The 72,089-nt window shown below is 35.7% G+C and overlaps 2 long non-coding RNA genes across 3 annotated transcripts in view; both read right to left on the bottom strand.

Annotated features, from left to right (window-relative positions):
* LOC125691940 (uncharacterized) overlaps positions 1-1,222 on the bottom strand; it is a 2,899-nt gene extending 1,677 nt beyond the window's left edge. The window contains exon 1 of one of the 2 annotated variants that reach the window (XR_007376362.1): positions 1,004-1,222. This is a non-coding gene — a long non-coding RNA (uncharacterized LOC125691940). Of the gene's footprint in view, positions 1-737; positions 921-1,003 lie in introns of those variants that run through there. The other variant, XR_007376363.1, reaches the window with a different exon arrangement.
* Positions 1,223-21,143: 19,921 nt separating this feature from the next.
* On the bottom strand, positions 21,144-51,426 carry LOC125691941 (uncharacterized). The gene is made up of 3 exons (XR_007376364.1): positions 51,356-51,426; positions 23,402-23,546; positions 21,144-23,106 (listed from the first exon to the last, which is right to left on the bottom strand). It is a non-coding gene; the product is annotated as an uncharacterized LOC125691941 (long non-coding RNA).
* Between the last annotated feature and the right edge of the window lie 20,663 nt (positions 51,427-72,089).

Below are 72,089 nucleotides of genomic sequence, written 5' to 3' on the forward strand. Positions count from 1 at the left end.
AAAAAGCCAATAGATAGAACAGAAGCTCTTCTCAGATACATATCAGCCAGCAAAGTTAGTTTACTACATCTGGGGAAAAATGTTTCACCCTTTAATGAGCTGTGGCAAATTATTTCCAGAATAGCTGGGGAACTCTACAAAATATTCTGAGAACACACTATCACTTCTCATAACAGATAAAGCCCAAAAGGCACTGTTTAGTCAGAGATATTAACTATTAAACATAATTTAAGAATTCATAGAACCATCTGAAATCATATACATAGGCCTAGAATTTAAGGAAATGAGAGTAGCAGCAGGAGTGAAAATATTGAACTTGTCCTAAGAGATGCTGTGTTATGAGTAATACCACACAATTGCACTGATTCTTTTCCTTTGTGAAAGAAAACAGATGTTTTAAATCTGGTGTCTTCATATGCAGGCAGGCTATTATGCTCTGTAAATAGGTTTAAAATGTCCTAACATTTCTGAGGCTTTCTTATTTCTTGCTCATTTACCTCACTTCAGATTGCTTTCTTACTTTCCCCCCTTCCCATTAAATTATTCAAGAACTCCTGTTTATAAAGGTCACAGTCATAAAAATCAGGGAATGGGAGCACTAGCATGTGATTCTAGGCACCAATGAGGCAGCACGCAAAGTGGATTGTGAAGGACTCATAAAAAGTAAGGCCAGGAGGAACCATTTAGATCATCTAATCTGATCTCTGGTATGTGACAAGTCATTACATCTCACTTACATAGCCTAGTAGTAAGCTCTGAGTCAGGAATTGAGAATGCTTCAGCTTCTGCTAAAAACAGAAACATTATCTCTTTGGTAACCAACAGCAGGCAGGAGCCAGCCAGGCAAACTAGTTGCTAGTACTCCCTATGAAGGGGATCCTATGCTTCATGGAATTAATTCCATTTCTCATTAAACAGGATTCAGGGAGGCCTACAACTTGGAGAAGACAGCCCTTTCCTCAAGCTCCTTCCTGGCTCAGATAAAGAAGCAATCAGACCCTACCACTGTCTTAGAGCTCAGATGAAGGGGTTGCAACAAGCAGAAACACCTGAAGAAAGGCTCACTGGGCTGCATTATATGATTTGTTGCTTCCAGATCCCAGCTGAGTCAAATTAATATAAATACTGCTTAATTAAGCCACATCTTTTTCCTTAAGAAAACAAACAAACAAACAAAAAACTACAACAAAAGTTCCTTTTGTGTGCCAAGGACAACAGATGTGTTCAGCCAGTGCTTACCCTTATGTCCTCATTATTTTCCTTGGTAGTTTTGTTCTGGTCATTAATTATTATTTTCAATGCATCATTGAAAATAAAAGTAAAACAGAAAAAAATGACTTCAACTTCTTTGAATGTATCTTGCTTCAACTTTCTGCCACAGGTTCTTATGATTTATCCCACATGTGAAAAAGTCCTTTAATATCCAGTGGTACTGCAGGATATTCAGGCTACCTTCCATCTTACTTTTTTGCAGTCTTAAATAGTTGCTGCTATTTTGTAAAATATTTGGACAAATGTTTGTGACTCTGTTTTGTACCCTCATCAGGTTTAAAAATGTGCCCTAAATCTGTGTGGATCAGTGTATCACTGATTTCACTAGCATTGAACAGGCAAAATCCGTGCTGCTCTTCCTAACATGCACCCACACACCCAAGGGCAAAGCAAAGCCTTAGGCCAAAGCCTGGTTTATTTGGTTTGGTTGTTCTTTCAGCAGAGACATGTACAAAAACTGCAGTTGTTGTATACAGGACTGCCATATCCCATTCTATAGATTTAATTCTCTTATTTTTTTGTTTGTATGCAAAACTTTTCATTTTTCTGGTTTAATTCACTGGTCTGTATCAGTGTACGATAGACCAGTCCTCACCTTTTAAGCACACGAGCAATTTTGACATCCTCCATTTTTTCTATCAAACAAAAGTAGATATATAATTTACTGAGAAGCCATTGAGAAACTTGGAATGCAATACCAAAAGCCTGCAGAAACTCAGTGAGCAAACCCTTCTTTAATAATAGTTTTCCAGTTATGGGTGTTATTTTTTTGATCAGCACGTTAATGAATTTTTGATTTAGCTACATGTTTCTCACTGATATCTCACAGCATTAATCTTTTTGTCAGCATTTCAGTTACTAAATACATTAAAATTATATATTCATACATTAATGCCTCATTCATACACACTAAATGCCTTAATAATAATTCAGCTATGTGGTTACCTTCTTTTGGGGAAATTTTTAAAAGGTTTGTTTGACAAGACTTATTTACTGTAAAGCCACATTGAATAGCATTAATTATATTCCTGAACATTACTTGCAGTAAACAGCCAGTGAACAATCCATCAAATAAAATATGTTTGCACACTGTATTTGGCCTCTGTGAAGAGAAGTCTATAGGCGTGTTTCCACTGATTCTGTGGACTTTAGACAGGCTTTTATCAAACACTTCAAAATAGCATGCATATTAATTTCAAAAAGCAGTCCATCCACTAACAACTCACAAACAGTTATCAGAATAGATCTGGTAGAAATCTTATTTGCTACTATTGATTCATGCACATTTAGAGGAATATATATCTATAAAGAGTACTAAAATAGCAGAGTTAACGCTATTTCAAGGTCTTTCCTTTTCACTTCAAGATCATAATCACTGTTCATATTTTCTTGTCTTTCTGTAGACAGCACTACTAAAAAGAAGTGGAATGCTTCAAATGCAATTAAGCAGATAAACAGCACACTGCTCATGGGCTGGAAAATGAATACCTTGTTGCTAAGTTACCTTTGTTTCATTTAGTGTTGTAATTATTTGTTGCTTAAAGAAAAAGCACTGACATTTCCCCCTTAGTCCCTGCCATATGGAAGATAGCCTTTTAAGATTCTTTTATGAAACACACATTTATAATACATTTCTTTAGTTTTCCAAATGCAAGAATCAACATGCTGAGGGATAATCAGGATGAATTAGGATCCAAACATTTCTACTGTGCCATTCCAGAAAAAAATATAATATTCCTGACTGTTTTTAGAAGCCAAGCCCTATTTTATTCTATATTTCCCTTTCTTTAATGTCAGGAAATGTGCAGGATGAAATTATCTGCCATCCACTTTAATCACTATGTAGAAATGTTCCCTTCTGGTGGGTTAACAAAACAGATGGTATGAGTGAATGGGCTCATATTTCAGTTTTTAATCACAGTCAGTGCCAGAGGTCTTATTTGGGTCCATATGATTTTTGATATATTTGTCTTTAAAACAATATGGGCACAGCATAAAGGTTGAGGACAAAAAGCAATTGCTAGCCTAAATATGTGCATTTTAAGATTTGTGGAAATATTTATTGAATTGTTGGCAAGCTATTTATACCTGAGGAACTCTAAGGATTTTGCAAATTTTGAATATCACAAACCTGCTATAAGGGACAGAAATGTTAAAATTTATTCTTGAAACAAATGCAGAGGGAGGTTTAGTGACTCTCGTAGAAAGAGATTAAGCAACCCAACCAGTGTCATCAATTGTGCCTATAGTGAAGCTGGGGACAATACCTGCATCCAGTATTGGATAATAATTTTAGACAAGATCAGAAGATAAGACATGAAACCTTTACCATTCAGTCCTTTTCCAGAGTTTCTGGTAATTTATTTGCTTTCACTCATGAAAATGTGTGGACATTTACCGTTAATATTTGATCCAGACAGTACACATACATGTCCTTCAAGAGGTGGTTGAAACATTTGACTGGTAGCCACAGATTGGAGTCACAGCTATGTGGCTACACTGATAACCAAGAGAGCATTTTGCATATGGCAACAGGATGATGGGTGCACTGGGATGAAGCATGCTGAGGTTGTCAGCATAAAGTTATGATGTACTGCTTCCATGCTTATACAAGATACTAAGCCATGCAAGGTTGCCAAAGAGGCTGTTTCAGACCTTCTCTTTTTGTATTTTCATCTTTTAACTCCCTAGTACACGACTTTGCAAGCATAACCTTTTTTTCAGCCATGACTTACTGAAGTAACACGTTCTATCTACCCATAGCATGGAATTTATATATAAGCTTTTTCAGGGTCAAGATTCTTCTTCCTAAAGGGTTATTAATAAGGATACAAGTTTTCAGACACTAGGCAGAATTTATAGCTCCAATACTTGGAAAAACTGTCTATGATCTGTCTCGCATAGTCTCGCATGGATTATGTAGCGTGACAGAAAACCTGGAGTTCACCTGAGTAGAAGTAACTTTTCCTTGCAAACATATGGCCAGTACAATAATTCCAATTTAACAAAAGCATTACAAAAATAAAGGATCGGCAATGACTTGTTGAAGGTTTTTCGCTGGTGTCAAAGAAATAACAGCTTTTCTTTCATTCAAATCTACAAAGGCATAGTTCAGAAGTTAACTGGATGAACAATGAATAAATAAGATGCTGGGATAAATACAGTAATGAAGCTTACATCTGTAGTCCATTCTATCAAATAAGTTGCTGCCCTCTCTTTTAAATCCTCCCTTACACAGTAAGCAGTTATTATTACTTGCTTATGTCTTTCTTTAAACAGCAAGTGTTTCACTATTAAGTGACAATAGATATATAGCTTCAGCATTTGACAGGCAGACATAAGTAGATATATCCCTGAAAAACAGGTGTTTTGTTGGTACATGGAGAACCACAAGGAGATAGAAATAAAGTAAAAGTAATGCATTTCTTCCATCATTTCTCTTACAGAGTTACTGAATCAGAGTGAAAGTCCTAGTTTTATTTCAGTATCATTTCACTTTATCTTCATAGATTCCCATGTCACATTTTTACATTCTCCACCTATTTAAGGATCCAGTGTGGAACACATTCACACATTCTTACTCATTTATCTTTGTCACTTTTAATTACCACAGTGGGCATTTTCTTGCTTGTGCATATTCTCACTCCTTTCCTCTTTCTTTTTTCCTCCTAGGAGGAGTGTGGCACTCCTTATTCCAGGCACCCTTGGCTGTACCATCTACAGGAAGATCAAAGACAGGGTCATATCCATCTAATAACAAGAGAGGAAACAATACAGTAGGTGAACACTCTATTAGCCTCCTTCTTCATTTTATTCAGGTCAGCGCTCAGGGACTTTCAGATGTCTTTGAACAAATGGATGTGAAAATGAAAGACAAGTTACAAAGAAATAAGTTTCTTTTCTTACGCAAGTTAGGCTGATAGGTTGAACCACGCTAGTGTTATAATAGTCTTTTCCCTGGGCAGCTCAGGAAGCATCTTTTCTGAACATTCCTCACCCTTGAAAATAAAGCATAAAAATCTGCTTCCATCTTGAGACTTGCAGCTATTAAAAAATGTCTGGAGGCGATAAAATGAAGACTTGTGTAGGATACTGAGGACATTTATTATTGACAGGAAATCAGTCTTCCATGGTAGCTGAACTGCTAGATCTCTATAGAGAGGACTAATTTTTTCATCACTGTAAATAGGGAAAGCTTTACTAACTTTGGTGGCGCTGTATTAGTTTATGCCAGCAGAGAACTTAAAATGTTCAATTTATTTGGGACATCTGGAACAGTATGTTTGCATCATTGCACTGCAAAAGCAATGAAGATCAGGACTTCAACAGAGAGGAATTCCTGACTTGGCCTCTCAGCCCACCTTCTGTGGCACAACTCCACACATGGCAACACAGAAAGAAAAACAGAAGAAGCAACAGCCACTTTGTTTTAGATAAGGATGCTTTTTCTTTTCTTCCTGCCCAATCTGCTTCTACCGCTTTTCATTTCAGCCAACCACCCTAAAGACCAGAGCAACTGTTATGATTCCCTTTGGGTATATGAGTTCAGTGGGAATGTAACAGGCAGTGTCCTTGTCTTCTGTTAAAAAATGGTTGTTACCTAAAAATAATTTACTGCAAAAAAAAACTGAGGCATGCTACAATATTCAGAGGGAAATTTTCAAGTATTTTTCTTTGGATTTTATTGCAAAACATAGCATTCCTTACATATTTCAGAGAAAGACTGTAAAAGCTTTTGAAAATATTTTCAAAACAAAAGTGAATATACTCCACAATGGCACAGTTATGTCAATATGTATGCATATGAAAAATTTTCTAGTGCTGAAAATGCTGTCTAAAACACTTTGTCTAATGCTTGTAATATTGTGTCAAATTAAAATTCCAGAAAGAATTGCATCTTCAGCATGAGTGAGGTTTCACAAAATGTCATGACTTTTGCATCCTCTAGCAGAGGATCTCTTCCTTTATTGGATTATTTTTTCCCAGATGGGATTATACAAACCATATATTTCATCCAGATAATTTAATAAAAAATACATTCCTACCGCTATATCATAGAAGATGTTTTAATGTTCTTTTTGGTGTGAAATTATTCTCAACTAAATTTGGTAATTTCTTAAGTATGATCTCAAAATCCACAAAAGATTAAAGTCTCAATTCAGTAGGTCATCTGAATAAATGCCTATTTTTGTGAAGCTTGATTGAAGGTGAACGAAAATGAAGTCATTGAGATTACTTTACTACACAGCTATCTATAAATAAATGGTAAAAATTGGTCAAAATTAGATCCCTATATATGTACAACTATATGGCCTTGCTACCAAAGACTTGGGTGAGACAAATAATACTGTACAACCTGTTTTTCAATATTTATTTTAATATTTATATTTTAATTTGTAATGATATTACATTTGTACTATACCTTTCAAAAGAGAAATAGGAATAGAACAAGTCTAATCAGGCTTTAGTATAAAGCTCCTTGCTGTATTTTAGCTTACCAGCTGTCTTGTTTTCATAAATAGAAATGTGGTACAGGTCAAAACATATGAGTAGCAGTTGGGACCCAAGATTTTGTTGCAGTACTTTTAAAAATTATTCTTTGCAATAACTCTCGGAAATCTGGAAAACTACTGCTAAGAAAATTACATCAGTCTATCATGTGGCTGTATTGACTCAATAGCCAATTCCACTTATTTGGACTGAAGCCATAGAAGGGAGCATAATGATCTAGAATATAGTTGTAGCATGAAATAAATAACTAAAAATAGATTGAGTTAGTTTAATATAAAAATAAATCACAAGTTGAGGATAAGCAAATCAACAACAAAACCACATCCTTTGCCATATTAAATGAGGATGAGCTGTCTTTTTCCTTCAAGATGTAAAGGAGGAGAGGCTGGGAATATGAGTCTATGAACTGATGCTGATGCAAAATATTCCTTTCAGAGCTGAGATATTTTGAATCATTTGACAAAAGTCTATTACTTTCAGGCAGCTTATTAAAATGTATGAAGGTGTTGCCAGTATTAGAAAGATACTACTTACAATAAAGTTAGTACATTTCAGAGAAGGTCATACCGGAGATCCTACATCAGTAGAAAAATACCTGTATGGTGCTATAATGGAACTCGAGAATCTGCTGGCAGAAATTCAGGTTTCTTAGGTCACTTGTCATCATAAAAGTGTCTGGTTCTAAGAGAAAGATGAACATGTTTTAAGAGAACTCTCTGTGGATTCAGCAATTTTCTTCAGTTGTACAGAGTCAGAGCCCTTGTCTATTCCAAAATAAGTTTGAATAAGTAGCACAAAGGTACTATGCCAAGTGCTGTTCCTTGTGTAAACCAGTAGACAGAGAAATAATATGGTCAGAGACTAATATTTTGTAGACATGCATGTTCTGACAATCTGGAACTCAAAATTTTATTATTTATGGTCAAAGTTATTGAAGGATTTTGTTCAATTACTTTTGCATTTTGCTGGAAAAGTGCTGTCATTATTAATTGGTCTTCCATTTTGCTGTTTTACAGGTAGTTCTCCAAATTGTCACGAATCACAGGCAAATTTTATGTTCTGTGGGACAGGAGCTGTCATTAGCTTTCTATTTGCAAAGTGCCTAAAAGTAATTTGCCTCTTGGTTATTTTATTTAAAATTGATATTCTAGAAGAGCCATCACCTAAATCAGCTAACCTTTACTTGAGATAAGTATAAATAATACAACATATGCAGACGTACAGTACTTTGTCAATATGAACTCTTGTTACAAAGTTGCAACCTGGCAAAGATGCTAATAAAGCTCAGATTTTTGTGGAAGACAGAGAAGTGCTGAACTTCTTGAAGAAAATAAGTTCTTAGGCCTGAATATACTGTTTTCTTAATAGTTGAAAGAAAGACCATATAACCAGATTTTCCATGCAATATTCTGTAGAATGATCCAGATGATTGTTCAACATCTTCTTTTCCATGAGAATAATAAAAACAACAACATCAATAATAAGTCATAAGTAAGCTATTGCAAGAAACTTAAGCATGTTCCAAATTCACATTGATGTATGAACTATAGTTTCCCTTTGAAAAAAGTGCCCTATAGCTTCAACAAAAGTCAGATGTGAAAGGAAGACCTTTCAAAAATTACAGAATCACAGAGTGGCCCAGGTTGGAAGGGACCTCAAGGATCATGAATCTCCAACCCCCCTGCCACAGGCAGGGCCACCAACCTCCCCATTTTAATACTAGACCAGGTTGTCCAGGGCCCCATCCAACCTGGCCTTGAACATCTCCAGAGACAGAGCATCCACAACCTCTCTGGGCAGCCTGTTCCAGTATCTCACCACCCTCATAGTAAAGAAATTTCACTCTTCATCTAAAATTACTGGCACTAAATCAAATGAGTAAACTAAGATCTTGTTATCTTAATTTAATCAGTCAAAAGACAGATTAATTGCAAGTAATACTATGCCAAGCTCCAAGTCAGATCAAACGGCAAGTCTTATTTTGAGTTGACATTTGATTCTCTGACCAGATATGATTTTCCATCAGTTTCTGAAGCAATGCAATTCTATAAGTCAATACACAAAATACTCAGAAGCACCAAGAAATAAGAGTGCCTAACGTAACTGGCTAGTTCAAACACTGTTATTAACTTAAGAGAAATCAAGAACTTCTGGCCTTCATTTAATTTGAATTGAAACCTTCAGAAAATCCAAAAGCAGCTGAAAAGTAATGTTCTTCATTTTGTCCAGTAACAGAATGGGTACTAGCTAAAGTATTTTTCATTGTCATTTTTTTTATGCCTTTGAATATAACCTCTATTATCAAAACATTGGAGAGAAAAAAAATTTAAAAAAGAGAATGAGTAATACTGAACTTGACTACTTGACTGAAATAAAGTTTGTAGATTCACAAGCTCTGTCCTTTAATTTCTAGAAAGAGTGTATCTGCTTTCATTTTTCATCGCATTGCACATGAACAAAATCAGCTAATTAAAATAACTCATTGAACCATCTGTATGGCTGATTATTACGGAAACCTAGAAAGTGAATTTCAGGTATTGAACATGGAAATATTGTTAACTACTATTAGTAAAAATTACTTTACATTTGATGCTGGTGCTTCACAGTGTCATAGGGTTCAGGCAGTCCAGCTCTTGACCTCTTAAGCAAGCTGAGCAGTCAAACCCAGGTACATAAATTTCAGCTCTCATTATTATACTGTTGTTCTTCTGACCTAAGAAGATCCATACCTCTTCACTGTTTCCTCTGGATCATCCTCATCATCACAGAACCATCACCTTAGGACTCCTCAGGAAGCTTCCCTTTCCTCACAAATGAATCTGGCAGATAAAAATTTAGAGCAGGCTGTTTGCAGCCAGAAATTCTGACTCTCCAATAAAAAGATCTCTTTCAATTCGCTGTACAAATTACTCATCTTGGAACTTCATCCAACGCTATGATGTCTAATTTGGAGAATCTTGCAACAAATAATTAAAAGCCAAGATCCAGATGTAAGTCATTGCCCATTGCAAATAATAATCAGAAGAGTAAATTTCTTTTTTTTTTTTTTTCTTCTTTTTTTTTTTTTTCACTGCCAAAGCAGCTATTTTGGGGCTGCGTTGTATTTTGCCAGAAATGCGGGAGAGATACATCACAAACTAAAAAAAACCCAGAAAATAGTTTTCCTATTCCTCCTCAGAACAAGAGCTAAAGCATTTCTTGTGGTCTGAGCTCAAATTGTGATATAAGAAAAGACGGATCTTGTTATTATGAACAGTGACAATACAGAGTAATCAGTCCTACCTGTATTAAAGGGAATTGAGAAAACAGAGAATTGAACAGCATTTTAACTTCAGTTGCACCCTCTTCACTTCTTAAATGCGATACAGTAAAGTTAAAAAAAAAAAAAAAGCATACATTTTAAAGTAACATGAAGGTTATTCAAAACTTTGTGCTGGCCATTTTGTAAAAATGTAAAATTACTACTATTTGCAGTGAAGCAGACATACAAATGCAGTACACATTGTCTTAACTAATTCTTCATGAAAAAAAAGAGGTTTTGTTCCACTTGAAAAATTCATTACATTCAGCCAATCATCATCATCACCAGTTAATCAAATTCCTTCAGCATAACAATATTTTAAAGTTAATTTTTGCAAATCTCTAGTGTTATCCTGGCTTTCAATAGCATCAGAGGACAGGAGAACCTTTCCCTTCATTCTGTGGATTATTTACATCCAATATCCAAGAAGACCACACTTTAAAAAAGATAAAGGATGAAGTATTTTTAACAGAGATCTTATATAATTAAACCTCCAACTGCATACATTTTTAATATTTCAGACAACACAGTAATTGGCATATGTGATTCTGGATCACACTTCAGATTTCAAATTATTTCACTCAACAGAAATGTGTTTAAGTGCACTAGCCATATGCTTTCAGTAATTCAACTTTTAATCACTACTGCTCACTGCACTGCAACCTTTGATGCTAAAACATTCTAAGAAAAAATGTGCAATTTTCCTACATCCTCACTAGGTTATATTCAAACATTTCTTAAGTATTTTATTTTTTTTATTTAAGAACTCTCCCTGATCCCAATTGCAGTAAAAAAAAAAAACCAACCAAACAAAAAACAACCTGTGAAAAAGATTTTACTTACAATAATTTTATGCCTTGTACTTCACTAAATTCATTCTCATAATAAGAATCTGAAAACCAGCATTGATTGCTGAACCTGAACCTGAAATATTATCAAAGGAATAAATCAAGAGGCTACATCAGACATAAAAATACAAGATGTAGGAATCAGTTCCTAATAACTAATGTTTCTGAACTCTGTATGCAAACAAAGAAATTTAAAAGGTTATATAATCAATACGGTTAAACTAAGTAAATTAGTGCTTTCACAGATAATTTGGAATTATGTCCAGAAAGAAACAAGTTTGTAGAGGCTTTAGACAATTATTGTTCAGGAGAAATCTTTGTAGCTCTCTTGCTTCCTTCCCATATTTGTTATCTTTCCCTTTCAGATCTTCTATCCTCTTTATAATCACTCTAGTTCAAGATACACAAAAACTTCCATTCTCTCATCACATCTACTTTATTTTTCTAAAAAGAATGTATTAAGCTTGGTTTAGATAATCTTTTTTGTTTACATTATATTTTTAATAAAATCAGCCAGAGATCATTCTATTGATTCTTTCCTCAAGATTTTGTTTTGTTGTGGACTGAGATTCATGACCTTTTGCTCCAGGCTACATTTTAATTAATCACTATCAGTAGAAAAGGTCCAGACAGCATAGACTTCATTTGACAAATATTTTTTTCCTTGCATCTCTGTTTGTTTTCTGAACCTTTTTCTAAAGAATCTCACATTATTTACATGGGCAGGCTTAGGTACCCCTCACATCATTGCTGCTATGGCCAAAGAACTCTCATGAACTTCACCTACGGGTAGAATAATAACTCTTTGTTAAAAGTCAGGTTTTGCAATATGTTCTGCAGGTCACATGCTGAACCTGAAGTTGCTCAAGTACAACTGCAGTGTCAGTCAGTGAATGGACAGAAATTTAGCATGAGAAGATGCCATATTTTTATTCTTCAGAATGGAAATCCTATAATATAAACAACCAATCCAGTAGCCATTCAGAAAGATTTATTTGAAAAATAAATAAAAAAACTCTTAGGAAAAATTATCTACTTTCCATATGCTAGCACTGGTAGCATCAGTATGCTCTTTATTACTTTTACCAACTTCATCCCCACACCCGGGATTCTCTGTTACAGGCAATTTATTATTATCAAAAGACAACATCTCATAGATCCTCATCCAGATGACTCTTGAACACTGACTTCACCACCTCCCTGGGCAGGCCAATCCAGTGCCTGACCACTCTGAGAGAAAAAGTTTTTCCTAAATGATTTTCCTAAAAATTTTTTTCCTAAATGACCATGATCCCACTGCAAATACCAAGATCACATTATCCTTTTCACAACTCTTGTAGAAAATGAAAGATTATAATTTTCACAGAAATGGTCAGAAGGAAGAATGGAGGGCAAACATAATATAAGTAAAGAGTGTGCAGAACCTCTTTCCTGGAGGTCTGACAGCTTAAGTGCAGTTTTTCTTCCCCAGGAGCTGTGAATACCTGGCTGCTGATTTCTGCCACTAATGTAAGTGACAGAATCGCTCATCAGTTCCAGATCATTGCATGTATTAAGAGCTCAGGACAGACCCCGATGTCTGTGACTTCAGTTTGCATTTGTCATGGGTGATGGTGGCAAGCAAAAAAAGCAATTTTGGGGAGAAAGACAGAGAATTCAGCAGAGCTTGATCCATGGCATTTACTTGCCTTTATCTCACCAAAATAACGTCTGCTACTCATTTTCAAGGCATTGATATGAGAAGATAATTTTTAAAAACCTAGAGGGTAAGTAGGACACACAACACCTTGTACGTGCTGAATTTCTGTGACTTCACTAGGCAGTGAGCAGGCTATTATAACTTTATTGTTTCAGGATATAAGCCTATTATACTCTACAAATGAATACAGTGACATTTTGCTGTATCGGTTGAAAAGATTAACAGTTCACAAAGCAAACTGCCGAGCGAGGCAAATTAAATACATTAAAATGTGCAAGCTTAAAATTCTATACTCCCTGTGCTATAAAGTTACGTACAATACAGTTTAAAGGGTCTCAGTGGCTCAGTTAATAACGTACTGGCCTGTCAGCTTCCTGGATGCAATTTAAGTCTGTTAGGTTGTGGTAAGCCATGACAGGGTGTGTTTTTCCCAGCCATTAATGAATGCTGTAGGTAAATTGTGCAGTAAGAAGGTGGCCCTGAGGTATATTAGTGTCACAGTAAATGTGCTAGGATTATTTCAGATGTTATTATTAAAAAGAAAAAGGATACTTTGGATGAATCTCAAACAACTTGAAAGTTCATTGTGGAGAAGGGCTTGAGTACAGATACATTCTCAACCTAAAACAGTGATATCTTTAGAGAGGTCTCTCTCATGTGACTTGTCATTTTCAAATATTTTCTATAGCAATGATTATCTGAGAGAAGAATTATGCCTTGGCACCAACTAGAAATTTCAAGAAAATAAGCATTAAAAAGCCCACATGCCTTAGAATTTAAATGTGGGAAGTTCTCCAGTAGCTAGAAGAAGTGGTCTCCAATTTGGAGAAACAAATCCCTCACAGGAAAGGCTTTATCTCCACTCATGTTAACTAGCAGGGACATGGATAGAATTTCCCCACTTCCTGAGACTCCAATTATCTGACCTCTTTAATGGCCACATAAAAACAGGGCCCCTTTAGCTGAAATTCTTCAGTATCACAGCATGGTGCCAAGGCATCTTATTAACCAGCCAACAGAACTGATTCAGAGAGGCATTCAGAAAAATATTAAAGGCTTCATTTTGAAATGACTCTGTTTCCAGTTAGCGATTCTAGACCAATCTGTTCATTATACTGAATCTGAGGAGCGTTGTCATTGACAAGCATAGAAGTGGGTAGAATCTATCAAATGATTTTAAGGGAATCAGTGCTAGAAAAATATGCACACAGACATTTACATAAATCAATTACTACCTACAAGTTTTGATCCCAGTGGCAGGTCTAGACCACAGCTAAAAGATATTCCTGATAAATGAAGCAAGAATATGATTAAAGGCATAAGTTCTTAAAGCAACTCATGCAGAAGAAAACGAAGAATTAAGTTTATAGTACTTACTTCACATTTTCGTAGAAGTTCCAATTGGTTCCATTACAGAACTATATAAATATTATATTTAGTATTTAGTATATATTTATTTAATATAAATGTTCACTAAATATTATCTTAATATGTGTATTATCTTAATATTTAGTGGTGTATTAGGAGATATTAACTTAATATCTCTTTCAGAGATATAGAATCTTTCAGAAAATTCTACTCAGAGAATAGAATCTTTTCTCCATTCTGAGATCTTTTGTTCTGCTCAGTGACACAGAGACCACCAACTGGTGACAAATCATTAGTTATCTTGTCAACATTAAGTAGACTTTAAAAGATTCAGTTTCTTTCATAAATCTCTCATTGCTGTTCCTGATATTGGTGCAAAAAAAATGCATTGAGATCAAGAGTTTATTGAGCACAATTTGAAGTGTGATAAATTCTATATCAGATTAAGTCTTGTTGCTGAAATACAGTCAAAAGCAGACATACAGCATTTCTGAGCTCAATTACCACAGCTGCACAGATGGAAGGCACAGGAACAGGACAGCTGAAATGAGTCACACATTTCATGTTCAAATCCAGGAACACAGAATAACTCTTGGGTTTTCCAGTTTAGGTATCGTTTATAATCTAAGCCACTTTTTAGAGTGGAAGAATAGGCAGAAAACATTTTTTAGCATTTTTGTTTGAATGTAAATTTTATTTTTTGATGTCCTCTCAAAATTGTTTGACACTGAATTGTAAAAATTATCACTGCATGTTTCACAGTACATTCCAAGCTAAGTTCTGGACTGATTAGGATAGTTATTACACTATTTTAGCTGTTTCACCCATAAGAAGAGCACTGAGAGTTACTTTCTAATTCAACTTTAGAACAATCTTATGAAATAATTGTTCTAATGTTGAAAATATTATTATTATTTTGGATCGGTATTAAATCTTATATTAAAGACTAAGAAGACTGGCTATATGTAGAAAAAACTTCTGATGTTTCAAACACAAAAAAAGTAAAGAAACATTTTATGTATATATGAACATTTCCCACTATCTTCTTAGATATATCTTTTTCCTCTGAAACCTTGAAGTTCTCGGAGCCCTACGACACATTGTGCATCCTTCTATAAGAATCTTCCTGACATCTTTTTTTTTCCAGTAGGCAACAATATTGCCTGTAGCTTGCAGCATTAGGGTACACAGTTAACTGAGAAAACATTTCCTTCACTAGTACTGGCTGACTCCTGCAAGGAGAGTTAGACCACATAGTCTCCATCCAAATACCACATAGCAAATGTAATGAAATTTGATACACTGAACTCTCTTGAGAAAAGACAAAACCCAGAGCACAGGAAGTTCCTTGAAAATTTGTTCTATGCCTTTTTATTATACTGGGACCAGCAATTTTATTTTGACATTTGTACAATGGTCTATTGAAATTTCCTTGAAATTTTACAGCATTTAATATATAATTTCATACTCGTAACATTTTTATTTTTAAAGATAATAAAATTAAAAATAAATAGTTGTATTTATTGAGTACCCACTCCAAATTTTTACAGTTCAATTTAATATTTCTGTAGAAAGGCTGTCAATCTGTACTTTGATTTTATACCTTTTTAAGAAGTGAGGGCTTAGAATGTAGCAGACTTGGGCTTTTCCAAATGCTCAGTTTTATCACCTTTATACTTCAGCAAAAGAGAGATGCAGAGGTGTTTGTTTGTTTGTAATAAATCAAACAGGTTTGAGGAAACAGGCGCAGGGAGGTGATCATCCCCCTGTACTCAGCCCTGGTGAGGTTGCACCTCAAGTACTGTGTTTAGTTTTGCGCCTCTCACTTCAAGAGATGTCGAGGCCCTGGAGTGTCAAAAGAAAGGGATCAAAGCTGGTGAGGGGATTGAATCTCAAGTCTTATGAAGAACGACTGAGGAAATTAGGATTGATTAGTCTGCAGAAGATTCCCCTGCAGACTCAGGGGAGACGTTATTGCTCTCTACATCTCCCTGAAAGGAGGTTATGGTGAGGTGGGATTTGACCTCTTCTCCTGCATAACTAGTCATAGTAAGAGAGGGAATGGCCTCAAGTTGCATCAGGGAACATTCAGTTTGGACATTAGGAAACACTTCTCTGACAGAGCGCTCAGGTTCTGCAACAGGCTACCCAGGGAGATGGTGGAGTCACTGCCCCTGGAGATGTTGAAGAAACATCTAGATGCTGTACTGAGGGACACAGTTCAGTGGGGAAATATTGGTGGTAGGTGGATGGTTGGGTTAGATGATCTTGGAGGTCTTTTACAACCTTGGGGATCCTATGATTCTAAATATGAATATAAAAATAAAAAGAATGTGAGTATCTCATTTAATAGAAGCTGTTGCTAATATTTAATCTAACAGGAAAGAGGGTGCTGCTTTTGGCCAGATTAGTGAAGAAAAAAGGAAGAGATTTCGTACAAATAAAAAGAAAATCATGAAGGGGGGAGAAATAAGAGATCAATAATTCTGATACAGTGTATAAGCCGTGATCACTGTTATCCTAAATTACATTCTTTGAACAAAACTCTGTGTTATTTAAAATTTACAGCCATAGACCGTAATATGTTGTTCAAGATATGCAATAAATAATTTGTAAGCATATGCAAAAAAAAGCAAAAACAAAAACAAAAAAAAAAACCAAAAAACCAACCAACCAACCAATGAAACAAACAACCCACTACTAGAAACAACAAAATACCTCAAAGGACATTTTTTCAAGAATAAATTCATACCAGCCGGTATATTTTGTATCATCTTTAGAACATGCCTTCAAAAGTCAGGGATATAGTATTTTATTATTCATTCTTGCTGAAATTGAGTATTTAAAATCCAAGTTGTGTGAGCATTTTAACTGTACTTGCAACTCTGATGGAAGTATTTTTTAGCTTGAGTTTAAAAACAACTTAACTTCAACAAAAAGGTTATTTATTCATCCACATGACACAGAAAATGCTTTGGATTAAAGTACTTTCATTACAAAAATGGTGGGAAGGTAAAATACAATTACACTCAGCTAGATCATTTTAATGTTTGATTATAACCAGCTGAGCTGGGACAAATTTTCGTGCCAGCACTAAGGTCCTGGTGATAATAGGGTTACATATCCTCTGCAAAATAAAATGTGAAATTTACATGCAAAGTGGTATGTTCTCCTGATGCATACATATAATTCCTATTAGCATTAATAGAAAATATATGTGCCTATCAAAAAGAAAATATACCCCATTAAATTCCCAAACATATGTCAGTTTCTGACATTTTTTATTACTATCTATGCTCATACAATGAAAACTAATAGCTCAGATATACAGTAGATCTCACAGGGTTTTATTAAGGAGAACAAACCCCTGCAACTCAAAGATATCCATGAGAAAACCAAAGCTTATGTTATGCCCACAACAGACCTATGTGCAGACATGCCCCAGAAAACCTGCATCTTTGAAAGCAATTTCTTTGTAGTAGTGCAGCACTCATCACAGGTGAATACACCATAACTAATTTCAGACAAAGCATTATACACACAGAAATAGTCTGTTTCCAATAAGCTTTAGTGGGTTTGCTTTGTCTAACAGCCAGATGCTCACCCAGCTGGTCATTCATTCTCACTCCTCAGCAGGATAGTGGGAGAAAACATGATGAGAAAAGGATGATAAGATGACATGATAAGATAGGGAAGTTGCTTGCCAATCATAATCACAAGGAAAAAAAAAAATTTCAGATTGAGGAAAAATAAATTATTTGCCAATCAAAAGAGACTTGGGTAATGAGAAACCAATGCAGTTTGAAACAACATTTTGCTACTCTCCTTCCTCACGTGCAGATAGGATGAGAGGTGGGGTAGAATTTCTCTCTGAACAACATTCTTCCTCACACTTTTCCATGCTTCAGTGTAAGTCCTCCCACAAGCTAATGTCTCTCAGAAAAACTATCTGCTCCAGTATAGGTTCTCCATAGACCGGAAATCCATCAAGAAATACACATCTGAGGCTTTAGAAGGTTTCTCCACGAGTTGCAATGTGGCTATTTGCTCCAGCACCTGAAGAACTTTCTCCCTTTCTTTCCTCTCTTCTTTATAGAACCTAACCATCTAACCTAATCTAGCCTAGGATTTCTGCCTTGTGCCGTGCTGACAGACTCCTTTAAGCAGTTAAACTTACTTTATGTTTTTGGCTAAGACCAGACTTATTGACTCCTTCAAAAATTTTGCAAGAACTTGGACAAATACATTCTCTGTGATAATAAAAATCTCAAGCACAGTTTATGCTTACCAATTTCAAGTTCTATGCCCTATCTCACCAATCTGTCCTTGTCATAACCAATTCTAACCACAGAATTACTTTTTCTGTGCCTGATAATGGGTCATTTCATGAATAAACACCTTAAACTGGTGTAAACCTTCAGATTTAATGTGCCTCAGGTAAAGGAGTTTGACACTAAAGTATTATGGCAGAGAGGCATATCTCTGAATGGATAAACTATCTGATTTCTATTGGAATACTTGAGATGCAGCAAATTTGTACACTGGTTCAAGACCACTGAGGATGAAGAGAAAGGAAATCTATGTGAGAGATGGAAGATGAATCTAGTTGCTGCAACTTAACTGAGATGATGTAAAATATAATGGAAAAATTCACACCATTCGTGTTATCAGAGTTAAACTGTTTATCTAACGTGATATCTGTAGGTAATCACCGAAAAAATAATTATATGTAAGTGATTTTTGGTGTGAAACTCTACAGCTCTGACACAGCTGTGAAAACTAAAAGAAGTGATAAGGAAGAAAACATTGTTTTCACATACATATTTTTGTCATAACATAACAGTTAATATTCTCACCTCCATATTATTTTAAATAGTCCAAACTGAAGAAAATAGGCTGGAGTGTAATTTGAGGTCATATAATAGTTTGTATTTTTGTTTCATTTCCTGCATTGTTCACATGATATATATTTATTGCATTTTATAATTTACTACACATTAAAACTCAAATGTCTTATGCTGGACAAGAGCTTATGTGATAGCTGACATCTTAGTATTAGAGAATTATTTTCTTTCTTCAGTGTCTTAGCCTTCAAGGAATTGATTTTAGGGGTTTGGCAAAAATAATTCAGAAAATAGGTCCAGACTCTCAAACTGATGTAATACTGTCTGTGATTTCAGCAGAGATATGCCAATTCACACCCACCAGGAAATCTGGCCTTCACCCTTAAAGTGGCAATTATAGGATGTGTATCGCTTCATGATGAGATTTATATTATCAAGCACATTCTGTGGAGTTTTCCTTGCTAGCTTCAGGGGAATAGATATTTACAGATGAGTCACTGGAATGTCTTGAGCTATTACAGAATCTCCAGAGAATCATCAACCTTTTCTTCTGTAGCAGGAAAGGTAAGAGTAGCAGCATTTTCAATCCTAAAATGTCCTTGGTTTATTGGAGATCATGTCTTCTATGTTTCTTCATCCTTTTGATTAACATATTTGGATAACACTTTAATTTATGAATACATATCATGCTTTTGTTCTAAAGTGCTTAAGTTAGTGTCCATAGTTCACTTCAGGAGGTGGGGGAAGAAACAAAAAGAATGATGTAAAATGCAGTAAAATACTGTGAAGACAAATTGACAGTAATATGAGAAGGGAATAAGACAGAAATAAGAGAAGGGAAAGATTGATAGAAATATTGAAAGTCCTTAATCAAATGCCTCACATCTTTTTTCTGTGCAAAGATATTCAAATCTTTACTCCTTTTTGTAGCTCAACATGATTAAAGCTCTTACTGGAAATAAAAAATACACCTAAAGCTGTCAACAGATACCGAGGTGTTTTGACAACTTCCAAAGTTTATCTGAATTATGTCCTTCAGATTTCCAGGTCTTTTATCATGTAATTGGCTATAAAAGGTGATGTTTTTCACATATAAACTAAATAGTCTGTTCCCAAATTTTATTCAATATCAATAGAGTCATCTGAACTAAATGATGAGATAATTGTATATAATTTTCACCAAATGTACCCATTTTCTCTAACAAAGCAGAACTGTTTGAAACCAGTGCAAATCTTCTAAAACCCTCTAAGCAATTGTTGTTTGTTTGTAAAATGGAATTTTAGAGAGACTATTGGGTCACTTTAACAGGCTTTTCTACTTGTGACACTGGGAACTGAATTTCTTCAGGCTAACAGGCCGTTTGCTGGTTAAAAATGACCTGATTCATAAGTCAGAGTTATTGTGAGCAAGGATCAGAAGCAGACCCAACCTGTTATTTGACTTTCAACTTCTCACTTTTCATTCGCTAATAGGCTCTTTTTTTTGATTGATTGACACATAATTGGTTTTCCAGAACACAGAAGAAGACTAACAGAATTGAGGACTTTTCAGTTTGTTATATTAATGAAATGAGTGTAATTAACAGCAAGTAAGAATTGAAAGAGACACAGTCCAATAATTCAAGTCATCACAATATCAGTAAATCCATTTAGTGAATGGTTATAGAATGGAAATTACGGACTTCAGAAATAAACAAATTTGTATGACAATTGTGAATAACTACATAGTTGTATGAATAAAAATAATTGCAGGCCTGGATAATGGGAAAAATATAAAAATAGACATGCAGGATTAAGTTAAAGAGCAGAATTGTGAGAAAAAGTGCCAATAAGAAATTCTAGACCCAGATATTACGTTGAAGATATAAAAAAAGTAAGAATTAAAGTTAGGAAGTTGCAAAATATCTCATACTCTGTGCTGCTACAAGTAAAATATAAGCAATCTACCATCTACTAGGAAATTCATAGAATCATAGAATGTCCTGGGTTGAAAAGGAACTCAAAGATCATCTGGTTTTAAACCCCCTGCTGTGGGCACGGTCGGCAACCACTAGACCAAGCTACCTAGAGCCATATCCAGCCTGGCCTTGAATGCCTTCAGGGAAGGGGAAATTAGAAATATATATTTTAAACTAAATTTCTTCTGGATTTATATTCTCCTTGCCTTTAATGATGTAAAGACTCTTGAATTATATAACTAAGCATTTTCAGACCAAAAAAAAAAAAAAAAAAAAAAATGTAGATAGAAAAGGGAGAAGGAGGAATTAATCAAGTATTATAAGAGAAAATGACCAGTAGTTCTGTAACTACTGTGATACTGGGGATGAGATTTTAATTTCTGCTCCAATAAGAAAGTTTCAGTTTTAAATAAATTACCAATAGTTATATGGAACTAAAGTGGGCTTTAAGAAAGAATGAGACAGATTCCTTAGCAGGATCTGTTGTGATAGATCAAGGGGAAATGGTTTCAAGCTAAAAAAGGGGAGATCTAGAGTGGATATAAGAAAATTTTTTTTGCAATAATGGTAGTGAATTACTAGCACAGGTTGTGCTAGTTATTCTGAAATGGTGGTGGAAGACCTGTCCCTGGAGACAACCAAAATCAGGCTGGACCAGGCTCTGAGAAGCTGGATTAAGCTGTAGATTTCCCTGTTTGATGCAGGGAAGTTGAACTAGAGGGCCTTTTAAAGGTCCCTTTCAACTCAAACAGTACTCTGATTCTATCACAGTAAATGCTTGGGCCAGAATAGTCAACACTTTACCAGCCATCACAGATGATTGTAGAAATTATGAGGCCTCAAAATTCTGGGTGCATTCTTTATCACTGTATTTTCTTGATCAAAAATTTTGCTGTTTGGGATTTCACATCTTTTTCAGTTTAAGTGTGTCTAGATAGCATTTTAATTCCTTATGAGGTTCTTCTCAAGGGGAGAGGTTAGAGACTACTTTGGCACCTGTATCTTGCAGTAGATTTAAAACCACATAAGTTTTAAAACTATAACAATAAGACTATGATTTTATGTGATACAAGATTAAAATCTTATTCTTACTCCAATACTTGTCAACAGGAAAGATTCATGTAGTTCCATTTACCATTTTAATTGCAGGCTTTGTACTCAGTGTGAATTATTTTTATGCCATAATATTTTCTTGTAATAATTTGGTTATGAAATGAAGTATCAGGGAATGGAAAATACATTGTCTTATGTATAATTTTCCATGTATCATAATAATGCACTATAGTACCCTGACCTTTTCTATACTCTGTGATTTGACTGAATGGTCACTACAATTTTCCTTCATTAACAAGCTGAATAACCAATAGCTGAATTGATGACATGGGCATGAAGTGAAGAAAGAGAATAATGAAATAGTCAAAGCACCATAATACAGTAGATGACTATGTTTAAGAGTACGTATGAGCCATTCAATCTCAGAATCAGTGAGAGGGACTGGAATGAGAATTGAAAGTGCACAACAGGAAAAAAATCTAAAAAAACGTATACAAACACCCCCAAAATACCAACACATTTTCAGAAGAATGGAGCAAGATTAACTCATTCTTATTAATAAACACACCACTAGACAAGGTAAGGCTTAAAGTTTAACAACAAAAAAAATCATACCAAATATTTATGAGCAAATTTAAGTTCTAGTGAACTGACAGTTGTATACAATAGTAGACTCAGTACTCCTATTACTCTACTCCTTGTAGGAGTACTGAGTCTACTATTGTCTACTGAAATTAACCACGAGACTGTTGTCTACTCCTTTCGAACAGACTGTCTACACATTGCCAACATTTCCACAATACTGTGCTAGTAGTACAATGAAAGAATTGTGCACATAATAGAATAGAGGAAAATAAATCATACCTTTTAAAAATAATGTTATTATGATTATTTTATGGGTTTAATGATAAAATTCTAAACTCGGATCTAAATAAATATTGGTTACAAGGAGATTCAAGAGTTTCTAGTTATATACTGACGTTGTTTGCTGGGTTCTTCTGGATTCAGGTTGAAATTTATTACAGTTGGTATTGCTTGTCAGCTTATATCCAGTTTTAAAATTATTTTTGGCCATTTTGGATCACTGATTTCCGTAGGTAAAAGGGAGCCACCTTAATCTTAGATCTCTTCCTTACCAAAATCACAGAATTTGTAAAAGAAGAGTTGTAAGGCAAGCCTGTGATAATTCTCTATGAGCATGACTTCTAGACAGCATTGGTGCTCTGGATCACCAGAAGGAAGAAGAAAAATCCTATAATAGAGCATAAAAAGTAGGTGGTGAAATTTTCTAACTAAAAGAATGAACTCTTTCTTCAGTAATATTATTTTTAATCTGCCACGTTTAATCAGTCCAGATAGAATTAGCTACATGGTTTTGCATGGGCTTGCTGTAAGCCTGTAGCGTCATTGTCTTCTTTTGCATAAGATTGATTGTGACCTTTTGCATGAGTAGGTTTGAACCATAAGGTAATATAACAATTGTAACATTTTTAGATTGCTATCTTCAAAATTCTGTGTCGAATGAATTAGAACAAGAAATTTTATACCTTCTCACAGTTTACATAAAACAGCTGCAAATTCAGTCTGTAGACTCCATCACTCATTTTGATGTGCTTTCTTTTGATCCCAAGAAAGAAATATATTTATAATTTCCAGAACTGCCTCAGAGGTAAGTGGTATCCAAATACTGTTCTGTAGAGATAAATGTATAGTGTCAGTGGTATTTGGTTGTGGATTGATAATGTATTGCACAAGGATATAGAGATATCATCCCTGTAAAACTTGTAACATTGTAGTTTAGGGAATATTTAACCTTTAATACAAATCATTTTTATTTCCCCTCTGGAATTCAACGCACTTTGTATATATATATATATGTGTGTGTGTGTGTGCGCGCATATGTGTATATAATACATATGTGTTTCCCCCCTCCTCCATGTTTTCCTGTACTGTGACTGGTGCAACTTTTTTCTTTGGCAATACTGGAATAGCAAACTTAATTGCAAAACACAAGAGTAATACAAAGAACACTAGGAGTACCAGCTTAAGTTGAACAGATTTCAGTGTAAGTGAGTGTGAAATTGGACTTCAATAGGAAGCCTGAAGTGGTGAAATACTTTTTACATTGGAGCTAGCATCTAAATCGATCTATAGAAAGGGCTAAAACTGTAATTTAAACTCAAAATCACCACAGCAAACACCAACTTAACCGTGTATTTCCCTCTTATTTTTCCTTGTCTTTGATTTAGTCCCTACCCTGCACTCAATTTCTGTATCAACATAACTCCCTAACTTCTTACGTGTAAGTTATGTACAATTTTTCAATAAATTTTTCTGATTAATGAAAACTTAGAAATTTTCCCTGTTGCATGTAATTAGTTACTTGATTAACAGTTTAAAAACAAATAAACAAACAGATCTCTGGAATTACACTGTACTTAAACATTTCCAAAGTAGATAACATTTGATCTTAGGCATTCATTCTTTGCAAATCTACTACCTACTTTACAGTGATTTCGTCTAGAGGCATCCTTCTGATCTACATCTGACTCCAGCAGCAGCAGGACCTTAGCACTGGACAGAGACCCAGGCTGTGGATCCGCTGGCACAAATTCACACACTCTGAAAAGCAGACCTCTTGGCTCTGAGTGAGAACTGAGTCAACTGCAGCAAATTAAGCAAAGACTTTGAAGAATGAAACAGTTAAAAGCCCCACAACAGCTGAAAAGGCAAAGAAAGGAAGGCAATTTGGCCATAGGTGTTAATGAAAAGGAAGACAGGGAGCTATATCTAACAATAGGTAGCTTTAAAGCTTTGATGTTTCAACAGTTTTCAGTTAACTCAGGGCAGAGAAGGTTAACTATGAAACTGTATTGCAGAAATGCGAAGAGCTCTACTCCAACTGAAAATTAAGCTATATATGTGTATACATCAGAATGTTTGAAAAGCAAAATAAAACTCGGGTAATTTGCAAATCTTCCTGAGTCCATACTCAAGCACTTTCCTTTTAAGCCACCGGTCCACAATTAAGATTTTGAATAAAACAATTTGAAAAAAGTGTAAAACCGATGCCAAATAAACTGAGTAAGAGTAATTACTTCACAACTAGCTGAATGTAGAAGCCAGCTTACAAACTGGTGCGCAGAGGCCAGAAGTCCCTAACCTTACATCATGGTGATTAGAATGAAATAGCAGCTTATGCTAACAAGACGAATGTGCTTCAGAAAGAAAGAAATCAGACTAAGAATTGGATCACATAAAGTCCAGGAACAAATTGGTTTCTCTGCAATCTGCCAGGAAAACAAAAAATTTTATCAAGAACTGAACACCATAGCTAGTTGTTTGGTCAGTGTTATTCAGGGCCCTGTGATAAACTAAATTGCTAAAGACAGAGTTTACACTAAGGAAATGGTGAAAGATTTGGAATGGTCTGTGCTGCTAAGGCCAAGAGATGATGCACATATAAGATAAAAGATGAGTGACATTGGCTCACTGGAACTTTTCATAGGAATACTGGAGAGCACTGCTGAACTACTCTGTCATTCTGTGTTTATGATTTAAAGAAAAACAAAAAAAATTAATTAATGCTAAGCTGCTGTATCAGTTACCAAGATACTCAAACCAGTGATAATTGAAGAGTAGGCAAACACAGGTAAAAAGGTGAAGTGTGTTAGTCCACATCATGTGCTTACTACTTCTGAGGGATTCTACTAAAGAATTGTACAGAACAAAAATAATTTGTATTAAATGTACAGTTTGCAATAACATCAGGGAAAAGAATAATTGTGACTGTATTAAACATAACTGTTTTGAGTTCCCTTAAGAAGACTGTTTAGGAAATTGAAACAGATAAGGAAGAAACTGTGGGAAAAAAAAATGGATCAGGAAGATCTCAGTTTAATATGCAACAAAATTGCTGGTTCACAATTCACAGGTAAAATTTTCAAACTGGCTCCTTTCAGCACAGAATAAAACAAGACCTACATATGATTAGAAGTCACAGAATTGACTGGATGTCATCTTTTATCAATGTAGATTAAGTTCATGTTTTCCTTGTGTGTACATTTATTTATGTTACCTGAAAAAGACACACAATACCTATATTTATTTGTCATAGAGTATTATCACTTCCTGTGGTAAGAAAACACCATGGCTAAATGGATAACTGTGTATCTGCTTTTGCAAGAGATGCTTCACACTGGAAAGTGAATGATTCCTTCTATGTAAGCAATAATCACTGGTTTGGATGAATCTGTACCTGGCCCATCTACTTCCAACTTCGTATTATGCTGGAAAACAGCAAAGTATCTTTTTTTTTTTAAAAAAAAAAAAAAAAAAAAAAAAAAAAAGTATAAAATCAAACAGATACTTAGTACTATTGAAGTATAGAAAAAAAACAACATTGAAACAACTTCATTAATTACTTCAATATTTTCTTCGAAAGAACACTGCAAACAAAAAAAATTCCTTCACTTTTAAAGCTGTCTGAGGTTTTACAAGTGTATAAAAAAACAAATATGTTTGTTTCATTCAAAACACATCTAATAACATTAGTGTTCTCTGGAACTGTCATCATGAAAACAACTGCCTACGTTGCTACAACAGATACAGATTGTCCCTAAAAATGTTTTCATTTCATGAAAGAAACATGTAGTTATGGTTATGTGCAGTTATCATTCCAGGTGAACACAAACTATGAAGGAAAGAGTCTGCAGAACTCAAAGACGGGAAGAGGTAAGAGACAGAATGACCAGTTTGTCTTAACACGACTTTCGAATGAATACCTTCTTCTGTATGCAAAGTCAATACATTCTGGTATTTAGAAAGAAATAAATCACCTGCATTTTACAACATCATGCATCATTAGTCTGGCCTTGATTTCTGTCTTTTAGCTTCCTCTTCTGCTTACTAAATTTAAAGTCATACTTAGACATCTATTTGTAAACGTCTAAAACTAGATGCCTCAGTTTTGAGCCGAATACCTCTCAGAAACTAGAGATTGGTTTTTGTTGTTCAAGATTACAGCAGTGAATGAGAGAAGGCTGGGACTGAACACTCATGTCATGATGTTATGCCTTCTGATCTGGGACAAATAACTACTGACCAAAATCTCAGCAAAGTTACTTCAGGGTGCTCAAGAAATTTCATCCTGAAAGGATCTCCCTTACATAATTAAACCTTTACCCAGGCATTCTGCCAGGTACTCTGATGGCATTCTACCTTTCTGCTTCAAACCAATCCTGAATGTACTTGCAAGGGCAACGTGAATCACCCAAAAATGAATTCAGTAGCTGCTCAACAGAAACTGAATACTAAGCTTAATTCTGGAGGCTGTCATGAGTTGTTGAAAGTTGCAACCAATAATCATTGTTAAGAGAAGACATATTAAGGTACAGATTACGTGGCGTGATGCTTTAATGCAGTAGATGTATATCTGACATTATGTTGTGAACAGAATGTGCAAGTTCTTTTTCAGCATTTCAGTGTATATAATTAGTATGTCTAACATAACATTAGTGTGGCAGTGATGAGCATAATTAATGGAATGACTTGACTTAGAATCACAAGGAGCAAGCCTAGAGCCTCTTAGGATCATTAAAAACCAAGCTTATAACCCTTTTTTTTTCTATCTGCCTCTGGCTAGACTAACAGCCGGATACAATTTTGACTCCTAGATGCTGCTAAAATGTTCTGGATTAAGGAGATTTAGCTTGGAAAAATACTTTACAGTACATGTCTTACTGCTGTACAACGTCTGCACAGCATGGTGATGACTAATATGTATACCAATATATATATCCTGATACTGGAAGCCTACTGTTTATGATCCAACACATTTATGAATACACGTTGTTTAGCGAATACTGACAATGCAAATACAGTGAATCAAATCTCAAGGATGGCACTTGCAGAGACTCAGAGTTGTTCTTTCTACACGGAAAACCACTTATTTCTAAGCTAGAGAGGAACAAGGCACTATTGGAAGTCATAACTTTTCCTGTTGCCTTCTCTATCAAAGGAGTTGCCAGATCACTCTCATTCTGCCTAAGTCACAGAACTTGCAAACTTTCAGAGCATTCAGACACTGTGAATGAAGGAGAGAAAGACAGCAGCAAGTGCAAGCCATTCCTAAGTTTATTAAAAGGGTTATAGGTGAGCCCTTGGAGCAAACAAGGGGAGCACAAACCAAACGTAAGAGCAGACATCCACTCTGTATGCGCCACAGTAGTTTTTGGCTTTTTGAATTTCCATGAGGAGTCTGTCTTTGAGAACGCGGTAGAGCTTGCTCACTGGGGCATCCCTCAACTTGACAAAGCAGTGTAAGAATAAACTCTGTGCTTTAAATCTGTCTATAAACCAGAAACATAGACCTTTCTTTCTACTGCCTTCCATTTATCATCTCTACTGAGACTAAAACTGCTCTGAAATGAAGATTATCTTCTACTATACCCAGAAACATAGCAGAATAGGATCTTGATCTCAAACTAAGCCCCAAGATGCTATTGTAATGTGAACAATTACAATGCCAACAGCACATTAATTCTATTTTTCTCTTCTTTCTTCAGTGTTGGGCATCCATTACTCACTGTGTTTTAGAAGAGAGAGGAGTAAAATCTAGTTCTCTGAATAGAAAGAAATACCAAATATAGAGAAGCCTAAATCCCCTGAGGAGAAATGGAAATGGTATTGATTTACTTTGGTAATTTTATTTACTGTTTAGTTGAAAATGAAGGAAAAACAAACAAAGGCAAATCTGCTGAGCATTATATCACTGCCATAGAGCTTGATAAAGGAATTGCAAATCTCATATGACTACATTGTAAATCTCACTGTACAAATCTCTGTTTTCTTCAGTCCAAGGATTTGAAGAGCACTTTGCAGAAAGTGCTTTAATGACCTGAGGGAAGGACTCCTTGGATGCATTCTATGCATGTTTCATTAGATTTATTGCGAGTCTGAGCTTTGGAGATCTTTAAGGATTTTATAATATTCCCATGAAGACTAAGTTATCTGATTTTCTCTACTCCCCAGTCTGGGATATATGAGCTTTACAGCTCATTTTATGTTTGAAAGTCTGAAGCTGTTTTGTGGGCTTTAGTTTTCTGGGTTTTTTTGTTTGTTTGTTTGTTTTTTAAAAATATTTGGGTTTCGGACAGAAATAGATGAACAACTGTGTCTTCATCAATTCTGTCTTCCAGACAATCCACAAGGACAACGCTATGTTCAGCTAATTATGATTCTAATATGAAAGTTACTTTAATTACATATACATGTATGTAGTTCTTGGAAGTAATTTCCAGAAACATTTGGAAATTAGGTGCCCACGTTAAAAAGCTTTACAGTCATAGGTAAAGGTGACTGAAAATCAAGTTTATCTTTTTCTAATGATTATTAACTACCCAACTATGGTTATATTTTTTAATCCCAGGTAGAAAAATAAAGCAATGAAACAAAGACCCTATTCTCTAAGGGAAATTAGGAATAAAGTAATTCAGAACTGAAAGAAGACAGTGACAGTCCTATCACTGTTTACCTGGTTTACCATTCAGCTGAACCCAAATCCTCCTAAATAATAGAGCGGAAAAGGAAAACTTCAGAACTGACTGGGATTGGCTGTCTCCCATTTCTTGGAAGCAGGTTTCAGAATCTGATAAGCAGTGTCAGCAAATGCCTTTTAACACATTTCTTGGCTATGACATGTCTCTAATTTAATTGCCTAATGGAGTTCAGCAGGACTGGCAGGTTCAGAAGCACTCTGATCTCAGGAATCAGGATAAGAAGCGCCTTAGCACACCAGTATCAGAGTTAAAATGTGAAGGGAGTTGAGCTAGAATTCTGACAACAGTACAAGTTACATAGGCATGTATTCCATATAAGGGTTTGAGCAGTCACCTCAAATGAAGGAGGCCGAATGCAGCACTGTGTGCCAGAAAGTAAATACTTTGAGAGACGGAACAATGAAGAACCAGCATAGCTGACACTGTCTATAGCAAGGCTGTGGTAGGAGTTTCAAGCCCACTACATATGTGATTCTATGATTATTAATATATGACAGAAAGATCTTATTGAGAGAGATGGTAAGAAATTGCCCAGAAGTTTGATAGTTTCAATGCTCAAGCCTAATTTCTTATCCAGCAGGGCAGGAGCATGAGTCTGTGTCTCCTGCACCAAGGCTTTAATATCATATCACTCAGCATTTAATCCAAAGAGTATTTCTCTGGTTATAAATAGGTACAGATACTAAATGATAGAAAGAGGATCATAACTCTAAGGAATAGCAAGCATTAAGTCTGCATGGAGCTCCATTCTCATTTGCATTTCACAGGTATTGAGCAGGTTATAGAGGTTCACATTCTGAACATAATACAGCTTCCCACGAACCTTTATGCACATATAGCTGCACTCATATCAGGTGGAAAAACCCACTTCAGTGCCTGCAATCTCCATTAGACTAACATGCAACCAGGTGAGATAGGCAGGCTTTGCAGCTAGGTACCTTCCTTCTGATTTTTTTGGAAGACCACCACCTTTTTTTCTTCCCAGAAAAGCTGTACTTGTGCTTAAAAAATACTAAAAATATGTATTTCCCAATCCGTTCTGCTCTAAGAAGTGAATTTTTGTTTATACACAGTATATATTGTCTGAAACACTCACTAACCTTCCTCATATGCAATAAGCGTAGCTGCAGCTATGCATGCATACACATAGCCAAACACACAAGCATCGGATGTCATGGGTGTTAGTTACATGCACATTAACTTGTGCTGTATATAAAACCTGGCACTTCAAGAGTTTTAGTCCTCTAAATCTACTGCAACTTCTTATAATACAGAGTTCTGTTTTGGATTTTTGTTCCAATTAATCCATTTACTGAAAAATAGTTAAAGGAATGCTGCATCCCATGCAATGAGAAAGGCACTGCTGTCTCTGAGGAACGTTTTTCATCAATTATGTCAGAGAAAAGGGAGAAAATGCACCAACTAGATCACATTTCTTGCTCTAACAACGCAGATGCAACTGGTATATCCACTGAGTAGAAAATTAGTATGAGGTAATGCTGTCATAAATAATTACTTAAAGCACCTCGGTATTATGGAGGTTGAAATTTCAAAAAAGGAGAAATGCCTGTAAATGTAAAAGCATGGTGAAGGATAGCTTTTAAAGTAATTGAGGATTTTTCATTGGATGGTTACTTCCTGCAGTACATTATTAAAAATCCAAGTGTGGAGTACCCTCTAGCTGACATCTGAAGATCAAAGCCACTATTAGATTTTTTTTTTTTAAACTGCTGTAAAGGCTCAACTATCATAAAAGAAATTAAAGGAACTAATAGAACAAACAACATAAAGTAGTCTTCCATCCAACATAGCAGATCAGTATAACTTGTGAAAGGATGTTTGTTACAAAAGGCCCCAAAGCCTTTAAATGCATTTTTTGGTCTAAAAATTGAATTTCAGGTAGCACAGTTGAAAAATCAAACATTGGCTTTAATGAGTGCCATTAAAGATTCACCATTGTTGTTGTCAGGATTTATTCTCTCTTCTCTCTGGAAACTAAATTTGAAGCTCAAATGCAAAGGAAACTAGCTACTGCACTCTGGACAAGAATTCTTTGATCACAGAGGCAAACATGAAATGGCTTATTAATGATTGCAGCTCAGTGCTCTACTTGACCCCAGGGAGAGCAGCTTTCTTGGAATAAGGCACAATTACATTATATGGTTTAACCCTTGAAGGGGAAGCAATTTTTGTGTCTGTAACCTACTATAAGCCTACAATGGAAGACATTCAATGTAATTCAAAGATGTGGCCTTGTAGAACTAGGGCTATATTGTAAAGGAGAGGATGACAGAGGCTAACTCCACATTCGGGCTGGAGAAAGACTGGCTGTCATTACACGTTAAGTAATAAATTAATACAAAGCAAATGTAATCTGGTACATTATTCCTGGAGGAGTGAAAAAAAGAAAGCCACCTGTGAAATGTGATGCTTATTTTTCCATAGTCTTTCATACTGAAATAAAAGATAAACATGCTAATACTCAATGAGACATGACTCTAGTCATTCCAGAGCTTGCCGTATAGATTACTTCTGTCAGCAGAAAATATTCATTGTATCAGGCCATAGGGAACGAGTATTACAAGCTCAAATTCTTCATCCAGTTTTGAATAAAGTTGAAGGATATCTTTGAAAACAAAAATGAATTTATCTGTAAACAAAACTACTTGATCCAAAATTGCATATTCTGTTTCTTTACCACAGAGAATATGACACTCCCAGACAGCAAGTCTCTAAAGAAAAAACATGAAAATGGTTCAACCACAAGATAATGCGGGTGACTAGGACATTGCTCAGAGAGCAAAGAATATGCATTTTCAAAGTTCTTTGATTTTTTTCTTGTCTCTTACTGTGAGTTTTCTAGTTGTGAACTGTGATGTTTCCATATAAAAAGTTCTGAAATAAAGGTAGGAATAAATCAGAATTTCAATGTATTTATACAAATTAAACAAAACAATATTTAGAACATGAAATTAATTTAGGCAAACAGGAGGAAGTTTCTTGCTCAGAGGGTGGTGATGCACTGGAACAGGTTGCCTAGACACCCATCCCTGAAGGCATTCAAGGCCAGGCTGGATGCGGCTCTGGGCAGCCTTGTCCAGTGGTTGGCAACCCTGCCAACAGAAGGGGGGTTGAAACTAAATGATCTTTGATGTTATTCCATGATTCTATGAAACAGGAAAAACATGCTTAAACTCAACTGGACTAAGACAAACACTGAACATCTAGTCTTTCCTATTGTGCTTCCATACATTTTCTTTAATGCGACCACAAGAAACAAGATATTATGAAGAGAAGGAGATATTCATACATATCCTACCAGTCCAAGTCTGATGTGCTATGTTTATCTAAAACCATTAATCAGGACAAATAAAGGAAATATGGGGGAGGGAAAGGGAAAGAGAAAAAAGCAGTGAATCACCAGTTAGTAAGTAAGAAATTTGGAAACTTATGGAATCTGTGGTGAAGAGAAAGAAAAATGTTGACTTTAAGTGATTTTAAATGGTCTGCAGAGCACTAACCTCTGAATGGGTGCAAGAAGGAACAGGAAGCATGGAATTAGCTCAAATGTGAGCTATTGATTACAAAATTAACCAAAGCACTGAGGGAAGAAAAGGGAATGATGCTTATTAACTATTTATATGCCACTGGTGGGAATAAGTAGTAAATAAGAAGACTTATTTATAAGTATACATTTGTTTTAATTAGCATTAATGAGACTTAGAGAATAAAAGACCACAATATTAAAATTAGTGTTTATAAGCTACCACAGAAGGTAGTGTGGAAAGAATGAAGAGGTCAGAGGCCTTTTTTGCACAAAATGATCTGCGCCCCTCAACACCCCCCCCCCCCCCCCCTTCCAAATCTCTGATAGCTTGGATGCCATTAGAATTGAATGTTGACAGAGCAATGCCCTATCTTGTGCCACTTCTGGTAATAGCAGTAGTTATTATCATTTATAGAGTCCCTGATTTAGGTTTCATAGACCCTAAAGATTAGCTTTCACCTATATATATTATTGCAGATAGTATACTCTTAAAGTATGGGTAGAGATGAAGGTAAAAGATCATCTATCACAAGCAGAAATGTAATTTAACTCACAGCTTATCACAGAATTTTCATGCCATTAACATTCATGTATCTTGCTGAACAAAATGCAGTAAATAGCTGGTTTCCATTTCAACAGAGAAGTTGATTATGATTTATGTTTTTTCTATGTGAACAGGATTTTTAATTTGATTTTAAAAAATAACTATCAATTGAAAGATAAGAAAAATAAAGTTATTATCTACTAGCTAGCGACAGTGAGCACACACATAATGTTAGGAAGAATATATATGAAAAAAATCTATGATTATGACATCTAACACTAAAGACATTTTTTTTTCAAGCAAAATATAGAACAAAAAGAATCCTAGAAATGATTTTGCCTAACAGCTAGATTAAAATGTTGGTTATATCACTAACACTGAAGTAGAAAATAAATAATCACTAAATATTTCTGTTCTTCATTTAGGAAAGAAACTCGGTACACGAATTTCAATAGCAAAATACCTGTTACCCAAAAACAAAGAAAATAATTTACAATTTAATGCAATCAGTGGTACAGTACTTCGTGAAGACACACACACACACACACACAAAAAAAAAAAAAAAAAAAAAAAAAGAGATAGAGGGGATTTCCATGACCAGACAGGTGATTATCCCAAAGAACTAAGTGCCCTGCTAATGCACTCAAATGCAAACTCTAAATCAAAAAGACTAATGTCTACCAAGGAGGAACCTGGATAGAAATAAAGCAGTCATAGCTTCTCTTATTTTGATGTACTGTGACCACACTTACAACAGTATGTCCATTTCTGACATTTGCACTTCCTAAAAAAACTATGAAAAATGGAAAAAAATTCAGAGTACTAAAATTAGTAAAAACATGGCATGCTGAATCATAAAGTGACAGATTCAAGGAGCATTACACATTCAGCATTTTGAAGCAAAAGAGAATGTGTGACTCAGTCTATAGCAATGAATATCAGGAGGACTAACACAGTACCTTGTTGCACTCATAATAAATGGTTGCACTGAGTTTGCAGGACATAATTTTAGAAAACAATAATAAGTTTTCTGCACCCTTGTGAAGTTACAAAATCTTGTTTTCCAAAGATTTTAGGCACTTATCTTCCTTAACTCAAAGGGAACTACAAATATCTACGATATACCAGCCAAATATATTAAGTTAATATGAAATATGTAAGTTAAAGATTACATAAATATTAATTTATCTCATTTTTGATTAAAGTAGCACTAGCAAGCGCTGAGAGACACTTTTTTTTTGTATGTAGCACCGAGGAAGGAGAAGTCTGAAACTTTAGGCAGATTAACACATTTCTGTTGACAGATGGCTTCAATATTCAAGGAAATAGGATGTAGTTCCTCCCTTTGCAGTAACCCAGGTTGTATCAGATTTACTCCTTCATAATTGGGCTCTTCTGCTATCATTAATTACCAGTAGACTTCATATCCTGATATACCCTACAATGTGAAAAGAACAGAAAATATTCTGACAATTTGCACTGATTTGGTTTTGGAGAATGCTGTGATCTGAGGTAAAAATGTTTCAAAGCCTAGGAGTTCTTGGTCTAATTTTGGTCATGAAAGCAACTTGCTATTGGGTTATTTTTTTTGCCCCTTTTAAGAAGGTTCCAGTATTTCTTATATCCATTGTAGCTGAAATAATAACTACTAACACAGGCTGAGGAACAGTTCTCATCATATTCATGTAATGTAAACACAGATTAAGCCATGTGGAGTTCCATGCTAGTAAGAACATCTAAGCATATTTTTCTATATTTGTTGATTTGCAGTTCTACTCATGACTTGATTAACCTAGCTCCTGTTTTCCACTTTATTTTTTCCCCTCAAAGAGAATTTCACTTGCTGAGTTTTTCTCTCAGATATCAAAGTCCTTCAACAAGAACTTAAACTTCTCAAATCCTACAATCTACTGATTATCTGCAATAAATTTGAGGAAGTCCAGAAAATTGCAGTATGTTTATGCAAATAATTTTCATACTGTTTATACGCAAAAATAGAGCAGTAATGCAAGTGGTACAAAAGTAAAAATAATTTTGAATGCTGTGTGGCACCATGTGGTATTATTCAATCTATGATAAATATCAAGAAAATGAAAAGCAATTTACTACAGAGCGGCATTAAAAGAAGCAACAGATTCAGTTCATATGCCTGGTAAACAGACAAAAGAATGCTCAGCATAGATTTTTAGATCCCAAGTTATGATGTATATACAAATGTTACTATTTCTTGAGAAAAGCAAAACAACAGAAAAAGGTTAAAAAAAAAAAAAAAAAAAAAAAAAAGGGAAAGTGGCAATGTACTTTTCCTCACTTTGTAACACCAAAATGCTCTTAGCAATTTGGCTGTGTAGCTACCAAGGTTTTCTTCCTGCAGGCCTTGCATTTGTTTACAAAACATTTAGGTCCAGAACCAGTATAGTGTGACTAATTACACAACATACATAATGAATTCCAGGCTCTACTAGCTACAGAAAATAGTCCTGAGAGCAACTATTTGATTCCTCCATGATTCCATAATATGCCTTTCATTGCGGCATATCAGCTCTTGATGAAAGAATTTGTAGAGTGAAAAAAAATATATTCTCTTAAAATTTGAAGTAAATTGACTCTTAATAATACACATCTATTTACAGAACTCTGGCGAGCAAGAGAAAGGAGGGAATTTACCACTTCTTGTCTCTCCTCTGCAGTCTGCGTTTCCTGAAGTTGTTAATTGAATTGGGAATCCAAAGACTGGGTACTACACTTAGACAGTTTTTTTAGTCTTGGATTTTTGTTGAACTGTCAATGCTAGGGAAATGCCTAGCTTGATTTTGTATTAAGAACCAGCACAATACTGTCAGATGAGCTGTAAATCTTAGATGAGAATTTTTTTCTCTCCTAACAGGCAAATGGTTTGTTATAAATTTAACTGTTGCTGCCATGGTTCACTGATGTGCTAGGATTGAGTTTGTGAGACACACGGAAAAAAAGTATTTCTACCAAATACAGATAGGAAATAGGAATGCAGTTTCATCAGAAAGCCTTTTCTCTTATTGCTCATATTACTGAGCTGCTGAATTGAACAGAGAGAAAAATAATGCAAGTGGTTTTCAGAAAAACAGTACAGAACTACAGTGCAGTCCGTGCTAAGAAAACAATCACTATAGTATAACGCCATCATAAAGCCTTTAAAAATAAATCATATAACTTCTTGATTCTGTTGTTGTTTTGATATTTCAGTCTTCAGTGTGAGAAGTTCTACTTCTGCAGGATAATTTGCAGAAGTCAGTCACTGCTTTACTCAAAATAACAGTGGTTTATTTTACTTCTATCCTCTATTGCAAATTCGGATTGAGTGCATCATTGCCTGTTTTCACTGGTTGTGTTATTCATCACCACTGAAAACATAGCAGAATTTGGTGTGAGATATGGCAAAATCATTCAAGGCTCTATTTTTGATTTTGGCATATTCAGATTCCAAATCTTCAAGATCCATAATTGATGACTATTATAGGCCAAGATGCTTGCACATGCACTTTGTGACCACACAATTGCTATCCATATGGATCTAACAAAGCTATCCAACAGGGTTTATTGAGGTGCATGCTGGGACAATCCACTCCTGTACGAAACACTGCTGGGGACTGTGTGGCCCTGAGAAGTTCTATACAGTACATAACATACATCGGATGTATTTTCTCATGATCAATTCATAGTGTGGGGACAGGAGAAAGCTGCTTTAGAGAAAAAAAAACAAAAACTTTAAAACAGATTCTGCTGCAATAGGAACCCATGAGAGTTGGATAATACCTTGAAAAGTTTATTGCTAGATTCCATAGCGATGAAAATACTGGTCACTACTTTACTTTACAGAAAGCATTCTGATGCCCTAATAAATACTGAAACAGTTTGCAGTACAATTGCTATCTTCTAGATGCAGTTCCCCTTCTATTGCTCCTTTTTTTTTTTTTTTTTTCTTTTTTTTAAATGAGAGACGATTATATAAACCAGTTAAGTCAAGAAGACAAGGATAGGATAAGCATACTTTTATGAATAGAAAGTTGGCCAATAATAAGAAAATTTTAGTTAGAAGTCCATTCAGGAAGACTGTAATGAATAACAATACTTGGATTTAAAAGCCTGAGCTCTCAACAGTAGAGGCCTACCAGTTACACATGGAATTATTCAGACTGCCCCTGGCAGACACATTTCCAGTAATTTGAACAACAAATTAACTGTACCTTTAATTTATATCAGATAGCAGCAAGCATTTCCATTTGGGATAACCATGTGCCTTGGAAACAGCACTGCATTCTTTCCAATGCCAGCTTGCCTTTTCATTCTGTCAGCATATTAAAAATATCTTTTTATCTTTTACAGAGAAGAAAATATGTTTATAGAATTTAACTTTAAATGAACAAACTTTGACATTGAGTTTTGTTCTTCTTAAAACTTATACTCCTAAGCTCTTTGGATACTTTTGATTGTTTCTAAAGGAAATGGCTTTATTTTACAAAAACGGGAGAAAATGAAGAAACAGTAAAAACTTTATAAGAAAGTGCAGTTTCGGGCTTAAAATGTCATAGTTTGATGATTACTTTCAGCACAGTGATCTTTTATCTCTCTGATGTAGAGCATCATTTTTTCAGCTTTGTATCTCTAGAGATGGAAAATTCTTTTATCAGTAAAACATGCCCATATGCTGAACATTTTAAAGGACTTTTTCCTTCCATGATGATTTCACTGTTTTTGGCTTCCGAAACTCCAGGCATTTCTCCAGTTAGAAAAAAAAAATCTCTTTTTAAGTATGTGAGGGATTAGTGTGCGTAGATCTTCATAATAAAGGTTAGAAGAGATGAAAATTCAAGTTATTCCCTGAGTATCGAGATGCCAAGATCCAGATTCATGGTAAAGCACTCACAAACAAGCTAAAAAAACCAAACAAGATACATAGTGCTTTTAAATACAAACGTTCCTCACTTTCACTTTTGCTTTCCCCCAAAATGTTGCCTGGTAAACAACGTATTTGAATATACATTCTCAACTGAGTACCATAATTGTGCCAAAGACAGAGGTGGTGGGCTATTTTCAGCCTGCTGGAACTCTAAATCAGGATGAAATATGACTGATCTCTGCACAACAGCAGTAAAAAAAAAATCAAAAAATTTAGATTTTGTTTTTTTTGTTTGGGATTTTTTGAGTGATACTTTAAAATTTTTTTTTTTTTAAGCAGGTTTTTTTTTTTTTTTTTTGACTGGTCATTGGATAATGTGTCTAGTTATAGAAGAAATATTGAATTTAATAGCTGATAAGCGCAATAAGCAAAGTTAAGGAAAACTGTTCCAGAACCTGTCCTGTTTTTCTGTTGAATATTTTTTCATTCCTTGCATCATTTGTAATACAGATTTCTCACAGTATCCTCTATGAATGACCATTGCTGATCATATTTCTGAAGCACCATACCAAATGCACTTCATAACAGCTTTCCTCTCCACAGAGGAAAATAGATCTATCTCTCCATGTTTATCTCTATCTTAGATCACATAAACATCATGTCACTGCCTCATGAAAATGTTATTATGTCATGAAAAAAATGAGTTAATGCTATTCTAGGAAATATTATGTTGTAACAAAGAATAGAAAAGACAAAAGGGACAGCATACTATTCATTGTGCTACAGAATTGGATAAGTGGTGCCTGCTTCAGATTGTGTTGCCCTTTTCAACCTTCCCTCTGTGCTTTTCTCAACTTTTCACTGAAAAAATAACTCTCAGTTTATCCCAGCTATACTCTGAAAATTTTCAGATCATTTTCCTAGGCGCTACAGGATTATGCTGCTGAACTGAGACTTCCCCCAGAATCCAAGTGCCTGAAAACAGGATCATTAATTTCTGAAAAAGATAAAACTTTTGCCTTACAGCACTTGGATTACATACATTCAAGGTAAATGCCTCATAGCATACATACCAAATCTTTCTTTCCAGTCAGTGCAAAAAAAAAAATCCAAACAAACAATAATTTCACTGCATGCTCAGCCTCTCAGGAGGCTAGAAAACTCCTCCAACACTACATTTCTGTGTGTTTTAGAGAAATTTATTTGGCTAGAGTAGTGATTCTCTCATGCGTGATCCCAAACCCATGGAAACTAATCTCTTTGTACTTTCTACTCCATGGTCAGTGTAGATTTTTTACTTTGTCTTGTGGAGCATAGCATGAACTCCAGCTCAAATTAGACATTCAGAAAAGTCACTCAGCTCCAGTACCACAGTATATTTCTCTATACTGCAGTCTGACTGCCTGTTTTAGCTGCCTAGGAGGATTTTAGAATCCACCTCCACCTCGCAGAGGAAATGACTGCATAAAAATGAAGAATATTTTCTTTAGTTTAAAGATATATTTAAACTTAAGTCAGTCAACTTAAATTTTATTGAATTTCACAAGTTACAGATAGCCCCCCTCCTCAAAAGTCTAAAATAAGATTCTAATCTAACACATGATTCTCTGAAGAAATCAAATATGGAGTGTATTACCAGGACCCAAATTATATTCTGCTTAAGTTCTAATATAAATTTTCTCTCAAGGAGATACATGTGAGCATAAATGAAGAAATTAAACAGAAACAACAGGATTTAATGTGTAAAGTTCAACACTGTAAATTCAGTAGACATTAAGGTATAGCATGAGGTGGCCCTTGGATTACACAGTCTGTACCCACTGGATCCAATTATATCTGTGAACTACTGACATCTTGTTCTTCACTTATAATTCCTGGATCAGTCTAAGGTATATCTTTATTTTCTCATTCACTAGCATTAACCAGTAGGGAAATTCTCAATTGTATTTACTACTGCAAAAAAACCCTCTTTGGTCTTCTCGCAAACTGCATACCAGTTTGACATGCATTTCTATGACCTCCACTTTAATATCGTTAATACTCTACTGTATATCACATCTCGAACATTTTGGCCAAGACACCAGAAGAACTGCGTCCCTTCACCAATACCATATCTTGTCATTCAACCTTGACACACGTTAGATAATACAGAGTCAAAAGACAAGGAAGGTAGATTAGAGAAAAAAGGAATCACAGCCCCATGCACAGGCATGAGGGGGGAGGAAAGATGAAAGGGTTGACTGCTATATTTTTACGCGAGCAGCATGGACAGAGAGGCAAAGCTTTTTTCACCAAGGAAGAACCGTTGTATGGAATGCCTATGAGGAACAAGCATGTGAAAATTCCCTGGTTGGATACATATGGGACTTGATGCTGCTGTCACCAAGGTCTCATGTTTTTGGGCCTGTCAGGAAGACCTGCCCTGGTCCTTAGCACTTCATTGTTTCTCAGTAAGTCACATATCAGGAGCACACAAGCAGAAAACTGATGAAATATCCAGCTCAGCAATCTCATGGGCATTAAACACTTCATAAAAGCCAGAACTGTGTAAAATATGCAGAACAACTGGAAAAAGTGTTAACTGTGCTTTATTTGTGGTGAATGGATTGCCAAGAACAAGTAAAGTGGGAAGGTATTTCTGACAGTAGCTGTTTCTGAAGTGACAATATTTTCACAGTTTTCTGTTAAATCAGGCACAAGAAATTAACAATGAACTTGTGTGTTAATGGTCTGAAAAGTGTTTCACTCCTGTGAAAATGAAGTATACAGGTAATTTGCTTTCTTATTCAGTGGTATTTTGAAAAAAAGTGACCACAGAGGACAATGATGATGAAGTGGAACAGAGGAGGAATGATGGAGTTACAGCTTCTTCATTATGAAATCAAATGCTACTTGTACAATAACAGAAAATCCTGAAGGAGTGGTGCTAATGGAAGACTCTGGGCAAGTCCCTAGAAATACAGTGTTGAGCAGCCACAAAGACAACACAAACAGAGTTGCCACAGTCAATGCAAAAGAAACTCTTGTGTGAGTAAAGTACATTGAGATCAGAAAACTAAATTCCAAAACAGATATAAGGCACCTGCACATTTTATGGCAAACTATGGCATAACCCAGAATTAAGGAGGGAGAATGAGACCAAAGGGAACATACAGAATGTCACTACATGTAAGAGACACCAAGACAGAGCAACCAGCACTGCTTGCTCGGGGAAAATCTTCAAAGAACAGTGTTTGACAATACTGGGCTGTCAGGTGAGTTGCAAAGAGGACAACTTTTCTTTTTAATGCAGTGCACACCTTTAAAGACTCACAGAGGACAGGCCTGAGGATACTGTCACTACTAGACAAAACAAAAGCAAGTGAAAACGCAGTCGTACAAAGATGAATTCAGCCTCCCTGATGGAATATACCAGTAAAATACAAGCATGTAGACAAATATGGAAGCGGAAAGGATACTGTTCACGACAGCAAAAGGGAACAAAACCTTTCTTATAGCTGAAAAAGCACTAAGTCAATGGGCTTAAGGAAAAAAAATTAGAAATAATTAAAAGATAGAAAACTTGAGGTCCTGTTCAGTTCAGAAAAATAAGCTCCAACCATTAGACAAGCCCTAGATAAAATCATTCACCTTCTGCAGATTGGAATGTGCCCCTACCTTGGCAGAGACATCAGAGGAAGGAACTAGATGGGATAGTTTCTGTTCACTGAAAAGCCAAGAGATGCGCAGAGAAGGCAGAGGATGTCTGTACCTGAAGATCCAAGTAATCAGATGGAGTGCTTATGACACAGATTTCTTTTCAGTGAAGTGTTTAAACCCATTGTGTTTCCTGAGCTGGATGTTTCATCAAGGCTTTGATAAAACGAAAGAAAAAAAAAAAAAGAAAACAAATATGTCAGCAAGCATTTTTCAAGTCAGTATTGGCTTCTCTGTGTTGTTACTTGAATTGTAATCAACATTAAAGATACAGTCCAGAAAAACTAACGCATTTTTATGCATTAGACAGGATACAGAGGTCTAGAGAGCCTATATTTTGGTCTTTGGGAAACATAAATCAGAACAAGAGAATGATCAAGAACTTTGAAAAGATCTAGAAGGAATCACATGCAGGCCTAATGCTAAATATACAACACTTAGATACATGTGATATATCTTCTCAAGATCATTTACCTCAACACTGAGTAATGCAACTCACAGAGTAGTTTTCATTAGATAAAAGATTAAACAGCCATCAAAATTTAAAATACTCTGAAAGAGCTATTGGCAAGAAAGGAAAATTATGAAAAATAAAGAAAAATCAATTTGCAGCCTCTATAAGCTAGATATAATATTAAAAATGAGAAGCACCCAGCAATTTGAGATAGAATGGGCCATTTAATGTAGTCAGTGACATTTCCATACTGATTAAAAAAAAAGAAAGAAAAGACCTCAAAATATAGGAAAAGATAGGTAAAATTTTTGACATGGATATTAAAGTCTTTTAGAAGTACCATTTTTATTATTCACAGAATAAAAGAAGGAAAAGGTCAATCCAGTCTCCTGCCAGTTCAGGCACATTTTCCAAGATTTTTTTTAGCTTTTTTTTTTTTTTTTTTTTTTATATATTTTCAAGTGCTTCAGGCAATGAGAGTCCCACCACCTCTCTTTGGAGAGTATACTGCAGCTTCATATATCTGTCACAGTATTTCTTAATGCTTTATTTAAACACTTTGTATCTTAATTCTGTTCAATTTCTCCCAGTTATGGTATCATTTAGCACAATAGATCATCACTAACAATTTTTGAAGCTTTAATTAATACTTTTTTTTTCCCCTTCTAATTTGTCAACAACTTTTTACTAAAAATTACATCCGGAAATGAATCCAATGTTCTGGGCATAATATGATACACCAACACTCGGTACACACCAGCATAGGGCAACCAAAGCTGTCTTAGATGGATAGTGATAGCTATCTTAAAATATAACTTCACTAATTCCTAACCACTTTCAGAAGTGGTTTATATCAGTCAAAGAGGAATGTAGTGCTAACCAAGGTAGTGCTTTGGATAGATCTCTTTGGTAGAGCTCCACGCTGCTTTGATGTGTCCTAGAGGCTTGAAGGTAAGTGGTTAGGCTGGATTCCTAAGAAACACAAAGGCAATCCAACATACTGTCTCACTACTTAGAACATGTAAAATTAACTTCACAGAAAATAAAACCAGCATGACAAAGTCCTTGAGGAGAAACAAATAAGTATTTCCAGTATTTTCTTAATGAAATTGTTTTGTTTTAATTTAAATGAGTGTGACGTGGCATCATCCAAAATGAACACGCAAGTTCTCAGTTTTGCAACCTTTTTCTGTCTTTCTAACTCTAATCAAGAAAATGAGATAAATCCCTCAAATTATGCAAGTTAATGTTTGAACACATCTAACTTTGGATTAAATCTGCATAATATTTTCAAAGAAAGAAGAATCTTCAGTAGAAGATAAAATAAATTACAATTTTCTGACCAATTTTTGATGAAATTCCATTTAGTAGACTATAGTCACCAGATTGCAATTGAACGGTTATTTCAGAGCATAGTGTAGCAGGAGGCATCAGGTGGAAACCTTTTACTGACAAAATGATAAAAATATTTTGTGGGAAAAAAAAGACAACTAAAGAGTTCAAAACAACATAAGAAACAGTGCACAAGCTGGAGGAGAATAATCATCTGAAGGGTCAGCAAGGACACAACAATATATTTTAAGATAGCTTGCAGATATTGCATAGAAGCTGCTATAAACATTTGAAATGAACTAAAAGACATATTTCACACACACACACAAAAAACAACCCAGTTTAGTCGGAGGCTCTGGAGTTTCCTGTACTGCTGTGACCTTCTATTGTCCAACATTACATTTTTCACTTAGACATCATCCCCATAATAATCTGTTGCCCAAAGCCTGAAGAAGAGGAGTGAAAGTAAAATATTCTCACTTCAGTTCATCAGATAACATCATATTTGTACTTAAGTTTTAAAACCAGAGCAATAGCTTCAGTCTAGCAGAGAAATTGTGATGGTTAAATTATATTGCATGATTTTTTGATCTGTGCTGACACGGATAACCAAGTGATTTCTCATGCTTCACTCTAAAAAAATTCTGTTTGGCTAGCTGTTTGGGTTTTGCAGTGCAGGTGTTTTCTTTTGGTTTTGCACTTTTCAAAGTGTTTAGGAGACATTATTGTAGCAGAAGGTATCTCAGTACATGACAGGCTAACTTTACATGCAGCTAAAAGAACAGAGACCAGCAAGAACTGGCTAGCTCATCACAATCCAGGAAAGTTAAGAAAGAAATCAAAATAGTGCAGACAGCAAATACCTTTGAACACTACGAACAATAAAGTAAATTATTATCATTTTAAGAAGAAAGAGAGCAACTACAGATTTAAGAAAATTAGGGAAAAACTTTTCTGCTGAATAAGCATATAAATTATAATAGCAGGGTCTTTCGTACACAAGGGACAAGAAAAAAATTAAACAGCAAAACCATGCAATATCGTCCCAGGGAACTACTTCGGAAACAGTGAGATTAGTAATGTATTCCACGTGTTAATAAGGAAAAAGTATTTTGCATACCAGTTTCATTGTATAAGATCACTAGACAACAAGGAAATAAAGTTATGAGGCCATTATATACATGAATTAATAAAATATTTTATTATATTATTATAAGTTAATATAATAGCTGACCAGATAGTATTAATTCCCTTTACACTGCTTCATAGTCTCAACCTTGTGGCTTAAGCAAACTTCATTGCATGCATATGTGCTTTGCTGGAGTAGCTCTAGCTCAAAAAACTTTTTGGGGTTTTTTGAAAAAGAAAACATCTGGAGCCACTTCAAAAGGTCAGGAAGTTCTCACCCTTGTGGAGGAAGAACTTTTGACTTTCATGTGATATCACAAAGAACAAATATTGAGTTAATCTGAAGTAAATATAAACACTGTAAGGAATCACTGCTGAGAAAGCTACCATGCTGTTTGTATGAAGCTACAAGAAATAAGATTGGTAAATTGTTATCAAAGTTGGATCCAGAAAAGAACTTCATAACACTGCATTGTAAAGACGCAGTACAAAAGACAGTAGCGTGCAATTTTTAGGCTTCCAGATTTGTTGGAAGCGAGAGTTTTGGACTACCAATACTGAAAAGTCTGTTTCTACATTTGGACATTATCATACAATCATAAAACCCTTGGAGTTGGAGGGTATCTTTAAAGATCACCTGGACTAAGTCCCCTACAACAAACAGGGGCATCCACAGCTAAATCAGGCAACCTCTGTAGGCAACCTGTTCCAATGCCTCACCACCCTTACTGCAAAAGACTTTTTCCTTAAATCCGACCTAGATCTACCCTCTTATAGCTTGAAGCCATTTCCCTTGTTCTATCACCACAGATCCCACATTACAGTCTATCTCTTTCTCTTCTGTAGCTCCCCTTTAGATATTGAAAAGCTGCTTTCAGGCCACCCTTGGAGCTTTCTCTTCTCCAGGCTGAACAGCCCCAGCTCTCTCAGCCTGTCCACATAAGAGAGGCATTCCATCCCTTGTATCCCTTCTGCGGCCCTTCTCTGGATGTGCTCCATCAGGTCCACATCTCTCCTGTACTGAGGGACTCCACATCTCAATGCAGTGGTCCAGGTGAAGTCTTTCAGCACAAAGGGGCAGGATCGCCTCAATTGACCCACTGGCCATGCTACTGTTGATGCAGACCAGGATACAGTTGGCTTTTTGGGCTGCAAATGCAACTGTTGGATCACACTCAGTATCCCATCCATCAGTACCCCCATATTTTTTTTGGCAGGGCTGTACCCGAAAAAGCCATATTTCTTGTGAAGTTGTTAAGTAGTTGTGAGGCTTATTTCAGTTCCTTAAGGTCATGTAGTTTACCCCATTGTTTAAGATAGATTCTGAGTATTAGATTACCAATAATTTGGGGATAATTTTATGCTAACATTTCTAGAATAATCATAATATATAGATTTTCATTAAAAATGATTGTGTGAAGACCTCTGTGTACCATTTTTAGCTTAATCTAAGGGGCAGGGGAGGTATTAATGAATCTGGTCACCCCTTTCCTCCTCTTATGGGCAGGAGAATCCACAGAGAGAAAACTACAGGAATCCAGCCCTAAAATAGTAAGTCACAAGTGTCTGCTGGCAGATCAAGAACATTTAGAAAAGTTATTGGACCAGATGCACAGGTCCATTTAGAGGCCAACTAAGGCCAATAACCTGCAAGCATATAAACAGTAAAATCACTTCAGCAATTATGTCAGCAGTGATACAGGAAGACAAGCAAACAATTTTATCGTAGCTTCATGGTGTAGCAAGGAGATAATCACGCATTAAATATTTTCTTATTGTCTCCATATCTAGAGCGTAACTTTTCACTCAGAAATTACATTCTGTTTCTAAACTTGTATATCTTAAGCTTAAAACACACAACAGTTAGGGTTATGGACACTAACAGGGCATATTTATCAAGGGCAAGCAACACACTTTGTGGACTCATTATTACTTGCTCCATAAAGCTACACATACAATTCTTCTTGTGGCTTTCTAAACAGATTGGGTTCTTTAAAAGATCTGTTGAAATAAAGCATTGACAGGCTCTAGCTTCTGTTTTTTTTCTTTAGAACTACTTTCTAACTACTTTATTTTGATTTCTCTGACAGCAAAAGAGTATTTTGGAAAAATACAGTGCAACACATACAGGCTTCTCTTATTTATGTTGACTTGCACTCTACTATCTATAAATATTTGAAAAGATGAAGTAGGTGGATTACAGCCCACGTACACTTCCCCCCCTTTCCTCCAAATACATACATGTTTAAAATTGTAGGAATGTGTGTTGAGTGAGGCTTGAAAGTCTTTCTGAATCTCTATCACCTATTCAGAAAGACCAGGAAAAAGTCAGAATTGAGCCTATCAGAGTAACCATGACAACAAGTACTTGTATATAATGCTTATCTATATAGTATAGTTCCTGACTCCAAGACCTCATGTATTCTCAGGCTAAATTCTTTGGTAAGCTATCTGAGCCGTGTCAAATGGTTCAGATGAATCAGGTAAGTATTGTTGAGTATTGTAAACACTATTTACTTTGAAGAATGAATGAGAAAATATGCTGAATGGTGCAACGGAGAAAGGATTGCTTCTATAAGGCTAGAGGAATTTAAAAAAAAAAAAAGAAAAAAAGAAAAAAAAGAAACGCCGGTATTTTTTCCTCAGGTTAATATTGGACAGACTGCAGTGGAGTCGTAGAGCCAGAGCCTCTGCTACTATTACCTACCAAGTTAGTGCCTACTATATGTGGGTTTTTGGTGAACTGAGTGTTTCTAGATACAGCATACAGCAAGAGGCATTATGCCAACAGTGTATAAAATGGTTATTGATCAATAATTAAAATAAATTTATTGAATTGAGTTTAGCGTCAAGTTATTTGGGAAATACCTATCCTTGGTTCCATTATTTTTCTTTTCTTTCTCATTTAATCATGTATTGTTTTATATAAAGCAGCGATTAATCCTGATACAATCTTTCAAGTAATAAGGTTAGCTTTTGTAAGATCAAATGTTATTTTGTCCTTAGTATTAGTAAAATTTATTTTTATTTATAGAATAAAGTAGTGCTCCTTTTACGTAGAAGCATTCCTTCTTAATCAAACATTTATCTTATGTTACAATCTACCCTAGGATCACATTGCTAATATCCTCTCAGCTCCCTTTCTGGGTCTTGAGGAAAGAGTCTTCTAAACTTCCTCTGTTTTAAACTTCAAGTGCTGGGATTTTAAAGCAATAGGAACTCTGCCCTCACACTTCCATACAAATGTCAGAGAATACAATACAACATAAAGGAGATTTTTCAGTGCAAGACTGTTGCTTTTGCTTTATTCTTTCCTCTTTCTTCCTCCAAAAAGTTTAGCCCAATTAACTTCTGTCCCCTGCAGAATTCCCCTTTGGTAAGATCCACGAGCAGACAGATTTCATCTTACAGCATTTAAACAGAATAAATAGGTCACAAATCAGGCTAATTACAAAGCTAATTATAACTTTAACAAAAGACATCTGCTATTGCTACCTGATAGTAGCATAACTCTTCTGGCTGAGAAAGGAAAAAAAAGAATTACAAAAAAAGACTAAGAAAGGTAGATGAAGTTAGATTTTTATACCTGCTTTTGGCAAAATAAGATAAATATTGACAAGAATCATGCAACAGCTAAAGGTTAAAGGAAAGATAACAAGATATAAACCCTTTGTGCTCCTTCCAGAGAAGGGATAGAAATAAACATTTCACAATAGCAAAATGAATAACCCCACAATGAAAATTAAGCCATTATTACACTATAACTTTTTCTATAAAATATTAAAAGTCTTTTTAACACAAACTACTTGTAGGTTTTCAATTACTTTGCACTGAAACAACATAAATCTAATTTAACAGAAAAAAAGGGTTTTTTTTGTTTGTTTTTGAAAAAAATCTGCTAGGCCACAAAATGGTTTCAGAAAGTACAAATAGACCCTGTTACACTTGAAGCAGATTTCCAGTCCTTTTACCAGAAAATACCATAACTAAGGGAGAAAAAGCTTCTCACCTACATATTATGCTAATATGAAGTCTGATAATATGTCAATCACAAGGCCAAGCAATTGCTCAGTTTGAGCAAGAGGGTGAATAACATTTTTCTTGGCTCTAGAGATTCTTAGTTTGATTCCCAATGTGAGTATAAGGAAAGACAGCTACTTGGCAGAAACTGAATAGGCGGAATTGTTTTCCTCCTTTCTCTTCCTTCTATACCTGAGAATATGTAATTCAGTATTCTGAATGCAAGTTGTCAAGGCAAGTATAACCTCATTTAATCCAGCTCTAATACACAAGGCTTCAACACAGTCAGATCAGAAGCTACCCAGTCAAACATTTCAAGTAATTATATGATAAAACTCAAGTAATTATACTGATACCAAAATGACTTACTACCTTTAGAGTAGTCAGGTTTAAGGAGTTATTAATACTGAACCTGTATAAACGAAGCAAATGAAACTTTCCAAGATGCTACTGTAGTGTGTAAAAAAAATAAATAGTGGCAGATATGCCAGAAGTAGAAGACAGAGTGATGCAAATGGAGCAACTTTTACGAAGGAGACTGTGTTCACCCTAGGTACAGTAAAGAGTAGTAAGAAATATGATTTTAATAGACCAGAAATGTTGTTTTAAACATTGAGCTTCCTTAGACAGCTTGTAATAGCAAAATGATCTGTCTATCAATTGTTAGACTCTTGAGAGACATGAGAGTAGACCCAAAAATGAGTGAAATGGGCTCCTGGACAATCTCACAGAGAAAGCTAACTTAGTCCTACCTTACTGCAAAAGCTGCCCTGTATTAGTAATCTCTGGCTATTCAGATGCATAAAGCAAAAGTGCCTTCCCCTACCAATTATCACATTCCCCTTTCCTCTTGCAGCTATTTTTCTTATTCTCTTTTTTCTCAGATTTTTGTATTCAGAATTAATCCTGCATGTGAGTAGACAAGTAAAACACCTATCTCTGCAATGCCTGAGAATGACCAGCCAAAGAAGGACCACCCAGAAAATGCATAAGAGGCACACTGTGATCTGGAAGAACAACTGCCAGATCTAAGCATCCACCTGTGACTAATAAGCCATCCTGATTTCTGATAACATCAAGAAAAGCATATATTTTGCTCACAATTTATTATCTTGCCCACATATCTCTTTCTGACTATCTATTTCATCAAAATTAGAAAAGATGACACTGTGCTCAGATGCTGAGTTTTAGGGCTAACACTTAACCACGTCTTCCCATGTGGCTTGCTTAGCCAAGCTACAACTTTAGCAAGTCGTATGGTCAATAGGCTTTGACCGTATCTGTCTCATATGATTTTTTTTTTTTTTAAATACATGTGTTTGTTGTTCATAATATACATAAATTCTTTTATTTCCCCCCTCCCCACCACCACCACAGTAGTATGCAATGAGATGCCTCAAACCAGAAATATGATCCATGTTTAACTACTAAGTATTATATAGTGACAGGGTAGTGATAGTATTTTTTGTATTTTCTGGATGCATTTAGTTTTTTTTTGAACTAAGAAAAATCTCACTGACACTGTTTAAGCTTTCCACATCCTCAGGCACCAATTTTGCCATCTTGCTTTGAGGGAAACTTAGGGACCTCTTCCAACTGTTAGTTATACCAAGGCAATATTTACATTTTGTATTGTAATCAGAGGAGGACAAGAGATGATTAACACCAGATAGGTTCAAAGAGACCATTTGGTTGTAGCACAAATAGCCTTAATTTCTGAAATGCAGCAGAGGTTCTGTCTACACATTTACTTCTAAAACATGAACTGACTCAGCTATAGTTAGCTGTTATCTTCTTTAGCCAGAAGCCTTAGTGTCTTATTCTGATACTTTTTCACTTTAAATTAAATCATTACATAGGATGAATTATGTGTCCTTAGCAGCATAACCTAAGGGTGGGCTCAGAGCACAATCCTCTAAACAGATACTTTTTGATTATCTTGAGTTTTTAAATTTTTTTTTATTACTTCTGCCCAACTAGAGACATCCCATTCTGATCAATGCCCAACTGTCATAGTATGAGCTTACATACCCATCAGCTATATTTTATCTGTCTTTGAATTTTCTCTTTTGTAGATCTGATACTCTGTACCAAGAGACTGACAGAAGAAGTTTTATTCTAGTAGCCAGCAATCTTGAGCAAGATATGTCTGCTCTAATAGGCCCCAAACTTAGGGCTTGAAAAATTCACATGCTAACATACATCACCACAACATAACCTCATATGCACATGTAGGTGTTGATCCTTGGAAACAGTGAAATTGCTTCTGATAAATTCTTTGCAATACCAGGCAAAGTGTCATTAAGAATATCAGTGAACATATATATAGCAAAAAGTTAACTCACCCAACTGGTGATAGAGTCTCCAGCTATATAAAACTCCCTCTCAGGAATGGCTTTCATTAAGCCATTCTCCTTTCAGCGTCTAGCTCTTAAATGATCCAGCATGCACCTGTGCTTCCTGGGCCAACCACCCCTTCACCAGATGCACAATCACCATTTCAGGCCTGACAAAACAGTTCCCTTCCAGTCTGAAAGCAATGCCTCCTATTTATTTCCATATAAACTACAACAGATAAAAAGAGCACAATAACACATTCGATAGAGCCAATTCTCAGCTCCAAAACACTATTTTATTTTTTTTTTAACATAGTCATCACCATTAACTGTGCATTTTTGATAGTGCCAGCAAGAGCTTGCATGTGTTGCCCCTCAAAGTCTACATCAGCAGGAGGGACCCACAGTTCTTTCACAGCTGATGTGACAGTGTTGATGCTGAAACACACCATCCACCACCACATCGCTGTGTCCACACCCACTCTTTGGTCTCCATAAACATTCAGCAATTGTTGATAAATATCAATGGGTGCAAATGCTTCCACATGGAAGAATTCAGTGACACATCTTTGCTTCATATTATGCATTTCCCTGTCATTTTGTCAGACTACCCCTCTGCTGCCATCCATAGCATGGCAACAAAATTTAATGGAATGCTGGTAGGAAGGTTCATCCTCTACTACCACACCACCAGCATCCGCCTCCAGCGTTGTTCCTGGATATAGATCCGAGAGATGAATAGCTGGTCATATTCTAGTAGGCATTAAGAAAGGAACAAAATTATTACCTGTCTAAATGTATAGTTTTCTTTGTTACTCTAGATACAAAAAGTTACAATATAAGGTGAAAGAGCACTTTTTTTTTTTTCTTCAGAAAAAATGGGTTGTTTTGCTCTGCTGAATTAAAATTTATTGATACTTAATTTATAGCTCTGTAGTGGGAATTGAAAAGTCTATCAGCTCTTCTTCAGTCTTTTGCTTCAGAAAATCTTGTCTTAATCATTAACTGTACAATGACAGTAAAAAGTTGACTGAAGAGTTAGACTTAGTGTTAGACTGAAGTTGCTAAGTGTTAGACTTTAATTTTGGGTTTTTTGTTTGTTTGTTTTAGGAAAAAATATTTATTACTAGTATTTATATTGCAATGAATAATATTTATTCCTCATGAAAGCGTTTACATTTTTCATTCTGATAAATTTTTATGTATAAAATTGAAGTTTTCTGTAAAAAAAAGCCACAACATTTTAAAGTCTTTAATGTGTTAATGAAGAAACTGTGGTTTTTTATTCCTCCTGTTTTCCAAAAAGTGTTTCAGGGTAAAGGTGGAGAAACACTCCTTCCATTTATGCATAAATGCCGTGGTTTGGTTTCCTTCTGAAAGGAAGGGCGATGGCAAAAGTATAAATATGGAAAGACATGGAAGGTTGATTGTATCACCTTGCCATGAACCCACAACAGTAAGTGTTATGTTCTTACCATGGTGGATGGATTGAAATATATACAGTAACCCATTCCACGACCCAAAACATTGTATTAGGTCTCAAGAAACAAGTCCTATGAGGACATGGCACTCCAGAAAGAATTGAGTCATATAATAGGACTCATTTCAAAAACTCTCTTGTAAATACTTGGGCCAAAGATCATAGCATTGAGTGGATTTATCATATTCCTATCGTGCACCAGCTTCTGGTAAAATCAAATGATATGATGGGTTGTTAAAAACTATGTTGAAAGCAATGAGTGGCAGAACATTTAAGCACCGGGAGAAGCATTTGGCAGAAGCCACCTGGTTGGTGAACACTCAAGGATCTATCAGTTGAGATGGTCTTGCCTGGTCTAGCTCCCTAAATATTATGGAGGAAGATAAAGTCCCTGTAGTTCATGTAAAGAGCATGCTGAGAAAAAGCAGTTTGGGCAAGAACAAATCTCTCCGTGGAAGTTTTTTTGCTCAGGGACCTGGGACAACTTGGTGGGTGATACAGAAAAACAGGGATGTTCAATGTGTACCACAGGGAATTTGATGCTGGGGAAGTGCAGTCAGTAATTCTATGTACACATTATATGTGTGTGTGTGTGTGTGCGTTTAATGCATGTTAATTATTGTTTGTATATATGATTCTATGATATATTAAGCATGATGTAGTGATGTGAAATAAGGGGTAAAATGCCACGCGTTTATGATGTGTGATCGATATTCCACATCTTAACATCATGCAGTGCACTGAGAATTAAAGAGTTAGTACCACAGCTCCAGTCAGAATAGAAGAGTGAACTACAGTTCCCAGAAGACTTCGTTATTCCATTTCCATTTTCTAATTGGTGGGAAAGGTAAAATTGACTGGGAGTCACAAGACTATGCCTCTTTTTGCCTGCCTTCACTCTGTTTCTGTTTTCTTCCTTGGCCTTCAGTTTCTACACACTCTCTCATTTTTTTGACTCATTAGCTTCAATCCCAATTAACTTGTATTTTGCTACTGTAATGAGTAAACTAAGTTTGCTTCCTTCCTCAGATAGTTACCACTGGTTTGTTTTTTTTTTTTCCTTTCATTTCTTTCTTTCTCCCTTTTGGTCCAGTGGGTTTTTGGGCCTGCTGTTCCCCTGTCACAGACACAGGGAAAGAAAAATATCTTTTTACATTTTTCCCATTATGAATTTCCTTATATAAAAAGAAGGTGGAATTATTACTCATTAACAAAACAGTTTATAAAAACTATAAAAACTGAGGAACTAGAAGCCATATTAACCAAATAGAACATTTCATCTGAAGAAGTAGCAAATCACACCTTGCTTATAGCAATGGGCCAGGAGTTATGGGGGAAAAAACAACAACTACTCAATTTGAAATTTAAAAAAAAAAAAAAAAAGGCTCAAATCTTGCATTACATTTGTGAATGAAAGCCCAGATATGTTTGAGTCAGACCTGAAGGCTTCAATGTAAGTATTTCACCTCAAAAGGAAAGAAGTTAGTAGTAAAGAAGCTAAAACTATAGATATGCCTAGAGAAGAAGAAGAAAGATTGAAATAATAATAATAAAGAAAAACTGAAAGACCTTTCTCAGGAATGAAGGAAATAAATCAAAAATAATTAAGATCCTTGCTTGGGGCTAGATAGTATAAATCAAAAAAGCCTTAGGTTGCAAAGAAAATTTAATTTAAAAAAGCCCTTCCTTGTGCCAAAGATTTATCATTTCTAAAGCCCAGTGGGGCCAGGATACTTTTATTTTTTCTTAAAGAGCTGCACTTCTGTTTCTACTGATAAGTCCATTTGACTTTGTGTTACTAAGTCTTCTGAAAACTCTGTGGTCATCTCGCTTCTATTTTGTCTTCAAAAAGGAAACAGTTATCAAATTCCTGAACATCTTGCATTTGATTGATTTCCATGAAGAATAATTAGATGCTGAGAAGTAAAATTTGAAGTCACTTCTTCCAAGATATTTTTAGTTGTTCTCCAGCATGGCTGTTATCTACTTACATTTCAGTTCTCCATAGTGAGAAATGTTTTTATGTAACAGAGCCTTGCAATCAGGCAGCACTCCTGGCTGATAAGTATACTTCTGTACTTATTAAGCATTTATTAAGCACAATATTTTTTTAAATATTAAAAATCAGAGTAAGTAAAGGAGGACCAAATTGCAAGTTATTATCCTGCAGGGAAATATGCTTTTGCTGCATAAGGAAGAATTCCATTTAATTCAACAAGACTACCATGAGCAGACTCTTAGCTGGGAAACACAATCTGCAAAAGACACAAGGTCATAAATGGAAACACTGTTAGTGAAATCTGTAATGCCCTGATATTCAGGCTTCAAATGGTCATTTCTAGCTAACAAGTGAGATGTGGCATACCACAAATTGAAAAAGGAATGAGGACAGAACAGTGTAAGAAATGGGTGTTGTGGAATTAGCGTTTTGGTCTTCCTGCTTTTACTTCTGTAAGCCACACCATTTGTCCGACAAAACTGTGAGAAGACAAAAGGTAACAGCTAGCAAATATGAAGTGGAAAAGGGAACTACAATACAAAGGAGAAGATAGGCACAGATGGAGAGAGGAGCCATTAGGTATTTACGTCCGGGAGATGAGATGAATCTGATTATCTGAGGCATGATCAACTGAGAAAGGCAGGAAAGCTGAAGCCAGAATGAGAGAATTTGATAATTCAAGAGGAAGTACTTGAATTATAAGAGCGGTTAGCAAGAAAACAATGAAGAATTTAATAAGTCTTGTCTCAGAATAACTTCAGTGATTCCTGATATGTGATATGGACACTAACTCATATCACTCCCATTGTCAGACAACTCCACTGGCTCCTCATTAATTTCAGAACCCAGTGCAAAATGAACTTCTTGATTATAAAATCCTCCACGGGCTTGCTCCGGTCTCTTTTTACTTCCTCTGCACATCTAGTGCTGGGTTTCTCTTTTTCCCTCCAGACAACAGTGTTGGTGTGATTAAAAGCTCTTGTTTCTACTGTGCTACCACATCACTTACTTTTCTGGTTTGCCAGTGGCTGTATGAACACAGATTATTAATAGAGCTCATGCTGTCAGAGCGGGAAAACAAACTACTATTACGAAACTGTAATGTGTTGTATTTTGAACAAAGAACAATTCATGCCTGAAGATGCATTTTCAATTCTGCAGCTGCGTATGCAAGAGCTTAACCAATACAAAATGTTGTGGCTGTAGCTGTGCACGATGCTCAGTGTAACTCACCTTTAGTCTCAGTGATGAAAATCCTATAACAGGGAATGGAAAAGTAATAAACATCTGAGAATCAGCTCAGAACTTAGTTTAGTGCACCAAAAACCAGAGATACCTACAACTGACATGTGAAAAAAATTTAATTTGTGCCTTTAATTTATGACACTCAATCAGATTCCTGCTACTTTTATCTATCTGCCTATCATTTAACTGTTATAATTATTGTTACTTATCATGCCTTGTTAAACAACAGCACCTTTGGTGTACATATTTAATCTGTTAGTTTGAATTTTTGTACTGCTAGACGTACACTTTTGTTCGCACAAGTATATGGATTTGTTTTTAAGAGTATTTAATTTATCTTTGGCTTGCAAAAAATCCGCAAAAGAGACACAGACTCTTTTCTCTCAGAAATAGAAGGTTATGTTCCAAAATCAAGCTGCCTGTAAAGGAAACTAAATCCTTTGCCCACTTTACTTATAGCCACAAGCAGGCAAATGTATGAAAGGGACCAATTTAGCTCTTTTATCTAATGTCACAAGAAGGCAGCTGCTGCCCATAGCATCTTTCATGGATTAAAATCCTTCTGTAAAGCAAGCAAAAGAACAGCATTTCGACATACTGCTGTATTTTTTAAAAAGTCTCATTACAGCCTCTTTGTAGTCTTTATATTTTTTCATATGCATGGTATCAGTCATGTGAAAATTAATACATAACCACTAGAGACCTCTGTCCATCTCACTCCTCTTGAAGCTCTGCAAAAGGTGGGATTGGATTTAGAAACTATCAATTAATATATATTTCTAGCTTCTATGACCAAAGAGAATGAAGGCTAAAAAAGTAAGATTAAAGTTTACGTTTTTTCCCACTTCCCTACATTTATGGGAGTGCAATAATTCTTGAGTTATCTCTGACACTAAAGGTATAATTATTTTATTTCCATTTTAGGTATTGCTCAACTTCACAAGAAAGTTGTAGGGAACCAAAATAATGTCATTGTTCCACTGTCCACTATTTATGTCTTCATAAATATGGGGAGAGCCATAATCAAGAACCTAGAGAAACATGAAACCTCAAGAAGCAATATCCCTGCAAAACACTCTGTGTGACAGATTGAAATGACTGAATTGGATCTTAATTCTCCACTCACACAAGTGAGCCACAGCTGCTGGCAAAAGTGTTAAGGCCATGTAAAAGAATCAGGTAAAAGAAACAGACAAAACAAGCAGATACCTAGTAGTTAGCCTTGAGGAATGTCTCAACAAAACACAAAATAGGAGATCCCAGTTATCATTGTTCCTCCTTCTCTTCGTGCCACTCCTATGTATGGAGCATTATTAATGCAACTCTTCTTTCATAGGTGGGCAATGCTTATTGATTTACTCCCATTCACTGAGTGACTGATGTACATTTCTAAGTTACAGGCAGCCAATTTGGTCCTATTCCCCAAAAAGTTAAAGCACAGAGCCTGTTCTTGCACACATTCTGTGAGGAATCCATCTATGTTGAATAGTGAATTTTATTTTGGTTTTGTTGGTAGTCGTGCCTTGCATGCACCAATGATTTTGAAAGTAAATTCAAAACATGAAAGAAATTCCAGGAATTTCTTTTATGTATAAATATATGTGTATATGTAAGTATCTTGAGCATGGGTTTCATACAAGCTGGAAGACCCTGGATGTTCATGTAGCAAAATCAGTACAGTATTCTCTTTGAGTAGAACATATGTTTTCTACCAGAAAAGCCATTAAAAGGCTGCAACTTTCTGTTCAGAGATTAGTCAAAATATGTACAGAAATGATCTGAAAAGACCCTACTGGAATCATAAGGGTGGAAGAGAAGTTAGATTTTTCCTGCAAAATATAGACACATTCTAATAAAATTTGTTGACAGAATGGAGGTGAGAGGTACTACAAGCAGAGGACAGGCTGCACAGAAAGAAAGTAAGCATCACCTTGAAATAAATGTAGAAATAATAAATGGAGAGAAATGTACAGAATAGAATAGTGCAGAAATAGCACAGTGTAGAAAGAATCTTGCTGAGAGAATAAAGTAATACTGATTTCTACAGTATGCCTGGAAATAATAGACTGGCATAGCTGAATAAAATAAATTGCTGCTTGTTTTGATCTAATTGCATATATAATTTGTCAGTGTGATGCCTGTGAGAAGGCAATGAAATCTTAACACTTACCCATCAAGCTGTTTTCAAGTAAACTTTGAAGTCACACAGAATCATAGAAGTCTTAAGGCTATTCTGAAGAAAGGTAATAAGTTCAGTGCAACTGTATGCAGAGCCATTACCACAAAAGTTGTACTGACACATAAGAATGACTGAGAGAGCACATGGTCAGCCTCTGTCAGGCCTGTCCATGAGTCTAAAATGAAAAATAAGAGAGACAGAACAGGTTGCACGAATATTAAAGACAAGGATAGTGCTGACAGAAGACTAAGTGGAGATAAAATTGCTGTGAATATATATGCCATTAATCAGAACAGATCTGTACTTTTCAAAGCAGTTGTGGGAGTCAAAAGCAAGCAGATGCAAAAAACAGTGCTAGGTGTATTTTCAGAGGGAATCCTGTGATAACATTACTGTTGAAAGCAGCATCTTGAAGAATCCAGAAGATCACTCCAAGCTATGCTGAGAGGAACCTGTGCTATGAAAGGAGATCGTTCTCATTGCTGCAGGCAGGGACCACAGTCAGGCTGGCAGTTTTGTGCTTTTGGCCAAAGCACAGAGCTGGAAAGGAATGAAGGCACTAGAGGAAAGATTCATTCAGCAGTGGAGTTGGTTTTCAGAAATACAGAATTCTATGATTGCTGCTTCTTCTATTTTACAGCATCACAGTATTATGATGTAAAATATTACAGTGAGACAGTCTCTGGTATCATTGCTTAGATTTCTCAACATTAGCCTTGCTTCTGTCTTAAATTCTGCCCATCTGAACAACCAGAAGATGTCCCATACACTCTTGTTCTGCCTGCTTGTGTCACTGCAATTGGAAGCAATAGAAGAAACAATAACTCATGGGATTACACTATAGTTTTTGAGGAAGCTATAAGTGAAAAGCAAGATGCTACCAGAATTGAGCAAAAACAAGAAGATACTATCCTTTGAGACTATCAAATGCAGACAGATAAGGTAAGTTCAAGCCATTGCTAAGAAAGGGATTGTTTTAACAAGACACTCAGAAAGAAAGAAATTAAGGTGGGTTTTTTAGACGGAGAGTTAAAGAAAGAAAATACATAAAATGCCTGGAGTCTGATGTTACAGGAAAACTTTTACTCATTTCTTGATTTTCTGAAATAATCAGAAACATTATGTCTTTACTGAGGAAAAGTTCAAATTACCTAACGTGCATTTTATGAAGTAAATGTTATATGTATGTATACAGACATTTTCATACAAGTGAAGAAACAGGAAAATGTAAATATGAAAGAATAAAATGGAAAAAAATGTAGAAAAATATGTGCCAAACACCACTATTGTTAATACACAGTTGGTACATTTTTTATAAGATTTTTCGTTCTGTCCTCCTACACAGAAACATTAGTAACACATGATAAAATGTGTCCATTATTTATTATTGACAAACAAATTATGTACATGCTCCCCTAGAGAAAGAAAACTGGAGATAAACAATCTGCAAAGAAAGAGAAAATATAGGGAGAAAAAAAAACCAATCAAACAAAAGTAGAATCCTTTAGCGATAAGAAAAACATACTGATACAAGATAAACAGCCACCCGGGAGTTAGACAGATGATTTGGAGATAAATTAAATAGCTTCCCAAGAGAGATCAAGTGTTGGTATGTATTTGCCAGTAGCCATTCAGAAGTGATGTGGAACTCTCAACGGCCATTTGTAAATGGCTCTAGCTAGCTAGCTAGCCTGGTCTGCTTTATTTTATTAGCTGCACAATCTCATCTTTGTTTGATTGCTTCGTGTCTGTATACACATTAGGGGACAGAACATTTGTTATTTTCTCAAGTCTGCTGTTTACTCCTCTGGTCTACGCTTTTCTTGATTTTCAAAGTCAATACAAACTTTCTTCCCCTTAAGAAAAGACTTTCTTGTTTCTTTTTTTTTGATTCACTGTTCATACAGAGATTTCAAAGAAACATTCCCCTACAAAAGGGTGGAGGGAAAAAGGAGTGGGATTTCACATCTTTTCTGAGGATATAAAGCAGAATGCAAGTTTGCTGTGCAGTGATGAAAAGGCCTTCCCCAGTGCAATTCTGGATGATCCTTACTCTTAACTTTTGCACTGCAGAGTTTATACTTATTTCTCATCACAAAGCATCTAATATTAGAAGATTCTGAGTTTGGGTAAGGAAAGTGTAATTTGACTTTCCACAGAAAAATCAGTGTAAGAGCCACTCCATCAAGCATCTGGGAAGACCTTTTCATATTTTGATACATCTAAAGAGGAGAAGTTTTGCAATACCTCTCCATTTAATTAGGCCTCTAATATTTTGTAAATCCTTTCTCCTTGTACTTTCCCACAGTGGCTGTAATCTCATTTCCAAGACACATGTTAAACACCTTGGAGTGTAGTCAATAACATCCCTGCTCTCACAGCAATAAGCCATAAAATGTACGTTTGAATTTAGAGTCAACAACCCTGCTGAAGGGGGAAGCATGGAAGAGGAGAACAGATGAATAGCTAGGATAATATTTTTTATTATCATTTCAATTCACTAAAGCAGATGTGATAGGAGTGATCAGTGGGGATATATACAAATTGTAACAGGCAGTAAAGCTATAGAACTAAGCAGCATGGATGATACATTTACATTTCTTAGAAATAAATATTTGGCACAAATACCCTCAGGAGGATTCTTGAAAACGTGACAGTGCTTTTTTACTAGACAAATAACTATTACACTATATATAGGACAAAGGTGGAGGCAGTTACCGTGTTTTTTCTCTGTATTCACTACAATATCTGTAAAAATTCCTGAGGGAGGAGTGAGGAAAAAAGTATGAAAGATCACTTGGAGGCAAAAATGGAAGCCATGACAACATGGGTGCTGCAGCTGGAAGTACTACTGATAATTTGTGATAGATATACGCTTACAATCCTCACTGATAGAGCAGCTACAGGCATCTGAGTGTCAAAGACACGGTGATAAAAACAATCTTAGGTAAAACATGATGTCAGTAATGCTGATACTTAACAAGAGTAATTGCCCGTTTACAAGCAATTTTGGGTATTCAGGCAGATGTGAATATGTTGGAAGACTGAGTGTTTTAGAGGACTAGGCTTATCTGTCCAGCTCCTTTGGCCAGCCTGTTTTGAAAATGAAGGTCCTTATATTTTATCTGAGTTCATCTGAGTGCCTTACACCAGCTTTTTGATTTTGACCAGTGGGACATGAGAAAGTCGCGAGGAAGTCATAAGGAGGAAACAGAGAAGTCAGGATGGCAGCTGTTACAGCTCAGCTGCCCTGAGGATCCATCCCAGGCATGATAGGACAGGCTGAAAAAGCTGGGGCAGCTCAGCCTGGAGAAGGTTCTGAGGAGATCTGAGAGCAGCCTATCAGTGTCTAAAGAGGGGATGTAAGAAAGAAGAGGGCAGACTCTTTAGGAGAGTCAACTGTGAGGGAGAATTAGAAAATGATTTCAAAATAAAAGAGGGGAAAATTGAATTGGATATAATAAAAACATTTTTTACCATAAGGGCAGGGAAGCACTGGCACAGGTTGCCCTGAGAAGCAGTGGTTGCCTCATCTGTGGAGACATTCAAGATCAGTTTGGACCAGGCGCTGAGCACCTGATGGCGACGTAGGTGTCCCTGTTCATTAAAGGAGAGTTGGACCAGATGACATTTAAGGGTCCCTTCCAACTCAAATTATTCTATGATTCAATGATCGCAGAAGGTTTTATCATAGTCCCTTGTAAAGAGTAGCAGGGCTGAAGAGAACTCAGTCTTACCTAAAAAACAGGCATTTTTTAATTAGGAGTCAGTCCTTAAGTGCCTTAGTGTGACAGGGCCATTAATTCTTCCTAAGAGTCTGATCCAATTTCTACTGGAATAAAAGCCATTTATGAGTATGGTTAACTATTAGCCTTAAGTCAGATATAAATAAGCATAATTATGGGCTCTTAAATCAGTAATGATCATGCTTCATTATTTTATTTGTGGTAAGCCTTGTTTTCTTTAGGGCAATTTTAACTTTCTTGGCCTATTTTCAAAGATGTTAAATGGTTTAGCTTTGTTTTTTTTCCTGTTTCTATTAATAGAAAGAACAACAACTACTATGTTCAGCTTCCAAGTGAACACAAGAAATTCCAATATGTTATGTTGGTCTGTTATGATTGATTATCACTTGAACATTATTTTAATAACCTTATCTTAAACATCAGCTGTTAAAACTGATGTAAAAATATTCCTATTCGAAGCATCTTTAAATAGTACTTAAATTTTCAGTTTTTATTAAAGTACTCAAAATATTGATAGTTTGAACTGCTTTTGACTGTATAACTACTTTAATCAACCATGCCCATCCAAAATGAAGCATATCCATCTTTCCAGGGTGAAAAGAAAATTTCTGCTGACTGCAGACTGATCTTTTTACTTGACTGCAGTACATCTGACATTTCTTTAAGTAACAGAAAATGCAGCAGGCTAGCTCAATTCTTCCCAGAGACTGGGAGGATGTGTGCATTTTAAAGCATTAACTGGGTCTTTTACATGAAAGATCCACTATCTACAAAGGTAGTTTTTCAGTCTGTGTTACAGTGACTTCTCTTTGCAATTTTTTTTCAAGAATTATATTTGCTGCATAGCTAAAGTTTGCAAATGTTGACCCTAAAGTTTCTCAGTGTTGATCATTTTCAAAGATGTCTATGATAAGGAAGAGATCAATTTGCAAGCACAATGCTTAGGATTAATTCAGCCTCTAAATTCTTTTGAGTAATTTGTCTCAGTAATTTTATGCAACACATCAGTTGAAATTATGCGATATTGGAAATCATAGGTATAGATGTTCTGAAAAGTCAGATCTAACTAGTGCTGTTGTCTGGCTATGGAGGTTGATATTGAGGTGGCAAACACTACAGAACTATCAAAAGTATGAAGTTATCTGACTGGGAAAGATTTTTTGCTTCAAAGAATCTTCAAAAAATTATTTGCTGCTGAAATAAACTGAATGCAATGTTTCAGATTTGTACTGGAGTTGAGAGTCTGTTCAGAATGGATGCTACCAACAGCACTGGAGAGGGAGGCTCAGCCACTACCTATCATTATGAAATGCTTGACAGCTGGCTGGAGCAGAGGTATGGACTTTCAGCTGTCCATTCTCAGACAAGTCTAAAATTATTGAAGAAATAATTGCTATTAATAAGGTACTTAATGACAAATGCAAAAAGAAGAGGTTGTTTTTATTACTGCATATTAAGCAAGTGGTCCAGGCAGAAGCCCATCACCAATCTTTGGAGCTAATGCATATTTTTTGAAAACGCTGCTTGCCTCATACTTAAGCTATAGACAGTTAACAATTTTGAGAGCTATCTGCATGTTACTGGGAAGTCATTTAAGTTCAAAAGCCACCCCACAAGCATTTGTAAGAATGATATATTGAAGACCACTGGTTTGAGAAAGAGCTTAAAACATGAAGAGACAGGGAATTTAAGTGATTCCATACTAAATTTTATGTTCCATGGTGAATACCTAGAAAAATTTTAGTCCCCTCAACAAGAAACACCTTCTGTCAAAGCTCTAATTACTGTTGGAACAGTACATGATGAAAAAAATATCTGTTTTCATAATGCATGAAACTATTTAATTTTTTCACAAAAACCTCCCAGTCTCAAGACATCCTGAATTCATCTTGAGAAAAACCTCCTTGATTATGTCTACACTACAGTCACTCAACCTAAACAAAAGAAACATACCATCTGCATACTGGCAGCAAAGGGTACATGAACCACAGAATGACAAACTTCTAGCTTTTGACAGCTTGCTTCAGAGTTCCTGTACAGGATGTTCCTTTATGTTACTGTTCATGCAATGTAAATTAATGGTTAGCCCTAATTATGTGATTTCACCTTTGGTGAGCCTCACACCTGTGTCTGGTAAGAACATGGAACAGATCAACCTGGAAGTTGCATTAAGGCACATGCAAGATGAGAATGTGATCCAAGACAGCCTACATGGCTTCATCAAGGTCATATTGTGCCTGACCAGTCTGGTGGCTTTCTATGGTGGAGTGACAGCATCAGTGGACAAAGGAAGGGCAACTGGTACCATTTACCTAGACTTGTGCAAGGCCTTTGACATTGTTTCCCACCACATCGTCATCCCTAGCTTGAGGAGAAATAGATTTCAATGCTGGATTTTTCCATGGATAAAGAGTTGGTTGGATGGTCACAGCCAGAGCATTGTGGTCAGTGGCTCTTTGTCCAGGTGAAGGCTAGTCACAAGTGTATAGAAAAACTCACCGATTACGGTGACTTGTTACTGCACTGTTTGAATTGGAAAATTATTGATTTTCACAGGCTAAGGTATGAAGTGCTGATAACTGAATCCTATGAAGATATTTACTCTGCTAAATCTGGACCACATCAATTTATAACTTCACTAGTGCCTGTTATAGAGTAGTAATTTTCAAAGTTTCTACAAATTTTGTATAAACCATAGGATTTACCATGCCTGGGTTCACCAAAAATCCTCCAAAGGAAATATGGCTAGTTTTTATCCTGTTGTTTCTGTTTAAAGAAATTACTCATCAATATGGTGATCCCATATTACCATTTCCCTTTCCATGTGGACAGCTATCTAAACATGCAAGTTGTTTCTTTGAAAAGGGAAAAATAAATGTCTCTACCGCACATTCTTATCTGCATGCAAAGAACCTGAAAAATACATTTTCCTCGTTGTAAGAGGAATCCAATTGGAATTGCATGTTTCTTCTAAAGCTTCAACTCCTTTTAGCCAGCATTAAACTCAAAAGTTCTCACTAAGCCACGCTACAGATTTTCTTAAGCCACAGAAACCCTTGCCTTTTAATCATGGCCTTCAGAGATGCACATGCTCCCATATGAAAAGCACTCTGAAGAAGCATTCAGAAGCATGCTACAAGTGCTTTTACTTTGACCAATGGCAGATATGAACATTCAGGTTGGAACAATTTCTATTTAATCTGCTTCTTGCATAACAGCAAGCCTTGCCATTTCTTATCATTGTCCTTCAATCAGTCTCTCTTCTATCCTTTTTTGAACAGTCATTTTGTAATCCAGAATCTCAACTAAACAGGAGAATCCTTAACAATTAAAAGCACTAATACAGAGCTTGTTATTAGCATTGGATGTTCAAATAAGTTTATTTGACTACAGAAATGAGTGCAGTCTGTTTAAAGATCTTGTACTGTTCCTGAAAATGCAGTGAACTATTATGATCATACACAGGAAATACCACAATGGATTATGTTTAAATATATTTTCCATTTGCTTGATGCAACTGAGAATGACCAGTTAGAAAATATGAAGATCCTAATTAAAAGTATTATTGAGCTTTCTACACAACTTAACTTTCATCCCTGCTGATTGTGCCAATCACAGAGATGAATATTTTTTAAAGTTTCTTTCACTACAGTATCAGAGAAAAGAATAATTTGTATTTTGAATCTCTGCAAAATTGTTCATTATGCAAATCTATTTTCTGAAATAGGTATGAGGGTACCAAAAGTGACTGGAACTGAAAAACAAAAGAGTCACCAGGATATGGAAAAAAAATAAAATAAAACAAAGTAAAGGTGAAGAAAAGTATTGTTCAAAAGTCCAATATCATGTTTTTATTTGTTTTATGCACAACTTGTCTGAAAAAAAAAAGCATACAAAATCTTTTAACACTAAAAATTCCTATTTAATATCTATTTAATCTGTATGGAAGTAATAAAGTCTGATGTCTGCAGTACCTTTCTACAAAGCTTAACAATGAACAACTGTACTGCAATATTTTTACTTCAGAACTATTCTTTGGATCATGTCAGTCAATTGGCTCCAAATTGGTGATATAAATTTGCTGATACAACGACTGCCTCCTTTAATCAGACAAAACACCAATTAACAAAAGCAGGCATGGCTCATTTTATTGCTAGGTTCCTACCACATATGTTCATATTTCCTCGAGTATGGCAACTCATTGACCTTGGCAATCTAGATTGATTTATCCAGTTCAAGGATCACTTAGCTTCTGTGGTGAGTAATGGTTGCTCAGCTAACTGCAATCTTTTTCATTTCCTGTTGATGTAATAGTGTTTCTTATGTTATAGATTATCACAGCATTGAATTATAAGTTTGGATCCTAACTCAATTTGGCCTCTTTCAAATCCCTTTCTAGAACAGTTAATCAAGGAGAATCTCTAGCCCCAGTCTATTTCCTAACATATCCATAAATACAAGTATTAAAAAAAGGACATACATACACACATTAGAGAGAAAGAGAAGTCATAATATAAAAATATTAACCTCCCCACTAACATTCATTCATTCTCCTACAGACAAGGAACCTTTTATTTTCTGAGCACTTTTAGCAGTTTTAGCCAGCTAGATGGAAATTTTATAAACGTATCAGAATCCAAAGCAAAACTCTAAAATTTGTCATGAGGTGAATAAAAATATATTATAAAATCCTTGCATGAATATGCTTAAATGAAGCATATGTCAAGAAATGAAAGCTAGATGTGAGTTTACACTACAAATACATGAAGTATATGCATATTCACCGATTTATCTCATCTGCTTTTTCACATGACAGTTTTCTGATGTTGCAGAATGAAAAAAATTATCAGGATAGTGAGAAATGTCTTACATATGCAAATTGTTATTTTCTTATTTTCTTAAGACATGACAATCTAATTCCAGGCATAAACTCCAATAATAAAACAAGCAGAGGAATTAGTAAGGATGTTGATCCAGCTAGTTGGTTAAGAAACTCTATGTATAAATATTCTTGAACTAGTATTAACAACGTCATAACTTTCTGGGTTCTGACTAAAGCTTTTTGCTGGTGAAAAGGATACAGGTTATTTCTGAAATGCAGCTACTACTCTTTCATAAGTAATTCTATAGCATTCAGCGCAAGGTAGAGTTACCTGAACTACATATTAGTGAGGCTATATGTAAAATAAACAGTTCAGGCACTTGCTACAAAATGCTGCAGCAGCATGCAGCTCCTTGCAAGCTAGTTTATCCCATTTTTTGGCACAGGTGCTAAATTGAATGCAGAAGGGTTTGGCACCACACAATGCAGCACTAGAATGTTCAAAAGAGTAGATCTATGCTCAGCACACAAATCTACACTGGCACTGAGCTTCAATCTGTGTCTTCTAAGCACTCTCACAATCCATATAGTTCAGAGTGACTTGTCTATGACAGAGTGAAATCTGCCACTTAAATGATCGGCGTCACAGTAGCTCAGCGTACTACCATTGCTTATGAAAATAGCATGTAATTTTTTTCCCCTGGTCTGTCATTTCTCACATGACACAGACCATATATTTTAACTTCATGACTAACTTGAGTGATATTTAGGTTTCAAAGTTTACTTTGGCTGACCCACTCAGGCTGTGCTCTGCTAATCAGGCTTTTGGAAAGCCCACCTGTACCACGCTTTAATGATTTTTAACACTTCGCTTTTGCTCCAATGGGCTTCCACACTTGGCTTTTTTTCCAGATAGACTCAGCCTTCCAGTTCTCTCCAATCAGCCGTTCTACAGATTTCTGTCCTTTGTTGGTCATCCCATCCATCTGTCTTCCTCTAGTAATTTTCAGACTAGAGTGCTCTGGTAACATTTTCTAGCATATCATTGCTCCCTGGAGCCACCGAGGCTACACCATAAAACTGTCTTCCTTATGTCTCACACCGGTGCCTCCAGCTTCATGCCACACATCAGTGGCCTCCAGCTCATTGCTCTGCATCACTAGCCTCCTAGCCTATACTCAAGGATATCGTGCCCCATTTTAATCAGGATAAAACTCAAACTAAATGTGAAAAGTATTAAGTAAAAGCACAGATAAGGCTCAGCTACTTGCAGGCATGGTCATTTGTGCTTAATGAGCATTTGGTATAAACAGAACTTTACAAAACAAAATGGCAAATACTTTTCAATTTATCTAATTATGTTTTTTTTTTTTGTAATTATGTTTTCAACAACAGTGTAATTTTAGATTTAAAGAGAACAGGCACCCTGTCATCCAAGACTACATTTCCAAGCCTGTCACATACTCCTGTTGTGATAACTCAGTGCTAAGCCAGCCTTTTTCACCACCTTTTATCTTGTTCACCATAGAACATGATCAGCTAAAGTCACACACAAGGTAGTTTTTTCAGCACTTAATGAAATTAGTAAGATATTGTTAGACAGAAGCATATCTGTTACACTAAGTTGCAAGGGAAAGGAAAAAAGACCAGAAGTTCACTATAAAATTAAATACTGTACAGGAAAAAAAAAAAAAAAAGAATAGATCCACAATCCTGGAAACACAATTTGCTCCATGCACTTTCAGCCACAGTTCTGTTCAGAATTTTTCTTTCCATACTTATATATGTGGCTAATAGTTCTCACAGTACATTTTAGGTCATTTTGACATCAGCACTATCTTCTTCAAGGTGTCAAATATAAATCCCTTAATTTTCAAGCAGGTCTTCAAAACAGTATACATTTTATATCTAAATAGTAGTTTTATATTTTTTTGGATTTTTTTTTGCACGCTTTATATATGAGAGGAAAGTGATCGCTCTGAGGAATGTGAGTCACCCACTTGAGTCCTTATGCGAGTTGAAGACCTGGAAATTGTCTTATACTTGCTGCTCTTACAGATAGAAAATAGAAGTGATTTCAGTAGTAGCTTTATTAATTATTCTAGAATAAAATCAGTAGAAGTGAGAATATTAAATGTCTTTAATGTTCAAACACTTGACATTCTTAAGAATGTTTTAAATATCTAAAGTATTTAACTAACCAAAAGCAGGAATACTTATAATGTGATAATACTTATTGTTAAGTCAGATCCTGAGCACAAATATAACATCACTTGCAAATTTAACATAATTGCTGCCTTTCCCATTAATGTGAACAGATTAAAACTCAAATAACACAAGTCATGAACAGCTGGCATAATACAGAGTTATACAGTGGCTTGGGTTGGCAGAAACCTCAAGGATCATCAGGTTCCAACTGCTGTGCCACAGGCAGGGCTGTCAGCCACTAGATCAATCACTAAACCAGGCTGCCCAGGGCTCCATCCAACCTGGCCTTGAATACCTTCAGGGACAGGGCATCCACAGCCTCCCTGGGCAGCCTGTGCCAGCACCTCACCAATCTCTCAGTAAGAAGTATTCCCTCCAACATTTATCCTAAATCTCCCTTCCTTTAGTTTAAAACCATCCCTCCCACCCTCCCAAGATCTGCTGTTTCCCAGCCATTCTGCGATCTACGAGATCTACACAGAACAGATGAGTTAATGAGTGCCTCACTAGGCTCACTGGACACTGTGAGGCTCAGTATACTGCAGTCCAAGGGACCACAAGCCTTACTTACAGAAACTGCCATTGCCACACACAGCGGAAGTCAAAATCAGCACAGCTACAGGATTTTGCAGTGTTATTCTCTGTCAAGTCAACCTAAGTCATAAGACTGAAAAATAGCCACATCATTTTAAATCAAAGGAGGAGTATGTACTCAGAACTCCGAAATGAAAGACATCTGTGATACAAACCTGTATTTTTTACACGGTACTGAAAACAAATTAATCCTACGTGGTGAAAGCCTGCACAGTTTTCAGTCCCTGTTTGGAGAAAGGAAGTCAGGAGGAGGAGAACAATGTATCACAGACATTGCTTTTATTAGCTTGGGTCATTTTTTTATTACATGAATTAGGTTGTATTTTTTTCTTAATTCCACAGTAGCTCCTACATCACATCATTGCAGATCTGCCAATTCAAGACTGTTTTTTTTTTTGTTTGGTTGGTTTTTTTTTGTTTTTTTTTTTGTTTTTTTTTAATGACAAGCATTCTTCAGAAAGAAGACAATAAAGTAAAACAGCCAGGAAAAATGAAACATAACATTCTAAAGGGAGTTAAAATGTCAAACACGCACTTGATCTTTTCATCACCCTTTTAGATTCAGAAAAGCAATGAAATGAATGACATAAAAATATAAAAACGAAGAGGGCAGTGTATAGAAGTTAATCAAGTTATAGAGCTTTACTTTTGTCACCTCCATCATATAATATAGGACAATTTAAAAAGATTATACCCCTCAGGAGCAGAGAGAAACTCTCTCCAACAAAAGGAACTACTACAGATAAACTAGAGCTGTAGATAATTAAGTCTTGCCACTTTACTTATATTCCAAAATTTCCTATGAGAAGTTGTAAGGATAGGAAGTAGCAGATATAGCTACTTTTAACTAGTTACAGATCACCCTAGAAATTAGAAGTTACAAACTAGTAATAGGAAAAATTACTTACTGGTTTCCCAGAACCAGGATTCACTGAACTCTCCAAAGGTTAGGAGGGATGGACTCTAGATCCATCCACCCAACCCACCACTGAGCCTTCTGGTCACTCAAGTGAATTTCCTCCACCTGCGCTCCCAGGGCTGGCTACCCCCCCTCACCAGATGCTCAATCACTGGCTCAGGCTAATGGTCTCCATACAGAAGTATATGTGATTTTTTTCCACAATCCAGTTACAGATAAGAGGGAAAGGAAAAGAAAAAAAAGACTCAGCATAGATTTTCAGATTTTGTCCCAGTTTCTAGACTGGGATTCTGACCAGGATCATGTGATTGACATACATTCTAAATATTCCACTGCATAGCTAAAGGCAGAAAACAGCAAGCATAATCCTGTTTTTATTTTTATTTTTATTTTTTTTAACTGTTGATGATTTATGTTGTCTCCTCATTTTTTTTTTCCTTCTCTCATTCTCATTTTTGTTTTTCTGCCTTTTTGATCTTCTTTGACTCTCTTACTTTTTAACTTATTTACAAATTTCTGTCTTTTGCTCTCTGCAACAAATAACATATACTTCTCTCTCAGCATCCAGTCTCACAGCCTTCTGCTATGTCTAACTCCCTCCCCAGGCAGTGGAGAAAATGGTGTCTCTCTTGCTCCAGCAGTCTTCAGTGTCATTAACCAGGAATCTTTCATTACTCAAATCCAACCTTATTTTCTGCTTCAGTGATGGTAGTTCTCAATTAATTTAGCAGAATTTAGACAAAATAAATGATATTTTAATGTATCATATTTTTCCTGCCAGGGTAAACTATCATCTATCTGAATAATAATCACAGAGAAAATCATAATTTTAATGTATAACCAAAATCCCTTTGATGGGGGAAAAAAAAAATTCACGCAAGATAAATCAAATGGAAATTATCACTTTTGCTTGAAAAAATATTGTTATGGAATTTCACATAGCCTGCTTAATTTTTTAAATGAAGAAAGAATTTTAAATAGCCTCAAAGTCACACATAGCAGAGTGTAACATTAACATGAGTGTGAAAGATTGAATGCATGATTTTAGAGGAAAGATTCAGGTGATACAGACTTACTCTGATGCAGATCAGTAGAGACAGCAAGGACAGATACCTAAAGAAAATGAAGAAAGTGGCCACGCATTCAAGGATGTTTTCCCAGTATGTCCTCTAAACTTTCAACATTTTGCACTTCTAGATGTTGTGGGTTTTTTTTATGGCTTATGAATCTTAAATGATTTTCCCAAAATTGTTTTATTATATGAGTTTTTCTAGGATCCATAGTGTCCTGAGTCACTTCACCATAAGCAGTGATTGCTGCTTACCTGTGCCCTGTGTGGTTGTTTTGATTTTGCTACGTGATAGTTTCATCTAACAATCTTCTTCCTCAAATTCTCCCTCAAAGGTAATGCAAATAATTGTTTCTGACTATTCTCTCCTGGTCTGATTGACTTCTATCATCCCTCCCATCAATCATTTATATTTCTGACTGAAGAACCTTGAAAATTTCTCTTCAGAATCCTCTCCATATCCTTTATCATCTTTACCACTT

Source organism: Lagopus muta, chromosome 4 (assembly GCF_023343835.1).
Source record: "Lagopus muta isolate bLagMut1 chromosome 4, bLagMut1 primary, whole genome shotgun sequence".
NCBI classification, from domain to species: domain Eukaryota; kingdom Metazoa; phylum Chordata; class Aves; order Galliformes; family Phasianidae; genus Lagopus; species Lagopus muta.